Source organism: Dermacentor variabilis, chromosome 8, assembly GCF_050947875.1.
Source record: "Dermacentor variabilis isolate Ectoservices chromosome 8, ASM5094787v1, whole genome shotgun sequence".
In the NCBI taxonomy this organism is placed as follows: Eukaryota; Metazoa; Arthropoda; class Arachnida; order Ixodida; family Ixodidae; genus Dermacentor; species Dermacentor variabilis.
This window is the reverse complement of record NC_134575.1, coordinates 140,814,316-140,886,404: the sequence shown is the minus strand read 5'-3', so window position 1 is coordinate 140,886,404 and position 72,089 is coordinate 140,814,316. Positions and strand designations below refer to the sequence as shown.

General features: G+C 48.6%; 1 long non-coding RNA gene across 1 annotated transcript; it reads left to right on the top strand.

Annotated features, from left to right (window-relative positions):
• The first annotated feature begins 39,780 nt into the window (after nucleotides 1-39,780).
• On the top strand, nucleotides 39,781-47,450 carry LOC142590623 (uncharacterized). The gene is made up of 4 exons (XR_012830202.1): nucleotides 39,781-40,183; nucleotides 41,177-41,281; nucleotides 44,402-44,546; nucleotides 47,341-47,450. It is a non-coding gene; the product is annotated as an uncharacterized LOC142590623 (long non-coding RNA).
• Nucleotides 47,451-72,089: the final 24,639 nt, after the last annotated feature.

Here is a 72,089-nt window from a genome sequence, read left to right as displayed (position 1 = left end):
TCGGCACGAAGCAGGTATACACATCTTGTAGGAAATAAAACAAGAATGGTACATTTCAATTCGCAAAAAGGGGTGACTTTGCCTAGGCAAATACAATGCTCATACAGATTTCATGTTATACAATGACGTGAGTGGTGTTATTTCCGGCTAACATAATCTAATTATTGCGCAACAGCTCTTCTACAAGGGTTACAAATTTTGGCAACGATGTGTTAGTCGTTGTGCAGGGGTCCAGGCTCTTCCACTCTCTTATTGCAAAAGGAAGGAACGAATATCTAAAACAATCAGTGAGAAATGCATTTTCTCTAAGTGTTAATGAAAGCTTATGGCGGGAAGGTCTGATGTCAGCTAGGGATATATACAACGAAGTATTTATTCGTAATGCATTGTGTAATAATTGGAACAATAATTTTAGTCTTGCTAGTTTGGCGCGGTTTCGCAGAGTAGGAATACAGGATTGTTTTAGCAGTTGAGTAGGTGAATCACTGTTCTTGTATTTGCTAAAGATGAATCTAATTGCCTTTCGCTGCTCTCCTATTTTGTTAATAAGCTGTTGTGTATGAGGAAACCAAATTGTGTTACTATATTCGAGAACTGGGCAAATAAATGCGTTGTATGCTAGAAGTTTAATTTCCGGTGGCGCAAATCGAAGTTTTCTTCTGAGGAAGAACAGCCGTTTTAAAGCAGATGGTATGATACTGTTAATATGCGATTCCCATCTTAGATGAGGTCAAGAATGTTGGATGCATTGCTTTGAACACGTGTGGCCTCGTCGACAACTTGTGACAAGTCAAAACTAAGCATAATATCAAAAACAATTTCTGAACAAGGAGAGCGATAACACATGGTTGGCCAGTCGATATCTGGAAGGTTGAAATCCCCAAGAAGGATCAGCCGGCATTTTTGTACATGAGGTTCCATATAATGATATAATGATGCCATTGCGCGTTCATCAGTCGAAGGGCTACGGTGTATACAACCGACACTGATAGTCGTCGCACCAAAACTGAGTTTGCAAAAAAAGTGCTTCGGCATTTTCGACTTCTGGTAAGACAGTGAAAGGATTTTTTTTATTTATTAGTAAAGCCACTCCTCCCCATCCCGTTAATCTGTATTTGCGGACTATCACATAGTCGGGTGGGGCTATTTCTTTGTCCTGTATGCCATCTGTAAGCCACGTTTCTGTAATCGCCATAAGTCGGGCTCTAGGCTATTAAGAAGAAACTCTAGTGCGTCAAGCTTATTCAGGATACTACGCGCATTTACGTTTGCAAAGCTTATTTGTTTCGTTTTTGGGGCGGTCGGGGGCGTAGGTGTGGTCCAGTTCCTTCCTGGTTTTTTTGGCGTTTACTCGCACTTGTCTGCGCCTTTACAGGTACCCCGCAGTTTTTTTCTTCATCCCACTGAAACAATTCTACGTTGATTCGGACTTTATCGTAAACGAGCACCACCTTTGCACCGGAATCTTTCATTCATTTTACACTAACCCACTGTTTTTCCTTATGTCGCGTACTCGGACAGAGAAGTCTTCACTGATCGCGGGTTCAGTATATTTAAATTTGCGACAGTTTTTTAGCACAAGAGTCGTTTCACGGAAGTCAGGAAGTTTTAGTATTACAGGCCTGGTTTTCTCGCGTGAAGGTTTTCCTAACCTATGAATGCGTTTAATGGCGACAGGTTGAATTTCAAGAATGTTCTTGGCAATGCTTTCATTAAAAGTTTGTTCAAGGGATTCGTTGTCTTCTTCATCTTCTGGAATTCCGTAAACTACAAGACTACACCGTATCGACCGATCTTGCAAATCATCCAGTTTTAGTTCAAGCGAGGAAACAACCTTCTGCAAGTTGGTGACCTGGTTTATGCAGTCAAACATTTTTTTGTCAAGGGCAGCCATGTTTTCCAGTTTCGCTTCAACTGATGTTAGTCGATCCTCTTTAATGCTTTTTATGTCTCCGGCAATCGCCTCGAGCTGCCTGGAGATCTGTTCAAGATATGGGCCGGGGTTTGTTTCGACGTCTCCAGCCAGTAGAAGTAATTCCGCCGCGCATTGCCAAATCACACAGTAAAGGACACAGCACCTTTGGGCACGGCAGTATAACAAGGTACGGATCATTTGGGCAAATACATTTGCCGTAACGCCTTACCTGCACAAGATAGACAAAAGGATTAAGAATTGGCATCGCGCTGTTGCTGCCGTGTCCAGTGAAGTGCGTGCTGGTCCAGTCTCGCTTTAAGTAGCCCCGAAGCGCCACCTGGTCTAAGCTGGGAGTCATGTCAGTGTGTAGCGTCCCTGTCGACTTCCGGTGGAAGACGAAGGTTTCGATGACCGCTGTCGTCGCAGGGCGGAAGGAGCCGGAGTGGTTCCCCAGCCGCACTATCTCGCCCTGCGCCATGGGGCCAGAGCCGTCCCGTGCCGTCGGCATCACCAGGGGAGTGGAAATCAGCTGCACAAGATAGACGAAAGGATTAAGAATCCGCATCATGCTGTTGCTGCCGTGTCCAGTGAAGTGCGTGCTGGTCCAGTCTCGCTTTAAGTAGCCCCGAAGCGCCACCTGGTCTAAGCTGGGAGTCATGTCAGTGTGTAGCGTCCCTGTCGACTTCCGGTGGAAGACGAAGGTTTCGATGACCGTTGTAGTCGCAGGGCGGAAAAAGCCGGAGTGGTTCCCCAGCCGCACTATCTCGCCCTGCGCCATGGGGCCAGAGCCGTCCCGTGCCGTCGGCATCACCAGGGGAGTGGAAATCAGCTGCACAAGATAGACGAAAGGATTAAGAATCCGCATCATGCTGTTGCTGCCGTGTCCAGTGAAGTGCGTGCTGGTCCAGTCTCGCTTTAAGTAGCCCCGAAGCGCCACCTGGTCTAAGCTGGGAGTCATGTCAGTGTGTAGCGTCCCTGTCGACTTCCGGTGGAAGACGAAGGTTTCGATGACCGCTGTCGTCGCAGGGCGGAAGGAGCCGGAGTGGTTCCCCAGCCGCACTATCTCGCCCTGCGCCATGGGGCCAGAGCCGTCCCGTGCCGTGGGCATCACCAGGGGAGTGGAAATCAGCTGCACAAGATAGACGAAAGGATTAAGAATCCGCATCATGCTGTTGCTGCCGTGTCCAGTGAAGTGCGTGCTGGTCCAGTCTCGCTTTAAGTAGCCCCGAAGCGCCACCTGGTCTAAGCTGGGAGTCATGTCAGTGTGTAGCGTCCCTGTCGACTTCCGGTGGAAGACGAAGGTTTCGATGACCGTTGTAGTCGCAGGGCGGAAAAAGCCGGAGTGGTTCCCCAGCCGCACTATCTCGCCCTGCGCCATGGGGCCAGAGCCGTCCCGTGCCGTCGGCATCACCAGGGGAGTGGAAATCAGCTGCACAAGATAGACGAAAGGATTAAGAATCCGCATCATGCTGTTGCTGCCGTGTCCAGTGAAGTGCGTGCTGGTCCAGTCTCGCTTTAAGTAGCCCCGAAGCGCCACCTGGTCTAAGCTGGGAGTCATGTCAGTGTGTAGCGTCCCTGTCGACTTCCGGTGGAAGACGAAGGTTTCGATGACCGTTGTCGTCGCAGGGCGGAAGGAGCCGGAGTGGTTCCCCAGCCGCACTATCTCGCCCTGCGCCATGGGGCCAGAGCCGTCCCGTGCCGTCGCTATCATCAGGGGAGTGGAAATCAGCTGCACAAGATAGACGAAAGGATTAAGAATCAGCATCGTGCTGTTGCTGCCGTGCCCAGTACACAATATATTGGTTTACAAGCTGGAAGATGCTAACAAAAGTAAGGGAACTAGTGCTTTTTAGAAAATAAATTTATTGCATAAGCACAGAGGCAAGGAAGAAATGGACGGCACAAGCGCGAACTCTCAACTGGTTTTTCATTGTTTCTTATCCGTCTTGTTTGCACAAACCATAGAGTAAGAGTAGAAAGCAACTCCTCCAGCTGCAGGTTTAAGCCAAGACCTTATGAAGTACATCAAAAATACATGGCAACCTGCCACGATGCCTAAACAACCCTATTGAAAATTCCAGCATTGCCCATCATGCATTTTAAGCTGGGCATGATGTAAAAGTTGCTGGGCATGGTTGAGAACATGGTGGGTATGATGGAATTCGTCATTGGTATATTGGGTGCATGGTGGGTACAGTGGTAGATGGTGGGGTGTACTAGTGGGATACCTACTGGGTGACTTTTCTCAATGGTGGGCATGCTGGGTGAATTATGGGTGTAATGGGTGGATGGTGGGGTATATACTAGGTGACCAGTACAAATGGTGGGCGAATGCTGGGTTTGCTGGGAGGATGATGGGTACATAAAGGGTGACCTGTGGGAATGGTGGGCGAATGATGGATGTGCTGGGTGAATGGTGCGTGTACGACTGCGTGTCTTGTAAATGGTGGGTAAATGGTGTGCATGCTGGGTGAATAGTGGGTGTACTCGGTGGATCGTGAAACGCAGTAGAAGGAAAATTAGCAAATATATATGACAGCAAGGACATGACAGGTGTGAGTCAATGGTAGTAAAATGTGGAGTGATGATGGTGGGTGCCTAATGTCTACATGGTTGTTCGATTTGCCAAATGGTACCACTGCATTTAATTCCCTTTTTACGTACGTATATAAACATGCACGCACACGTACTTTGTTATTGTAACATTTATTCTAATATTTCAGCATATTATTTCATGATCCGTGCCTAATTATTAACAAAATTATTATCCTGCTAAGTTTGTCTCTAGTATTTATAACGCTTTTTTATTATTGTAACAATTTGAGTTTAAAGTGATATGGAGTTCAATTCAACTTGAACATTGATGGTGATGGCAAACCCTGACAGATATGTCGGTGTTACTATACTGAACTGGCTATGATAAATTGCATATACCCGTCAGTATAGTGGGAAGCACTTTCTCCCCGTGAGTGTTGGGGTACCTATAGCAAGCACGGAATCTTCATGGCAAATTGAAATTTTGTTCTTATATAATTTATGTGTAATGGGCTTAAATGACAATCATACATATGTGGCACATAAAACATGCGACATTGAAATTTTCACAGTGGTAGCATATATTTCCCAACTAAAATTCTAAAATAGCTGAAGAACAATGTTCTTTAAGGCAGCCACTATTGTAAAAAGTGTGTTGTCAAATCGTTGTGCAAGCTGTAGATCAGCAAAATTGCGTAAATTAGGTTGTTTACAATACGCTTTCTCTCAATGCACCATCTGGGCCTCTACGAGTGTCTTGTTTCATGGTGCCAAAAGGACAAAGTCCTAGTAAGGATTTTTATCCGCGGACATACGTCAAGTATCGAAGCCTTTAAGTGCTTTATTTTGCACAGCAATGATACAGAATTCAAGTATGCTAAGTTTCAAATGAATGAATCTTGCTTTATTCGATGCAATGGAGGATGGCCCAGATATTGCGGTAGCTTTTCCTATGTAGCAGGAATGTAACTGTCAATCAACAAGCTATACAACATACATTATAGAAGGCAGAGCATTACGCTCCAATTCTTCTGCATTAAGGCATTGTTTTCAAGGATTAGGAGTATGCTATTCCACAAAGCACTACGTTGCAATGTAGTTGTAGTGGATTGCACTAATTACCAAATAAAAACAAAATCCACCAGAAAAACGTTTATGAAGGTACACATTAAAGTAAATCCCGCACCTTGCTTTGTAAATATGCTAAATATGGAACCAGACTTGCTGAAAGAAAATGTAATGATAAATAGGCCTTGTAGAGTGAGCTTAGCACATTGCCTATAATATTTTGTCAAATCTATTCCATTTTACTGTAAGTGGACATGAGTAGAAATATGTTTACATTAAAATCGGTAGTTTTCGCAAATGTTAAGTGGCAATAACAAATAGCTGTATATGGAATATAGATTAGTTATTCTTCAAGTGCGACACATTTAGGGACTATAAAATTAATGTTATAAGATAATTTTCCCGGCTATAGGATAATTGTATTGTTTCCATGCTTCCTTTTCTGTTACTAAAAGTGTAGACATAGCATCATGTATTTTCCAACAAAGCACGAATAAGTCTATGCCTTTTTGCTAATATTTTTGTATACATCTTCATTAGGCAGAGTCCACCATAGTACATAGAGGCATATGCGACCCCTAATTACTTCCATGCATGAATCAATCGCCACTAATTTTGTTATGTCACAATCGCATAACACCATTCTGCATGCTGCTGTCACCTTTCACTGAACTTCCATCTTTTTAGAAACCAAATTCTGTTAATGCAACAGACCACAAATAGTCCGCCCTGAACATTGTACGAAACGCTCATTTCCTATACTGCAATAGGTCACCAGTTGTCCTTCGCATCGACTGATGTGCCCCACAGTCAAGGTAATCCTGCAGGGCTGCACTATTGCAAAAATGCTCTTTTGAAAGGCAAAGTGCCTACTGAAAGCCAAAACATGATACTTGATGGCCAATATTGTAGCCTGTACACACCTATAGAGTAACGTTCTAATCTGAATATTGTAACCAATGAATGGGGGCAAGAGCTATAAAGAATTACACTTGGCCCATTAGTTCAAAAGGTACGTTTCAATGTTAACTGCCTCCTAAACACTGAGTGATTGCAGATATGTGCATAGGATGTTTTACAGTTTCTGTAGTAGAAATTGTAGTATTCGTTTTGTAGTATTACATATTTCATTGTAATTAGGTGAGATGTTTCATAAAGGATAAGTAGCCCTATCAACACTAAGCAGCCCTGATGAAAACACCAATAAAGGAAAATGAAACACATGTTTTACTACAATAAAGTGGTGGAAAGTGAACAGTTTGTATTACATTTCACAACCCAAAACAGGGGATCTATAAGTAACTGGTAACAAGCCAGCAACCAAAACAAAAGCAAGGGACAACACAAATGTAGGCACCATACTTTTTCTTGTGTTTCCCATACCATTAACGTGCAAAGGCGAACAACAGAATACAAAACAAACTATATTGCTGAAACATGCTGCAGTGAAAGATGTGGTGGAAATTACCAAAAGTATCTTGGAGAATATATTGAAGCAGGCGAAGGAGAATGAACATGACCCAGTAAAATATTTCAAACTTCTATAGTATGAACAAAAAGAAAATTTAGATGTCTTGGTGCAGTGATGAGAAGGAGACATATTCAGACCGGATGGAGTTAAGTGGATGTTCGTTTAGGAGCTGCGATAAAACTGCTGAGTAAAGGAAATTGTGGAGTGGTACACAGTGTGGAAAAACTTCAGTGATTAAATGGGCGGGCAGTAAGAGGGAGTGGCAAGCTGAATATTTCAAAGGAAGCCGATATTTCAAAGGGAAAAATCGCATGAGAACTAGCCGGCAAGTTACGGCAGGAAAAATGAGCTGAATTATGACATCACACATATTAACATTAAAGAAAAGCTTAAATGACCAGAAAATTACGCATTTGCTTGCAAAATTGCTGCATACCTGACAAAGCTGACTTATAAATTGATGATACGATCTCCCTGCCTCTCTCTCTCTCTCTCTCTCTATATATATATATATATATATATATATATATATATATATATATATATATATATATATATATATATATATATATATATATATATATTGCGTGCGGAACGACACAGACAGAAGAGGCTATTTACACTGGACAATGGCAGCCAGGAGGACACTCGCTCGTGCCAAGCGCCCGAGCAACTTCATCGCCGTTCTCCCGGTAGCTCGTTTCTTGAGCATCGCTCGATGATATCGTAATACTACCCCCCCCCCCCACCCCACCCCCCCGCGGCAAAAGCACCGTAACTGTGCTGTTAAATATCCAAGACGCGTGGAGATTTGTAGGGCTTGAGTCGGGCGACGTGGACAATGTCACTGGTTGTCACAGCGGACGACGTAGCGGGCGTGGCTAGAACAATTTCATAGGTGACATCAGTCACTTTTCGGAGCACGCGATATGGGCCTGTGTAACAAGAAAGCAGTTTTTCACAAAGGCCAACTTTACGCGAAGGTGACCAAAGCAACACGAGGCTGTCGGGCACAAAATGGACATCACGGCGACGGAGGTCGTAGCGTTGCTTCTGCTTGTCTTCAGACACTTGTAGACGAGCGCACGCAAGTTGGCGAGCGTGGTCAGCATGGGCGATTGTATCACGGGCATAATCGCTAATTGAAACTGTGGCGGACGGAAGCACAGTGTCCGGTGGTAGCGTTGCTTCGCGGCCATACAAGAGGTAAAACGGAGAAAAGCCCCCAGTTTTGAGACGGGAAGAGTTGTATGCAGAGGTAATGTAAGGCAGAGCCAGGTGCTAGTCACGGTGGTCGTCGGAAACGTATTTGGATAGCATGTCTGTAAGGGTGCGGTTCAAGCGCGCAGTGAGGCCCTTCGTTTGGGGGTGGTAGGAGGTGGTAAATTTAGACCTATGCCGTATTGAGCACGCACGCATGATGTCGACGATGTCTTTGGCGAAAAACATACGGCCACGGTCTGTTGGCAATTGACGCGGAGAACCATGCATCAAAATGATATCATGTAGGAGGAAGTCCGCAACATCAGTTGCGTAACTGGCCGGTAGAGCACGGGTTACGACGTAGTATGTCGCGTAGTCCGCCGCGACAGCAACCCACTTGTTTTCTTATGTAGATTCCGGAAATAGGCCGAGAAGGTCTAAGCCGACACGATGAAAGGGCTCGGCAGGGATGTCGAGAGGCTGCAGGTAACCAGCGGGGAACTGGGAAGGCTTCTTGCGTCGTTGGCAAAGTTCACAAGCGGCAACGTAACGTCGTACGGAACGGGCAAGGCCCAGCCAGAAAAAACGGCGACGTACACGGTCATAGGTTCGAGATACGCCGAGATGTCCTGCTGTTGGTGCGTCGTGGAGCTCTTCTAGAATGGTGGAGCGGAGATGTTTAGGTATTACAAGTAGGAAGTCAGAGCTGTCCGGATGAAGGCTACGACGGTACAGAGCACCGTCGCGGAGGACGAAGAGGCGTAGAGTAGCATCGGCCGGAGAGTGCTCAAAACGGTCGATGAGTGCTCTGAGGTAGGCGTCACGGCGTTGCTCGTCGGCGAAATGAAGCAGCTCTGATACAGAGAATACGCAAGAAGCGCTAGCAATATTGTAGAAGTCAGAGTCGTCAACAGGGTAACGCGACAAGCTGTCAGCGTCTTGGTGCAGGTGGCCAGACTTGTACACCTAGGAATATGAAAAATCTTGTAGCCTCAAAGCCCGTCGACCAAGCCTGCCTGTAGGATCTTTTAGCATTGAGAGCCAGCAGAGAGCATAATGGCCAGTGACTACGCAAAAAGGGCGACCGTAAAGGTATGGACGGAACTTCGCAACCACCCAGACAACAGCACGGCATTCTCGTTCCGTAATGGAATAGTTGCGCTCCGATGTTGCTAGAATGCGGCTCGCATAAACAATAAGACGTCCTGGCCACGCTCAGCTGGGCTAAGACGCCACATACGCCATGACCGCTGGCATCTGTACGCAATTCTGTAGGAGCATCAGGGTCGAAGTGGTCGAGAATGGGTGTTGAGGTTAGAAGAGGGACGAGACGAGAGAAGGCGGCGTCCTCTCCAGTGCCCCACGAGAATTGCACGCCTTTCTTCAAAATATTACTTAGGGGTCTAGCAATTGTCGCAAAATCTGGAACAAAACGACGACAGTACGAGTATAGCCCTAGAAAACTTCGAACGTCTGCGGCTGTCTTCGGAACCGGAAACTCTCTGACAGTGCGAGTTTTGTCGGGATCAGGCTGTACTCCCGAAGCGTCAACGAGATGGCCCAAAAGAGTATTTTGCCGCTGGCCAAAACGAAATTTCGACGAGTTAAGTTGCAGCTTCGCCTTTCGAAATACATCAAGTATAGTTGTGAGACGTTCTAGGTGAGTGTCGAGCGTTGGCGAGAACACGATGACGTCGTTGAGGTAGCAGAGGCAAGTGGACCATTTGAAACCTTGGAGCACGGAGTCTATCATACGATCTAAGTGGGCAGGGACGTTGCATAATCCAAATGGTATTACTTTAAATTGGTATAGGCCATCAGGTGTGATGAGCGCGGTTTTTTGTCTGTCCATATCGTCAACAGCAATCTGCCAGTATCCCGAACGAGGATCAATAGACGAGAAATAGCTGGAACCGTGCAGGCAGTCAAGGGCATCGTCTATATGTGGGAGCGGATAGACGTCTTTCTTAGTAATGTTGTTCAGATGGCGGTAGTCTACACAGAAGCGCCACGTGCCATCCTTCTTCTTAACCAACACCACAGGTGACACCCAGGGACTCGAAGAAGGCTCAATGATGTCTTTATCTAGCATTTTGTTGGCTTCGTTTTGAAATACTCGGCGTTCCGACGCAGAAACTCCATGCTTGACCACGAGCGTCTGGCCTAAAGGGCGATCGTCGATGTCGGAAATATCGCGGTAGGACGATAATACTGGGCAAAGCTCTTCAGCCTGCGCAGCGGACAGGTCAGTCGCAACCATTTTCTTTATATTGGCATCGGCACCCGAGGATGGTGCGAAGGGCATGCTAAGCTCGTGAGAACCATCGGTCGATAACGCTGCCACGTATTGGTCACCGAGACAATCAACGGTAGCCAGGCAAATACCTTGCGGTAGAATTTGCTTTGCCAATCCAAAGTTACAGACAGGCATGCGAGTGCGGTTCCCAGTAATATTAAACATACTGTGAGGCACTGTAACGTCATACCTTATTGTAATGTCGCGCAGAGGATTGATGAGGTACTCGATATCAGGAACTGGTGGGAAAGACAACAGTTCAATATAGGCTACTGACTTTGTCTGCATGCGAAGAAAGCCGGTGGGACGTAAGCGGCAGTGGGGTGCGTCAGAAGGTTCTTCGAGCATCGGCTATTCAAGGCGAAGGGTACTGGAAGAGTAGTCAATAATAGCAGAAAGTGCAGAGAGAAAATCGTGGCCGAGAATGAGGGGGGGGGGGGCAATGAGCAATTACGGTGAAGAGGACAGGAATGTGGCGGCCGGCGATGCTGACGCGGGCACTACACATGCCGATGATAGGCACAATACCGCCATCCGCAACGCGGGCGACGCGTGCCGACGCTGGTGTGAGGAGCTTGTTCAGTCGTCGACGGAAGGCAGCACTCATAATAGAAAGATGTGCTCCTGTATCGATGAGGGCCGTGACAGGATAGCCATCAACGTCAACGTCAAGAAGGTTTCGGTTCGTGGGCAACGTCAGCAGAGGATTTGAGGGCAGGGTCGACAACGCAGCTTCACCTCCAAAAGCTGCAGTGCCTAGTTTTCCGGCTGCATCCGGGTAGGCGATAGGCGGCGAAGAGAAGCGACGGGGTTGGGGCGAACGAGACTGATGGCGTCGAGGTGAGGGCGAGTGGCTCTAGCGAAGGTTCGAATCAGGAGCATCAGCGGCAGTGAATTCATGGTGGGTGGTATAGGGAACGGAAGGTCCAAAGGTGCGGGAATGAGCGGCGACGTATGTCCCAAGAGGTGGTGGCCATCGGTTGCGGCAGTGACGAGTGACGTGGCCGATGCGACAGCAGTGGAAGCAGATCGGCCGGTCATCAGGGGTAAGCCAATCGGACGGGTTGCGGCGAGATGTGGCGGAAAAGGACTGCCGAGGACGAGGAGGGCCGCTAGAGAACTGGGGAACGCTGGGTTCAGACGTGGAACACACGGAGTTCCGACCCATGTTCTCAGTTTCCTGTCGGACGACGGCCTGAGTCATCGCAATGGTGGTTGCTGGCGGATTGGGAGGCGTCGTGGAGAAAGCTGGCGGACAGGCAGCCTCGAGTTCGCGGTGCACAATATGGGTGACGTCGTCACAGGTGGTGGTCTGACGTGGTCGACCCTCACATGTTGACGTAGCAGCAGTGTTGGGTAGCCGCGTGATGTGGTGTGTGATACGGCGGCTCTTAGCTTGTTTGAGGCGATGGCATTCTTTGATGATGGCGTCGATTGTCGAGACGTTGCCGAAAACAAGCGAATTGAAAGTGTCGTCGGCGATGCGTTTCAGAACATGTAACACTTGATCTGCTTCGGACATGGCATCGTCAGCTTTGCTGCATAGAGCCAAGACGTCGAGGATGTAAGAAACGTACGGCTGCGTAGATAACTGAACATGAGACGCAAGAGCCTTCCTCGCGGCCGCCTTGGGGTCACCGAACAATACCCGTAGATTCTCTTTGAAACTGTCCCAACTGGTTATCTCGTCGTCATGCGTTTGGTGCCACACGCGTGAGGTGCCGCCGAGATAAAAGATGACATTGGCGAGCATAATGGTTAGGTCCCACATGTTATTAGCGCTGGCGTGTTCATAGAGCTTGATCCAGTCGTCAACATCCTGTCCCTCCATGCCAGAGAACACACCTGGGTCGCGATGTGGGGCGACCGTGACGATTGGAGCAGTGGGACAAGCCGAATCCGTTGCAGAGGTGGGCGCGTCACCGGGAGGCATGGTGACAAGCTCGGTGTGCCGACCACTTCGGAGTTCCGTAGTGAGGACGGGGATCGCTGACCTCCACCAGAATGTTGCGTGTGGAAAGGCGCAGACAGAAGAGGCTATTTACAGGCTATTTACAGTGGAGCCAGGCAGCCAGGCCGACACTCGCTCGCGCCAAGCGCCCGACCAACTGCATCGACGTTCTCGCGGCGGCTCGTCTCTTGAGCATCGCTCGATGATATTGCAATATTATATATATATATATATATATATATATATATATATATATATATATATATATATTGCCAATGTGTGTGAAATTTAAAGTCGATTGATTCCCCCCCCTTAAATCTTCTACAATTCAACTTTTCCAACCCGAACGGAAACTTCGATTATCACTGGATGTTTTCCTTAGCAGAAGCAGAAGTTCCGTGGGATATTGTTAAGGAATGGCGGAATAACAACTGCGTGTATATTATGCTTGTTTGATCCGAGTATGCTGCTTCCACGTGTTTCCTAGTGGGTGGCTTTAAAAAACGAGTAGTTTTAAAATATATTAATGTAACGACTAATGAATGCGCACCATTCCTACACTTCGCCGAAAGGCATGAAAGGAAGCGCTTATGGAAAAGAAAGGCTTATGAAAGGAAGCGCATGAAAGTTGCTGCTTCTAGCTTTCATAAAATCAACTTTGAGTGACGTGCTGAAAGCCAGTACTTGTGCCTAAGATTTGTATTTCATAATGCTTCATTTTACTTACATTACACTATACTAAACATTATGTGAGAAGGAGAAAAGAATTCCACATTGTGATGAGAAGAAATGGAATTTGCTAAACACAAACGCTTTGCTTACAGATGGCTTGGCAGTTCTGTAACTGAGAGAAGTACACACACGTTCGCTCAGTAAATCTCTCATTTTAGCAGTGATGTGACACAGGAGCTTAATTTTTAGTGAGCACATTGTTACTCATATTCTCGCAGCCTAGTAGGAGACAGGAAAGCCAGCGTAGAGGACTTATGAAAGCACTTTATCAGAGCAGTCAAGGTGACGTCGTTGCTTCTGTTTTTCCACTCGCGCGCTACTTCAGCGTTGTTCTCACCGCCTGGCACATACCCGCGGCGACCATATAGGATGTGGCATTTGCCCCCCCTTTGAAAAAAAAGGCATCGTCCCGATGCACCAACCGCCGAAGGCTGTGCACAGACGGTGCAAAGTTGAGGTCATGAGGAAATGTATGGCTTCATACGAAGCACGTGCTCAACCTCGGGCAGATGCCGCCGGCGTTTGGAGCAGATATGGCTGTCGGGGACAACTTCATAATTTACATCGCTGATGCGGCGCAGAGTTGTGTACGGGCCGAAGTATCTTCGCAGGAGTTTCTCAGACAGCCCCCGCCGACGAACCGGAGTGCAGACCCACACTTGGTCACCGACGTTGTATGTGACGGGTCTGTGCCGAAGATTGTAGTGTCGGGCATCGTATTCCTGTTGTTCTTTGATTCGCAAACGCGCAAGTTGCCTGGCTTCCTCTGCGCGTTCAGTAAACTCCTCGGCACCAGTCTCGTCATCACCGCGCTCGTGTGACAGCATTGCGTCCAACATTGTTGTCACTTCGCGTCCGTAAACGAGGTAAAGGCGTCACGCGTGTTATCTCTTGGCGAACTGTGTTATACGCAAATGTAACATATGGTAATATCTCGTCCCAGTTCTTGTGGTCGACGTCCATGTACATACTCATCATGTCTGCCAGAGTCTTATTCATACGTTCTGTGAGCCCATTGGTTTGGGGATGATAAGCCGTGGTCTTTCGGTGAGTGGTACCACTTAGTCGCAACACCGTATCCAGAAGCACAGCCGTGAACGCAGATCCTCTGTCTGTTATGACCACTGCGGGAGCGCCATGCCTTAGGACGACGGCTTCGACGAAAAATCGCGCTGCTTCGGCTGCTGTTCCACGTTGGATAGCACCTGTTTCGGCATATCGTTAAGATAATCCGTGACGACGATTATCCATCTGTTACCGGCAGTAAACAGTGGAAACGGCCCTAAAAGGTACATGCCAATTTGTTCGAACGGCGCTTGCGGTATCCTAACAGGATGCAGCAGTCCAGCTGGCTTGCCGGGTAGGGCTTTGCGGCGCTGGCAATCCAGGCATGTCTGTGTGTAACGTTTCACGATCGACGCAAGTCTCGGCCAAGAGTACTTGAGCCTAATTCTTGACAATGTCCGAGTGTAGCCTAAGTGACCAGCGGCCGGCTCGTTGTGAAAGGCATGTAGTACTTCGTCGCGAAGAGATTCGGCGATGACGACTAGGTAGCTGCTGCCACTAGGTGAAAAGTTCTTTTTATAGAGAACGTCGTGGTGTAAGCAGAATGAAGGCATCCCTCTGGCGAATAACCTCGGCACGCTGCTTGTTATTCCCTCTAAGTAATCGAAAAGAGGAACAAGTTCTGCGTCCTCGCGTTGCTGGCGTGAAACAGCCACAGTATCTAGCACGCCTAGAAAAGCCGCGTCATCATCGTGGTGCACGGCAGTCTCAACAGGAGACCGCGAAAGGCAGTCGGCGTCGGCGTGTCGTTTCCCCGATTTGTATACAACAGTGAAGTCGAACACTTGGATCCGAAGGCTCCAGCGCGCAAGCCGACCAGCTGGACCTGTTAAATTAGTCAGCCAGCAAAGTGCATGATGATCACTGACAACGGTGGAACTCCGACCATACGAATATGTCTGAAATTTGAGGACGGCCCACACCAGTGCGAGACATTCTTTTTCTGTAGTAGAGTAGTTAGCCTCCGTCCTTGATAGCGTCCTGCTGGCGTAAGCAATCACTCTTTCGGCGCCGTCCTGCCGCTGTACAAGGACTACGCCAAGGCCGACATTACTAGCGTCGGTATGAAGAATCGTAGAGACGTCTTCATCAAAGTGTGCGAGCACGGGAGGCGTCTGCAGCCGTTGCCGTAGGTCATCAAAAGCCCGTTGCTGGTCTTCACCCCACACAAAGGCGACATCTTCTCTGGTAAGATGTGTCAATGGCCATGCGATACGCGAAAATTCTGCGATAAACCGTCGGTAGTAGGCGCAAAGGCCCAGAAAACGTCGCACAGCCTTTTTATCTGATGGCGTTGGGAAATCAGCGACGGCAGAGATTTTATCAGGGTCAGGCCGGACACCTTCACGACTAACAACGTGACCGAGAATTTGATGTTCCTCAAAACCAAAATGGCACTTTCCAGGTTTCAAAGTTAGACCAGCTGAGCGTATTGCTTCAAAGACCCGTCTTTAGTCTCTGTAAGTGTTCCTCGAACGCGACGGAGAAAACAATCACGTCGTCGACTTACACCAGACAGGTTTGCCATTTGAGGCCTGAGAGTACCGTGTCCATTAGTCGTTGAAACGTTCCCGGCACAGAACACAAACCGAAAGGGAGCACCTGAAATTCATAAAGTCAGTCGGGCGTCACAAAATCGGTCTACTGACGGTCTCTCTCATCAACTTCTACTTGCCAGTAGCCGCTTTTCAAGTCCATCGACAAAAAGTAATATGCGTTTCGTAGCCTGTCCAGTGAATCGTCGATACGCGGTAGCGGATAAACGTCTTCCTTTGTGATCTGGTTGAGTTTTCGATAGTCGACGCAGAAGCGCAGGCTGCCGTCCTTCTTTTTCACCAATAGGACAGGCGATGCCCAAGGACTCTTAGGCCCAAACAATGAAACGTTCCTTTCCTTCGAGCGCTTCCTAACCTTACGTGAGGCCTCCTTACAGCGAAGGACCGATGGAGGCAGCAAGTGTACTCTGAAAGCTTCCTTCACCCGTCTGTCACGATCCACCCCGGGTCGTGAACAAGGGAGGGCTTGTGGCACCCTCCGATACACGGACGCTCCACAGCGTGGTGGTGCTGAACGATGACTGACCGGCGAGCTGCCGTGCTCGTCGGTGCTTATTGTGGTGCGGTGACCAATGTTGCCTGCCGAGCTATAGTAGGCAGCCGAGCTTGGCGGGCGAACCAAGATTATGTCCGAGGGGGCGTCACATACTTGCTACACCCCCTTACCCCAGTTTGTTTGTTAAATAAAAAACAAACGTCCAAGTTCACACTATGAGGCTCTGCTTCCACCCTAGCTGGGTCGACGGTGCCCGCTACCCAGGCGAGTAACGGTCTGGTGGCCTCCGCCGTCGAGTACTCCGTCTGGGCACCGGTGTTGACGGGTCGGGTGTGGCAACGCCGGGCGCTGCCTGAGCCAGCCTTGCTCCATCCGGAGGGTTCGTAGTGGTCGGGCTTGCGAGTGGTGCTGGGCTCGACACCGGTCCAACAGGTGCCGCACCACTGGCAACGGTTGCCGCCTCCGAGGTGGGTGGTGCTCTGCTGGGAGTGACTGGTGCTGCCGCTAGTCCTCCTGCGGGCTGGAACTCAGTGGCAGTCGAGGGTGTTGGCCAGGTCTCGAGGCGAGGCCTGACATAGTCGGCGTGTCTGTGCCACATGGCCCCGTCTGGCATGCGCACGAGCAGCGATGAGGCGTTGGCAGGAGACACCACCTGTCCGGCAGACTAGGGTGGGCCAGGACGGAAGTTCCTGGCGTAAACTGGAGCTCCCGACTTTGGCAAAGGTCCGGGACGGCACCCTTGGTCAGCAGCCAGCTTCTGCTTCAGCTGCTTCAAAAGCACTGTGGATCGGAGGTCCGGATGCAAGACGTCCAAGGGTTTCTTGACAATCCGACCCAGCAGGAGTTCACAGGTGGCACGGCCAGTGACATCGTGAGGCGTGGTCCGGTACTGAAATAGTATCCGGGCAATCTGCGTCCGGAAATCCCCAGTCTGGCTCTTCTTGAGCTTGTCTTTGATGGTTTGCACCACCCGCTCGGCTGCACCATTTGAAGCAGGGTGGTACGGTGGAACTATCATCCGGCGGATTTCGTTTTTCGTCAGCCAGGCCAGGTACTCTGCGCTGGCGAAAGCAGGACCATTGTCGGACACGATGACATCCGGCAACCCCTGGGCGGTTAAGACCTGTTGTAGTGCTACAATGGTCGCGCCTGCTGATGGAGTGGTGACGGGTATAACCTCCACCCACTTTGAAAAGGCGTCCACCACCACCAGGAAGTAATGGCCCTTGAAGGGTCCCCCACAATCCACATGTAGGCGGGACCAGGGTCTCTGTAGGAACGGCCAGGGGGTGATTTCCACACGACGCGAGGCTCGCTGATTCTCCTGGCAGATTTGGCAGCTCTGCACCAAATGCGCGATGTCTTGGTCGAGGCCAGGCCACCAAACATGGGACCGGGCCACCATCTTGGTCTTTTCTATCCATGTATGACCCGCGTGCAGCAACTGCAGAACCCTGAACCGGAGACTTTGTGGGATCACCACCCTCGAACCTTACAGTAGGCAGCCCTGCTGCAAGCTCAGCTCAGCGGCCTTGTGGCTAAGGCCTGCTGCACCAATTCCTCTCCACGGGACACCGCCTTGACCACCTGAGACAGGACTGGGTCGCGGCTGGTCGCTTGAGATACCGCAGATCTGGAGAGCACCTCCGGGTGCGCGTGTTCCAGCACGAACACTTAAGGAGGTTCTGGAACAGCATCGGGCACCTCTGGCAGGGTGGCAGGGACAGGCGGCTCAGGGCATCAGCAGGTCCCAGGTCCTTTCCCGGACGGTAAACTAGCTGGTAGCTGTAAGCCGCCAGCCTCAAGGCCCAGCGTACCACTCGAGGTGATGCTTGCACAGGAACTGCCTTGTCGGGCCCCAGCAGCCCCAACAGTGGCTTGTGGTCCATGACCGCCTCGAACTTCCGGCCCCACAGGTAATTAATGGTGGAAGCGTTCGACACCGAACATGAGGGCCAAACCTTCCTTGTCCAGCTGGCTGTAACGGTGCTCTGCAGCATGAAGCCGTCGAGAAGCAAACGACACAGGGTGTTCCTGGCCATCTTTGTCCCGGTCTGCCAGGACGGCTCCCACACCGTACGGCGACGCATCTACGGTAAGGACAACAGGCTTAGCAGGATCGAAGTGCACCAGCACTGGAGCCTTGGTGATTAGCTCCTTGCTGCGCTAGAAGGCCTGGTCCTGCTCCTTCTTCCAGATCCATTGTTGACCATCTCGAAGCTGAAGATGGAGCGGCTGTAGATGCTGCGACAGGTTAGGCAGAAAACTCCTGTAGAAGTTGATGAGGCCCATGTAGCTCTTAAGCTCCTTCTTGTTCTGGGGCTTAGGTGCCTTGAGCACCGCATCAACTTTGCGGGGAGCTGGGGCTAGGCCTGCCTGGGAAATGACATGTCCCCAGTACTCAACACTGGGAGCTAGTAAAACACACTTTTCCAGCTTGAGCTTGAGGCCGGCGTCCTGTAGTCGTGTCAAGACGTTGTGAGGTTCTGCTGGTGGTCCCCGTCGTCGCTGCCAGTAACCACGATGTCGTCCAAGTACACCGACACGTGCCTCATGCCCCTGAAGAGGTTGTCCATCTCCCTCTGAAATATGGCTGGGGCTGAGGCCACGCCAAACGGTAAGCGTGTGTACTGAAATAGTCCCAAAGTTGTCGATATAGTGACATACTTCCGGGAGGCATCCTGGAGCACGAGCTGCTGGTAAGCATCTCTGATGTCGAGCTTGGTAAACTTCTGTCTACCGGACATACTGACCAGAGATCTTCAATCCGGGGCAGCGGGCACTTCTCGACGGTAGCGACGGGGTTGATGGTAACTTTGAAATCCCCGCAGATCCTGACACTGCCATCTCGCTTGAGGACTGGCACGATGGGAGCGGCCCATTCAGATGTCTTTACGGGCACCAGGATGCCCTCTCGCTGCAACCGTTGCAGCTCCTGGGTGACCGAGTTCTTCAGGGCGAACGGCAGTGGGCGAGGCTTAAAAAAACGCGGCCGGGCTCCCTCAGGTACATAGATGCCAGCCGTCGTGCCGGCAAATGGGCCCACCCCTGGCTGGAACAGGGAGTTGAACTGGGTCAGGAGGCTGGGGACGTCTTGCACCACATGCAGGCTGGCTTCCTGGTACCGTGGCAGACGAACGCCCTGTGCATGAATCCAGTTTCGGCCCAGCAGCGTTGGCGACGACCCCTTCGTTAAGTAAAGAGGAAGGGTTGCGTCCCTGTCGCCAAAGCGAACGCTGACCTGTGCCTGACCCTGGACCTGGGAGAGTTGCCCGGAGTAGCTGCGCAGCATCACGCCCGAAGACTCGACGGACACGCCGGGGAAAGTACGCTTGGAAAGCTGCCCGGCCATTAAAGACACGCTGGCCCCTGTGTCCAGCTGCATGGAAATGTGGCACCCGCAGATTTCGACGGTAAGCATGTATGGCGGCACAGACGACGGTACAAAGCCTGTGTGCCACATGTCGAAAATCGGCGGGTCCTCGACCACGACGTGGAGCCTGGCCGCGGAAGAACTTGAGCTTGCTGCCACACGCCTCCGCCGCATACGCTTGCGACGGCTACCCTGGCCGCGGGCTTGTCTGGTACCTGGGCTTGAATCAGGCCGCTGCTGCTGTTTGCTGTTCGTCCTCCCCCTTCGGCATACACGCGCCAGGTGCCCAGTTTTCCCGCACCTAAAGCATTGTGCTTGAGAGAACTGGCACTGTGAAGGGGGGTGCGCCCCAACACAGCGACCGCAGGTACTGCCCTTTGTCGCGAACTAGTTGACCGCCGCTTCCGCCGGCGGTGAGCCAGTCGCGCGGGAAATCTCGCCGTCGTCCTTGGCGGCAGCTTCCATTGCCAGCGCTGCCTTCACGGCGTCGTCCAGCGACGGGTCGGGAAGCTCCAGGAGTGGCGTCTGCATGGCGGGGTTGTTGATTCTGCAGACGAAACGGTCCCGGAGCAGCGAGTCCAGTTGGTCCCCGAAGGCGCAGGCACTCGCTAACTCTCGTAGCGCTGCAACGAATGGTCCGAGGGTCTCTCCTTCCCGGCGGCTCCGGTTGTTGAAGCGGAAACGCTCCATTAGTGTGGACGGTGCTGGGTTGAAATGCGAGCGCAGTATGGCAAGCAGCTCACCCAGCGTCTTAACGTGTGGCGGGGCTGGCTTCAGAAGGTCGAGCAAGAGGCTGAAGACGCGGATCCCGCAGCTGGCCAGGAAAATGTCCCGCTGTTTGGCATCGCGTGTGTCGTTTGCCCGGAAGAACACGTGGACTTGCTCCTCGTAAATTTGCCAGGCGGACCCATCTCCCTCGAACAGGTCGAGCCTTCCGTACAGCCGCATGGCGGCAACAACGGGGGGTGGTGTTTCGCCGCTCGCGGCGGTGTGGGACGCTCCGTAAGTACTCGTCGCCAACCTCGTCGCCAGTGTCACGATCCAACCCGGGTCGTGAACAAGGGAGGGCTTATGGCACCCTCCGATAGACGAACGCTCCACAGCGTGGTGGTGCTGAACGATGACTGACCGGCGAGCTGCCGTGCTCGTCGGTGTTTATTGTGGTGCGGTGACCAATGTTGCCTGCCGAGCTATAGCAGGCCGCCGAGCTTGGCGGGCGAACCAAGATTATGTCCGAGGGGGCGTCACATAAGGAGCGGTTGCCGCATGCCTGGGTTCGAGATTATCTCTTAAAAGCTTTACACGAACATCATTATTCAATAAAAAATGTATCGTCGCACAATCTTTAAATTGAAGAGCTAATATAGAGAAGCGTGGACGCTTTCTTCTAGTTTTGTTTACTAAACTTTAAAAAAAGTAGCGCAATAATTACAGTGCAGAACTTGATGTGCTCCATCAACGCTGGCACGCCGGCGTCGTGCAACGCCTAGAAACGCCTAGCAACGCTTTCATGCCACACGCGTGACTGAAACAAACATGCCTGGCAAAACGTACGGCGCTCACGCTTCTCCGCAGGTGGGCGACAGCGCGCATGCGCAAGCAAAGGTCACGTGGTTAAGCAGTGAGGTGAAGCGCTCATTCAGGGCCAGTAGCGGCGTAAGGGCGCATGAACGTAGCTTTGGAGCTCCTTATGCTGAGGAAGCACTAAGGCCCGTATTCACAAACGGAACTTACCCTTAACTTATGACTTCAGTAGCCGGTAGATGCTTAACGCCTTTTATAGACAAATCTTGTACTTAAAGTAAACTTTATTCGACACTTGAGTGCCGGAAAGTAAAGTACGGTCATTGGCAACCTAAAGTGCGGCTTTCGCTACTCTCGCCTAGCAAGCAAGAAGGCCGCCTGCTACGGCAGCCTCGACGACATTGCCGATTTCGCCGGACGTGTGCGCAATATTACGGAGGATACCGATACGTGTCGATACCGATACCGATACGTGTCGCCATTACGGCCACGGCTTAAGGATCGACAGAATCCCATGGAAGTATACAACGACGCGGAATTCTCGTGGCGGTACCACTTTTCCAAGCAAGCGGTGCTACGGCTGTTATAAATGGTGCCACTGGTCCCCAAAGACAATGAACGCGGTCACCCCGTGCCGCCGCTGCTCTAGCTTCTAATCGTGCTGCGATTCTACGGCACCTAAACATTTCAGGTTACCCGCCGTGGTTGCTCAGTGGCTACGGTGTTGTGCTGCTGAGCACGAGGTCGCGGGATCGAATCCCGGCCACGGCGGCCGCATTTCGATGGGGGCGAAATGCGAAAACACCCGTGTGCTTAGATTTAGGTGCATGTTAAAGAACCCCAGGTGGTCGAAATTTCCGGAGTCCTCCACTACGGCGTGCCTCATAATCAGAAAGTGGTTTTGGCACGTAAAAACCCAAATATTATTATTATTAACATTTCAGGTGGTCACCGGGAACCTCGTTAACGTTTCGCAAGCAACTGTGTCTCGAATCATTGCACGAATGTCAAGAATGATTGCCGATACTTTGTTCCCGCAGCTCGTCAAGTTGCCAAATGCTAATGATTTGACATCAGTAATGGAGGAGTTCTACGCCATCGCACGGTTTCGTGGTGTGAGCGGGTGCATTGACTACACTCATGTACCCATCAGAAGTCCCGGACGAGATGACGCGGAGGTTTTTCACTGTCGAAAGGGTGCGATGGCGCAAAACAACTCAAGGAGCGCGGCGCGTTCTTCCTCGGAAATGTTTGTTTTCCTTTTTTCCATCGTCTGCGCGGGTTGAAAACACACAACGCACATACACTCTCTGCGCAAGAACACCGCACGTTTTCAGCAGCAAAAAAAAAATTTGGGATGGCGACACGCAGAACCGCAGTGGCTGTGAGAGCCAACGTGAACTTGTGGCCAGACGAGTTTGAGTAAAGCGCTAAAACCAAACCGCTCTTTGTGTTTTACTCAGAACAATGCGCGAGCAAGCACTGCAACAGTTATATCCAGACTAGTCTGCTGCAAAAATTACTTTTTTGCGATTGAACCTATCGTACAGGTAAAATATTTACCTATCCTCGACACCAGACGACATACTTGACTCGAAAAGTGTTACTTTCGAAAGTGATACTTAAGCGTCATTTTTGAAGTACTCGCCTAAAGCTTTCCTAACACTTGTACTTTCCCCGCACTTATTGACGCCCTACTTAAGTTCTGTTTCCGAATAAGGGCCTAAGGATGTCTTCACGGAGGGCCCCTCAGTAAGGAAGCTTTCAGAGTGACATAAGGTAGCCTCACCACAATGAAGGCTTCCTTACTGAGGTAAGGAAGATTTCATTGTTTGGCCCTTAGAGGGCAGAATAACTCCGTCCTCAAGCATCGCCTTCACTTGTGTTTGTATTGCCTCGCGCTCTTTAGGTGCTACACGATAAGGATTCTGCCGAATTGGTCTGGCGTCGGCTTCGGTGACAATACGGTGCTTAGTGAGCGGCGTCTGGCTAACTCGTGACGTGGAGAAGAAGCAGCTCTTAAACTCATCGATGAGTTCAAAAATGCAGTTGCGTTCCACGGGCGATAAGGTGGGACTGATGTCAACCACAGGGGCAGGCATAACCACGGTGGACGTCGCGTGCTCCACTGAGAGGCAGTCCTGTATTGAAGTAAATTCGTCGAAGTAAGCAACAGCCGTGCCTTTAACAATGTGCCGACGTTCCCTGGTAAAATTCGTCAGCAGGAGTTCAGCATGTCCGTCGTGTACGTTAATTACGGCCCTTGCGATGGAAACCCCTTGACTCAGTACCAGTGCGTCGATGTGTTGAGCGACGCCAGTCCCGGTGTTCAAGTTGTCGCAGATTACAGGTACGGGGGAACAGCTTCGCGACGGAAGCGTGACGTCGTCGTCGGCGATAGGTAAGCGGGGTCGCTTGTGTTCCGCGGGGTCGACGTCTTCTGAGCTCGTAGAAATTGTGACGACGAGGTGACGGACATTAATCACTGCACCGTACTCTCTCAAGAAATCAATCCCCAATATAAGTTCCTTACAACACTGAAAGAGAATGACGAGGGTGGCGACAAACGTTGCACCGGCGATTACTATCCTGGCTGTGCATTTTCCAATTGGCGTCATCAACTGGCCGCCGGCAGTTCTTATGTTGGGCCCGGTCCACGGCGTCTTCACATTTCGCAGCCTATCGGCCAGCTTTTTACTCATTATGGAAAAATACGAACCAGTGTCGACGAGAGCGGCCACTTGGTGCCCGTCAATGCAAAAGACAAGATCGGCGGTGACGGCGTCGGTTACAGGGGGTGTGGTTGGAGTCGTCCGAGTTGTAGAGTCGTCGATCGTCGGAGATGGGGGCTCTTGGATATCTAGCCAATTTGCAACCGGAGGTCGCTGCGTCTAATTTCCCCGGCTCGGGCTTGGGGACCTGCCCCTAGAGGCGTCAAAAAAATCGCGACGGGTCGGTGGGGTGTAACGAGCCGGAGAAGGGGAACGCGATCGAGGCGTCGTTGGCCGAAAGTTTGTAGAATTTCCGTCGCAGCTACGTGCAGCATCAGACACAGGGTAATTGCAGTTGGGAAATCTTGCATACCCAGCCGCGCGGTAGTGGCACACGCGGTAAACATTTCCTGCTTCGCCGCAATGAAAGCATAGCGGCCGGCGGTCAGCGGTGCGCCACAAATCGGTCTTTCGAAGCGGGTAGCCGGCAGGGGATTCGCCGTAGAAACGAGGCGCAGCGATCGACTGGCGGCGATACGGCATAGTTGGCGGCGGCTGTGACTGTCGAAATAGGGGGTCGGGGGTGGTGGTGATGGCTGCGTCGTAGTGGTCGACGGTGTCAGCAGCATCGAAGTGGCGGGAGGTGGACGACAGATAGCTTCCGCGTAGGTTAATCGTCGCGGCACCGCCTGCCAGTCGGGCGACGACAAGGCCTCTCGAACTTCCTCCCGAACGATATCAGCGACAGAAGCCACCGCTGGTGCCATAGGAGAAATGCCGAGCTGCCGGATCTCCTCTCGCACAATCTCCCGGATGACTTCACGCAGATACGTGCCGTAGCTCTCAGGTACAATTGAAGCATTCACCGGCGAGTTCGCGCGATCATATTGGCGGTACCGTTGCTTTAGTGCCTGTTCTATAGCGGTAGACTCCTTGGTGAATTCGACCACTGTCGCCGGTGGGTTACTCACGAGTCCGGCAAACACTTCCTCCTTCACTCCGCTCAAGAGATAGCGTAACTTCTTTTCTTCGGCCATCTCAGGGTCTGCTCTGCGGAAAAGGCGGGCCATATCTTCTGCAAACATGGCAACGCTCTCGTTTGGTTTTTGAATACGGGATTCGAGTAGGCGCTGCGCGTTGTCTCTTCTGTCGGTACTAGTGAACGTGTCTAGGCGCTGAGTGCGGAAGGCATCCCATGTGGTCAAACTTCTCTCCCGGTTCACAAACCACGTCCGCGCACTGTCTTGCAGCGCGAAATAGAGATTAGACAGCTTTTTGCTGGGAGCCCCAGCCATTATAACTGGCGACACGCTGAAATTTGTCCAGCAAATCTTGGACATCTTCAAAAGCGTCGCCATGGAAACTTTCTGCTATCTTGGTATTCTTCAGCGTCACTTGCGATGGAGTTGCAGTATCCATGGCGGAAATAGGTAGACGCGTCCTTGCAGGGTCCTGCAAAGGGTTGAACTCGGGTGTCAGGCCTAGCGGGCGGCGACTGCACCGGTGAACAGGAGTTTCGACGAACGAAGGTGATTCCGCTTTCGAGGTATGGCTCGACGAAGGGGTGCCGAGCATGAAGCAATCCTACTCCGCACCTCCACCAGTGTCGCAGCCTAGTAGGAGACGCGAAAGCCGGCGTAGAGGACGTATGAAATCACTTTATCAGCGCAGTCAACGCGACGTCGTTGTCGTCTGTGGTTTACCACTCGCACGCTACTTCAGCGTCGTTATCATCGCCTGGCACATACCCGCGGCGACCATATAGGATGTGGCAATATTATGTTCTGGACCCTTGTCCGGACAAATGCATATAAACATCCTACATACACAATAACTTGGTGGCAAAGCCAATTACCAAACTAGCAAGATAGTGCAGAATCATATTTCAACACAAGGTGAAATGAATATTTCCTTGCTTCATGACATACAAACTGCAGGCGATAGAGCAATGAGATTTTGCGTACTGATATAAATACTTAAATGAAGTAACTATAGAGGGCATAACCTATATTACTCCTAAATTTATGTCGAAACAATGCAACTAGTCTTGAATATTATCTCAAAATGTCTTCTTCAGTAGAAAAGGCAACAGTGCTTAGATGAAAATTTTGTACTTGCAGCTAATGATATGAAGAAATGACAAACACTACTCCAGGTATATAGACAATTACATTTGCATTTAACATGGTGCAAGGGCGTCAGCATTGGGGAACATGCTGAACTTTTGATAAATCATCGTGAGATTCCCGTACTGTGACAAGTTAAGATAATTTTGCTTTATAGTACGATTTCTACAGCTGGATTGATATTATACTTCAACTCCACTAGAATAATTTTACTGTCAAGCAGAAACATCTTTAAAAGACACTCATTGAAGAAGGCGAACGAGACAAAATTACACAATCACAATGTGACGTCACGCACCTTGTGCATTCTATCGCAGATGCAAGTAAATCACAAAGTAATGAAGAAACAATGAAGAAAATCGCGCTAAGCACCCGTGTCTATTCGCTGAAACGCGAATACCGCCGCACATTTCAGGCACACACCACGTAGGACACATTCATGCTGCAGTGACGTGCGGCTTTTCCGAGGAATTTTCGTGGGCCGCACGATAAATACGAAAGGCAGGGACGACAGGAGCGCAATCCGCGCACATACAGCACACCAACACGAAAGTAATGCGAATGACACGGATGTAGCCTGCGCCATACGAGCGATGTACCCTCGTAAATTTGATGCTTTCTGACTGAAGAAGTTACAATGCGCACGGAAACATCGCACACTGGACGTGTACCTCCGAGATCTTGTCAACAATTTCTAATGCTATAGTAGAGGCTGACGACAGCAACAAGTCATTTAAAACGAGGTGACGGCGCAGGTAGCATGGGCAGAAGCGCAAAGCGTCGCGGATGGGCTTCAAAACAGCTGAGTGAGCTATAAAAGTTGCCAGCAAACTTTTCGGATGGGAACAGCGGAAGACATGGCTCGTCAGCCTCAAGCAGGAACGACGGGCTGCTCAAGCCAGTGGAGTCCTGGACTAGGGGCTCCACCCACTCGCTTGCCACACCAACTTTTTCTTTTTAATAAACATTTTCATATATTGGGGTTGAGCTCCACCACTGGAAAAGCTGGCGCCACCGTCCACGTGACGCGGCATGAGGGATCACGTAGGCACAGCTGCCGCGTCGGCTGCTTCGCAAGCGTCGAAGCGAGCTGAAAACCAAAGCAAAGTTTAAAGTCCCACCTACGCTACAATTCTGATTAAGTGGTGAGGCTTTCCCGCCTTCGGGTGTCTGCTTGACAACATTTAAAGGCACTGTATCAGGTAGTGGCCGCCTTTGGAGGCGTGCAGCATTGTAGGCTACTGCTCGGTGCCGCAATGTCGGACGTACGCAACGGAGCCAAGTGTAAGCCTTATTCACACGTAGCCGCAGGACAAGGAGCTGCGTGAATCTAGGCTCGTGAAACTTAGAGCCAGCAGACCGTCATCGGCTACAACTCGGGTATGCAGCAAGCACAGACGCGAGGAAGATTTCTGCTACGGTGCCGGGACTGCGATGTTCGGTGAGTAGCAGAAAAGGGGCCCAGAGACGCTCGCCCGTGCCCGCTGCCTGGTTTAATGTCGGTTTGATCTATTTACTTGTTTATGATAGACACTGGCAAGCTCAGTGGAATGGAAGAGGAGCGGTAAGAAGCACATTAAATGAAGGAATAGCATATGGCCATGCTTGTGTTCATAATTAACGCAATTTATTACCAAAAAGAAGCTCCGCGATATCCCCCGCTGACTGCATACAGTGCGACACAACTTTAGAAATAATATTTACACGTCCAAGAATTTATAAAAACAATATTGATTCGTCGCCACGGCACATTACAGTCGCCGCAGGCGTCGAAGTTCCTTGTTAAAACGAAATTGTCTTTGAACAGTACTGATAACGTCCACGCAACAATGGTTGATTGTGAACTGTCAAATGCTCATATGCTGCGGCCGAAAGCTCTCGGCACGGTGCGAAAACGCTCTCAGTGAAAGCGAAACATTGGGCGCAGACATGCATGCAGATGCGCAGTCGGTCGCCGCGGAGCCGTGCGATCGATGCATGCATTGAGACTTGGTTCTGTTATGCGCCATTTGGTTACACATACCGCCCACTATAACAAGATATTTCCCATAGGTTGCGCTGAGCGAGTGCCGACCTTTCAGGCAAGAAGCCGGTTCGGGAGACTCCACCGTTGCGGTTGCGTGGAGTGGCTTTCGCTGTACGTATTCGGTAAGGAGATAGCGTCTGTAAACGATTCTGTGCTTTCATTCTGCTCAAGATTATTATTTCGACAGTAATAAAGTTCCTCCGTTTTGAGAGTACTTACAGAAATGTACAGGAGGGCGGCCGAGTGGTGTTCTTATTAAACGCCGCAAGCCAAACCTATGAGGAGCGCGCCGCGTGATCCCTCATATTACGTAAGGGAGGGAGCTTAGGACAGATGGTGAGTCCGTATGTCCTCGCCCCCAATATGTTGCTACGTAGGAAGACGCAGACGAAAAGCTATATACAAGTATATTTACAAGGAAACACGCCGCACATGGCCAAGAGGCAGCAGCCCGCGCTAGCCTCCAAATCGTCGTCGTCATCACACTGCTCGCCTCTTCGTCATCGCAAATACTGTTCCGTAGCCCTACCCCGGCGGCAAAAGCGCCCTCCCGGAGCGACTAAAGACCGCACTCGGAAGCAGTGTAGTAGGTCTTGAGCCGACTGACGTGCACGACATCACTAGATGCCAGAGTAGAGGACGAGGTTGAACTCACAGGAGCAATTTCGTAGGTCACAGGCGTCACATGGCGCAGCACGCGGTAGGGCCCTGTGTATCGCGAAATGAGCTGTTCTGAAAGTCCGACGTGACGAGAGTGCGACCGTAGGAGCATGAGGGCACAAGGCGAAAACTGTACGCCACGGTGGCGGGCGTTGAAATGGCGCTGCTGAGTGGTATGCGCGGCCGTCAGTTTAGCACGGGCAAGCTGGCATGCATGGTCGGCGATGGCGTCGAGCGCATACTCGCTGGTCGAGATCGCAGCAGGAGGAAGTGCCGTGTCAAGCGGCAAGGTCGGTTCGTGACCATACAGTAGATAAAATGGAGAAAATCCGGCGGTGTCGTGTCAGGAAGAATTATACGGAAATGTGACGTAAAGAAGGACAATGTCCCAGTCGTGGTGGTCCTTGGAAACGTACTTGGGCAGCATATTGTTAAGATTATGGTTTAACCTCTTTGTCAGGCCATTGGTTTAAAGAGGGTATGAGGTATTCAGCTTCTGTTGTCCGGGAGGAGCAGGAACGCACAATGTCGGCGATAACTTTCGAGAGGGAGTTACGACCACGGTCAGTAAGCAGCTGTCCCGGGGTGCATGAAGCAAGATAACGTCACCCAAGGGAAAGTCCGCGACGTCAGTGGCGCAACTGGTAGGGAGAGCCCACGTGATAGCTTATCGGGTGGCGTAATCAGTTTCAATGGCTAACAATTTGTTCCCAGAGGATGACGTGGGAAAGGGACCGAGGAGGTCTAATCCAACTCGAAAGAACGGTTCCACAGGGACGTTGATCGGCTGGAGATGACCGGCAGTAGCACCTGAGGTGTTTTTCAACGCTGGCACGGATCACAGGAAGCAACATAGCGTCGGACAGAGCGAGCAAGACCAGGCGAATAGAAGCGGTGGCGGACGCGGTCGTATGTGCGGGTTAACCCAAGATGTCCTGCAGTGCGTGCGTCATGCGTCTCAAAGAGCAGTCTATCGTAGATGTTTGGCACGACAAGAGGAAAATCAGATACCTCAGGGAGGAAGTTCCTTCGATGCAGAATGCTGCCCTGGAGGAAATATCGGCGTGCGGATGCGTCGGTATGTGTAGAGCAACGACCCTCCATGAGTGCTCGCAGCGATAGGTCTCCGTACTGCTCATCAGCGATGTTAGCGAAGGCAGACACAGAGAAAATGCCGTTGACGGTTCTACTGTCGGCGTCGTCAGGCTCGTCTACCGGGTAGCGAGTCAGGCAGTCAGCGTCCTTGTGCAATCGGCCACATTTCTAGGTGAAAGGATGCGAATATTCTTGGACGCGTAAGGCCCAGCGACCAAGTTTTCCTGTAGGATCTGTCAGTGAACATAACCAGCAAAGCGCGTGATGGTCTGTGAGAACGGAAAAGGGTCGGCCATATTAGTATGGGCGGAATTTCGCAACCACCCAAGCTAGGGCCAGACACTCACGCTCAATAATGGAATAGTTGCGCTCCGAGGGTGAGAGGAGCCTGCGGGCGTAAGCGATAACACGGTCGTTGCCGCGCTGGCGTTGTGCCAGTACTGCGCCATTTGCGTGAACGCTGGCATCAGTACTGACTTCGGTAGGCACAGAAAGATCAGAAGGGGCCAACAAGGGAGGCGTTGTGAGAAGGTCGATTAGATGCGAGAATGCAGAGGCCTCGTTATCGCCCCACTGGAAAGGGGCGTCTTTTTTCAAAAGCTCGGTTAGTGGTTGTGCTACGGCCGCCAATTTTTTCACGATACGGCGGAAGGCCGATGAAGCTGCTCGCATCTTTGACACACTTTAGAACGTGGAAGTGCGTAACAGCATAGATCTTGCCTGGGTCCGGTTGCACTCCGTTCACGTCAACGAGGTGCCCAAGGACGGTAATCTGGCGACGGACGAATTGGCATTTCGATACGTTGTGTTGCAGACCGGCTCGACGAAAAACGTCCAGGACTATTGATAAGCGCTCGAGGTGCGTAGCGAACGTTGGGGAGAATACTCCAACATCGTCCAAGTAGTACAGGCACGTGGACCATTTGAAACAGTGAAGAAGGCAGTTCATCATGCGTTGAAAAGTGGCAAGAGCGCTACATAGAGCAAGCGGCATCACTTTGAACTAATAAAAGCCTTCGGGTATTACAAAACCAGTTTTCTAGCGGTTGAGATCGTCCACGGCAACCTGCCAGCAGCCGAAGCGGAGGTCAATAAAGGAGAAGTAGCGAGCACCATGGAGGCAGTCAAGGGCGTCATCGATCCGAGGTAGCGGATACACGTCCTTTTTCGTAACCCTGTTAAGGTGCCGATAATCCACGCAAAAGTGCCATGACCCATTCTTCTTTTTCACCAGTAAAACAGGTGACGCCCATGGACTACATGACGGTTCAATAACGTTCTTTGCAAACATTTTGCGAACTTCTGCGTGTATAACTTGACGCACAGCCGGTGACACTCGATATAGGCGGCGATCAGTAGGAGGGGCATCGCCGGCATTAATGCGATGTATAACAGCTGTAGTTAGGGCCAAAAGACGATGGTTAAAGTCAAAAATAACGTGGTACGAAAACAGAACGCGATAGAGCTCACGAGCGTGCTCGGGCGGCATGTCGGCGCAATCATTTTCTGTAAGTCGGCGATGGTACAAGTTGCAAAGTGCGATGGTAGAGGAGTCAATCAATCAATGGTCAAACGATGGTAAATTTTGTCGTCAAGCCAAAACTGACCATTGGCAGGACGACGCAATTCGCCGTAAAAGATAAAACTGTATGAGGTACTGTGATCCCGTGTGTAAGGAGGGGGTCTTGCATAGGAGCGGGCCTAGTGGCGGCCGAGATTATTTTCTTCAGGCGGTGACGAAGGTCCGCGCTCATTACCGACAAGAGGGTCGCAGTATCTATAAGAGCAGATACAGAATCATCGTTGACTTGCACGACAAGAAGCTTCAGATGAGTGGGCAACGTCAGTAGATGATTTGGTGGCGTAGGGAGCAATGCAGCGTCACCTCGAGGCACTGCATCGTCTAGTTTTCCGGCTGGGAGCGGCATCCGCAGGAGTCGGCGAAAAGGAGCGAAGGGGCTGGGGAGAGCGAGATTGTCATCGTTGGGGCAAAGGCGAACGAGAATAGAGGCGGTTCGGCGAAGGAAAATTAGTGGCGGCATTATCGGAGCGTGCGGTACAGGGACGAGAAGGGCCACCTTGGGGCCGAGAGTAGGCAGTATAAGCAGACCGGGTCGGGGCACCCCAGCGACTGCGACAGTGCCGAGAAATGTACCCGGTTCGACGGCAGTGATAACAAATGGGCTTGTCGTTAGAAGTCCGCCATTCAGATGGTTCCCGGAAACGTTGCGGGCAATAGGATGCGAGATGCAGCGGAATCAAAGAAGCCGGGTGGGTATCAGGGCATTTGGGCCGAGCAGATGGTGTGAAGACCCATGTTTGCGAACTCCTGGCGGACAACTGCCCGGATCACGGAAACCGTGACTGCAGGTGCGTTGGAGGAGCTGGAATCGAAGGCAGTCCGACAGGCGGCCTCGATCTCACGCCGGACGATCCTGGTTACATCGCCAGTGTTGCTGGGACGCGAAGCGCCGGCACAGGAAGATTCCGCTGTGGTGTTGGGCAGACGGGCAAACTGCTGGTCAATACGTCGGCTTTTAGCGAGTTCCAGGCGGCGGCATCTACCGTCGCCACGTTGTTGAAAACGAGGAAGTTGAAGGCGCCATCGGCAATGCATTTGAAGATCTAGAAAACCTTGTCTGACTCAGTCATGTGTGCGTCAACTTTGCGGCACAGAGCCAAGACGCCCAGAAGGTACGTCAAGTAGGGCTCTATTGATGTCTGCACACAGCCGGAAAATGCCTTCTGCGCTGTAAGTTGGTGACCGTAGGGGTTGGCAAACAAGGCTCGGAGGTTTTGCTTAAGCGAATCCAAACGGATGAGCTCATTTTCGTGCGTCGGAAACCAAAGTCGAGGTGTGCTACCGAGGTAAAAGACTACGTTGGCGAGCATGATAGTTGTGTCCCACCGGTTATTGCGGCTGACATGTTCGTACAGGCTGATCCAATCCTGGACGCCTTCCCCATCTTTGGCCGAGAATTGGACAGGATCACGGGGAGCGGAGAGAGCGATGTAGGTCGTCGAAGTGGCAGCAGGTGTCGGAGGCGGCTGAGTCGAGTTGTCTTCGGCGGGAACCATGAAGGAAGGCTCGATGTACCGTCCACTAAGAAGTTTCGTGACGAGGAGCAGGGAACGTCCACCTCCACCAGATATGTTACGTAGGAAGACGCAGAGGGAAAGCTATATACAAGTATATTATAAGGAAATACGCCGCACTTGGCCAAGAGACAACAGCCAGCGCTAGCCTCCAAATCGTCCTCATTGTCTCCATACTGCTTGCCACTTCGTTATCGCAAATACTGTTCCGTAGCAATATGTTCAAATCCCAGCCCAGCGACGGCTTCCTAAGAAAGGCATACACGAATCTCGAAAACCTGCCTTTTGCTGTCTGCATGCAGCGGTAACTACTGTAAATCAAAAATACGTCATAGAATTTCTGTCTGCGCTAAAGTACGCCATATAATGTAGACTTTGCGATGGTCGTTTTTGTTTTCCAACATTTTCATGTCGTTGGGCGCAACAAGGCACAAAGGGAGTGCGTTCTGGCGATTATTTTAGATCGCGCAGGCCACAACAACCTCCCGATTCTACGGGTAGCGCCACCCAACGACCCGTTTCAAGGGAGTTGCTTTTAGCATACATCCATCCATCTTGTTCCCTTGTTTACATGTGCCGTCGGTCGTAAGAGCTGCTATGATGTGTTTGTTCGTGTTTTTGCGTTTTCTGTAAGGAACTGTAACTTAGTTCGTGTGCACAAAAGCGCCAGATGATAGCTTGTGTTTCGCTGCAAACTCGCCGTATGCGTGGCACGCCAGGCAACTGTGGACCAACGATTTTCATGCCGCGGAGTGCGTTCTCCTTTTCCCTGGTTGTTGTGGAAAGTTTGGTTGACATCGCAAAGAAATAATCCGTATTATTAGCGTTCAGCAGGTCGCCCACTTCACAATGGCATGAATGCGGGAATAACTTTTCAGCACCGAGAACTTGGAGGGCGCTTTTCTACCGCATCGTACCACTTAAAAGCTGAGAACTCGTGCTTGCTAACTACACGCATATTGTGCGTGCTTTTCGTATGTGCATAGAGTGCCTTGCGAACGCAGGAAATAGAACTCCCACGACGACTGTGACTGTACTGATGCTTGCTGAGTGCTTGTTGACAAAATTTGATTGTGTAATTTTATCGGCCTAATGCTAAATTGAAAATCTAGATGCGCCTTTCCATCCGGTGAGAAGGATTAGGTTCGGCAACTGTCCTCCCTTGCGCGAGCTGCCGCTTTTCTGCTCAAGTTGGATAATATTGACTCATGTACCTCTTCACCTATTCTTACTCAATGACGTTTCCACTCTTACGCATGCTTCGAAAATGTAAAGAATCTCTATTTACGCGGTTTTCGGTTTGTGAGCAGTTATACGGACAAAGTATAAACACCATGCAGGTGACCTTACGCGTGACAGCTACGCGATGTAAATGGATGTCGCGCTCGCTCTTTCCCTACAAGTCCTACCCCTTGCGAGCAACGACATTGAGCGCCGACTCCCTGGTGTTGCTGGTATGAGGGCAGCAAATGCGCCTCGAAAGTGGTCAAACGCGTGCTATATTAACTTAAGTTGCTGTGTTTTACTCTAAGGAGCCGCGCAAGACGTTTCTTTAAAGTCTTGCAGTAGGTTCTTAACCTTGCACGTATCAAAATAGTCGTTTGTTTGTTCCATGCAGCAATCCGTAGTACTTGACTGATGTACATCCAGTTCCGCTTTCGCGCTAATGTCTAGTCGCTCATAGCACTTCTGGGTGACGAGCGACGAATTCTAGATTTCCAAAACCGGGCGACAAGAACGAGCGATCTGTTCGCGCGACGGCCCATTTTCTCGCCCAAAGCCGTCGCTCGACGCCGTCGCGCACTAAATCTTTCTCATAAGATTTGGCCTAAAAATGTAAGCGACCACGGCTTGCTACTATTGCGGCTTACGTTTTGAGACAAGGTGTGTTGACACTACTTTGACGTTACTAAAGATGACAAGGGAAAGTTGCTTTAACTAAGTGATGGAACAAAATTAATTGTTACGTAAACAAACATTTGTTTGTAATGCACTGTAGCTGCATGCCTTAAAATTTTTGCTGTTATGAAGGGGTCCCTATTATCACGATATTCATCAGTGACTTCGACCTTGTGCTCTGTTCCCCCTCTGGTGTTAGGTAGACATTGTTCTCCTGACTATTTTAGGTGCTCCTTGCACATGTTCACAATGTGATTTCTTTAAAGTGCCAGTGCTATTAGTTCGCACGGAACTTAACTTGTAGTGGCGAGGCAGTGACCGATAACAGTGTCCACGTCAGGGAGGAGCTATGACTACAGCAGCACGGTGCGTAATCGGATGGTCTGGTGAGGTATGACTGAAGTGTATGCGTTTGCAAAAGAAGGATCTCAGTATCATACGTCGATAAGTTTATGGACATATTACGCAGCACTACTTAATAAATAGGCTAAATATTTGTTCAACTTTATTCAACTTGCTGCTTATTTGTGTTTGTAGACGTTATGTACACACTACCTCGTTCACAATGAAACTAGACCTTACTTGTCTTGATGTTCACTTTTTCTTGCATAAATCGCTTGGCTGCAAGTTACATTCTATTTTTGCTTAGTACACATTATACGTACCTCGTGTTCCTTTGTTTTATTGATTTGAAACGTTCCTCTGTTGTAGCTTCTATATCCACATTTTTTTTTCGTTTATGATAAACGCTTGTGTAGTTTCTGCACATGTAATGATTCAAAGTTTTATGGGCCAAATATGTCATAGGTCTAAGCATGCAGCGTGCTTGCCATTGTTTAACATTGATATTTACAATTATTGTGACGGTTACGTGCACGAACAAGACTAATTGAAGAAATTTTTTTCTCGTGTTTCAATCCCGTGAATTTTACTTTGCATTTGTATACGCGTGACAAGAACATTTAACTGTTACATACTCTTTTTTTGTTATTGTTCTCTTTTGTCTATTTATTCTTTCTCTTTGACCTTGATTTTGCTCCCCCCTTATGTAATGCCTTTGGGCCTTTAAGGGAAAAAATAAATGAAATGAAATGAAAGGTGGGGCAGGACAGAGCGCTAGTCTTCAACTCACAAGCTTTATTCAGAAAAACAGGCAAAGAGGCTACAATTAGCTCAAATAAATGAGTAGACAGATGCATAAATTAATGTGCCACGTGGGAGACAACCAAATGCGCAAGGAAGACAATACTGCCCACGACAAGCCATTACAAAGCATTCACCAGGTTTTTTTCAAGGTACAACAAATACTCCTTTATCAGTGAGTTTCAGTGAAGGAGTGCTTACACATTCATCAGCAGCTTTTGAAATGCAAAATACCTCAAATATTTCCCTAACTGCCTGGCAAACCGTCTGTGCACTTGCTTGTTTTTAAAACACAAGTTGCATTTAGTATTACCTCTTCGGCAGTGGCCAGCCAAAAGGGACGCGCCTGCTAGAGCGTTTACAGCGTTACGGTGCTCCCTAAGCCTGCCATTGGGACACCTGTCTGTTTGTCCAATATATCAATTTCTACAGGGAAGTTAAATCTTGTAAACCCCCCCCCCCCCATTGCAGTTAAGGAAGTGAGTGACATGCTCCTTAGTGCATGTACCCTGATTCACGGCGTTGCTTAACAACCTGCACATTCTTGCGGGCTTTAGTGGTGCTGAAGAAAACACCTACACCGCACTTGTTTGCCACCTTTATTTAGGTGGTGGGACACTTCGTGCATTTATGGCACATCCACAGGGCGCGCACTGGGACGTGCGTTATTGCACCGAGCGGCTGCCAGATCAGTTTTTACCTCTTCAATGATGCTCTCAGTAACTGACACCAAGGTGTTACCGAGATGCCGAGCCCTACATAAATGACTCACTTGTTGCTGAGCGCTGTAGGAAACCTGGTGCAGAAGATTAACCAGAACAGCTCTCGGGCAGCTAGGAGTTATGAATTTTTAACATAGAGTGTGCCACGTGGTAGTCAAGCAAGGGCTTATTTCTCCTAAGAGAGTACATATAACAAACGAAACTATGATTTAAAATTATACGAATATCAAAGAATCGCCGGCGACCGTCTACTCGCAACTCATGTGTGAACTTACGTCCTAGCGAACACGCTACAAAAACACCCACAATGTTTTTAACAGCAAAGCCAGCACAACGAGAAGTCATTGGCACTACCTATGTACGCCCACTGGACGTGCAGTAACGCATGTACCAGTGGTAGCCGTGCAGCTCTGCCATACGTACATGGGGTGTCCCACCGCCTAGAAAAAAGGTGACGAACAAGTGTGGTGTAGGTGTTTTGTCAGCACCGCTAAGGCTCACAAGAAGTTGCAGGTTGGTAAACAATGCCGCGAGTCAAGGTACATGCACTAAAGAGCATGTAACCCACTTTGTTAGCTGCAATTTAGTGGGGGTATACAACATTCCCCTTCCCTGTGTAAAGTGCTATATTGAACAAAGAGGTGCCTGAATGAGCGGCTTGGGGAGTACCGGAGCGCTGTAAATACTCTCACAGGCGCTGGCCACTTGACTGACCACTGCCGAAGATGCACCCATAAATGCTCCCCATGTTTTAATAACACGCAAGTGCTCAATCAGTCTGCCAGGCAGTTAGAGAGGGAAATGTTTGAGGCGTTTTGCATTTCGAAAGCTACATATGAATGCGTACGCACTTCATAACTGGTACTTGCTGATGAAGAAGTATTGTTCCCTATTGGAAAATCCTATTTAAATTCAAACTGGGTTATACAGGTTTAAACTGGTTCTAACAGGGACCTGTTTAGCAACAAACAGGTATAAACAGGACCAGTTTACACATGAACAGGTTTGAACGGGGTCCCGTTTGGCATGCAAACAGGTATAAACTGGACCAGTTTACACACGAACCGGTCTGAACGGGGTCCCGTTTGGCATGCAAACAGGTATAAACTGGACCAGTTTACACACGAACCGGTCTGAACGGGGTCCCGTTTGGCATGCAAAGAGGTATAAACAGGACCAGTTCACACACGAACAGGTCTGAGCGGGGTCCCGTTTGGCATGCAAGCAGGTATAGGCATGACCAGTTCACGCAGAAATGGGTCTTAACAGGGGCCCTGTTTGCAACTAAACTGGCTTATACTGGACGCAGTGGCACCATATAGGGTCGCCTGTTTGTCACAAAACCTGGTTTAATCTGGAGCTTTGTGGCAACCATACTGGATGGCATCATGCATACCAGTTTAATGCTTGAATAGAACTGGGGAGGAACTTTTTTATTGTTCGACATCCTGACAATTTAGCCCCTAGTGCTGAATTGGGGCCATTATCAAGCTCTACTGAAATTGCGTGACCACCTCGGAACATTCACAGACCAAACTGCGATATGCTAGCTGCGAATTTCAATCCGATTCCCGGTCCTGCCCAGTTGAAAAAGTCAACAGGAATTCCTGCTGCAAACACAGAAATTTCTGTTGTACGACAGATGTTCCTAACATTTCTGTAGTTGCGACAGACATTACTGACGTTACGACAGCAATTATGACGTCGCAACAGAAACATTCGGTCGCGACGGCCAAGAGTTCTGAAGTCGCAACAGAAGCACCTTCGGTCGCGGCCCTTTATATTAACATGTCAGCTTCGCATCGGTGGTGTACACTGTACTTTTCTCTTGCGCGGTATTCAATCGTGCTTCTCTGAAGCCGGCAATACTGATAGCACCGACACCAGTATTAAAGTCGACGTGGCCAATTGTTATAATTGTGCCGTGACGACGCGGCACCAGCCCCCCCCCCCCGCAACGCCCTACCGGCCTCCTCAAAATCGGCCGCTGATCAAAATCATACCATCTGCGGGAATGGCTGCGTATCCGCTTTGTTTTATTTGGTAAGATGGGGCCCACAAGCCTGTGGACTTACATGTGCGGTTACACTGAGACATTAGTTAATTCCCAGAAATATTGCACAAGCTTATGCGAAGCGGAAAAGAAGTTTTGGATTGTTCCACAAAGTTGCGTGAAAAGCTGTCTCGCTCGGGTCTCATTAATCTGGTACAGCGCTGCCGTGAGAAGCCAGTATTCTGTCGGGATGAAGACTCACCCACGAGTGTTTATGTAGCTATATAGCATTGAACACGAATTATATGCGAGCTCAAAAGTGTAAAGAGCAAGAGACAACTGTCGGAATTAGCAGTAACAACCCTCAGTGTCCCCGGTCACCGTTGTCTACTTCTGAATTTCTTATCAAATATGGATATCGTTACAGCAAAATCGATGGTCTAGCACTCCACGATGTACCTGTCGATGGTAACAACACTTTTGCTCATCTAGAGATGCGGCAGTTGACGCGGTGAAGTGAAAGCGCATCTTGGCTTTTAAAATGTAAATGTAAACAGCAACCCAGACAGCGATTTACACTCTTGACATAGCTTAAACAATTCATTAGCAAGCATGTTCGGCGTGGTGCAGTGGTAAGATGCTTGTCTCGGGACCGGTAGATCCGAAGTCCGATTCCCAGCGGATGCGTTTTTTTGTCTACTTTTATTTTTTTTATTTTTTTTGTATTAATAATTTTACATATCCTTAAATTGGTCTCTGTCAATTTTTAATCAAATATTTATCAGGAACTACAGAATTTTCGACTACAGGACGTCACACTACAGAGAACAGAACGACAGTCACGACGTCCCAAAATACGACAGACTGAAAATTTCCTGTTGTGTTTTTCAAGTGGGTGAGACGTCTATACGGCGTATACGCAGATTGCTGTCCTCTCTATTAAAAGCAACGTTGCTGAAACACGTCGTACAAGACGCTGTACGACTCGCATAACATCGATATACAACGCCGTCACCATCCATGAGATCACCGAAAGCACGGTCGCTTTCGGTGGCGGCCTACAGATGGCACCACAGGTAGCGCCGGTAAAGTTACAGGTGATATTATTTTGCCGTCTTCAGTTTGCCGCTACATGTGAGTGCTTGCTGTGTGTTGACGCCGTCCGATGTAGTTGTTTAATCGTGTGTACGCTGTGCCGAGAAAAATTGTGGTGCATCTTGTATGCATTGAGAATCACAAAACCCCTGGGACCGCGTAATGTAGCCCGCAGTATCCTTCGTGTGGTGCGCCGATGCCGAAGATATGACCCTTCGCGCTTCCTTTGTTCCGGGCTCATGAAAAGGATCTCATCCTCTGGCACTGTCGCATCGTATCGCACTGTACGGAAGAATTTGGTGAAAGTTGTGCTCTTACGTCCTGTAGTTGATCCGCAATTCAACAGTGTGTGCGCCGGAAGGACCGTTGGTGCAGTCGATTCCGCGGCACCTGTGACACTAAAAGGAGCGTTTTCCGAGTACGCCGAGAAAGGTAAGTCCGGCGCTTGCGCGCATTCTTCCTGTCTATGGTTCGTGAAGTGTGCGTTGTTGTACGTATCGCAAGATCCGTACAACAACCGAATCCGGATTTGTAAAGCAGCAAGAATTATAAATGTGCTTTTCAAATGGTTGTTCTTCATGTCGCAGTGCACATTTAGCAAAAAGTTCCATGGAAATTGCCCTAAAACGTATTCATTTTACCAACAGCTCTATCTGTGGTTTATTTACTTTCACCTATGAAGCACGCTAGCGCGGGTGGTTCTTTGATCTAAATGGGCACAAAAATTCAAGGAAAGAAAGTTACTGTTTGTGTACGTAATTTTTCATTGAGAAATGGTATAGGCATTTCTAGAAGTAGTACGTCGATGTGTCGGTCTTCACAGCTAACAGCTGCGCGAGATAGCACCCGATTCCTTCGTTGACGCATGGCCAGATTTTTAGCTTGTATGGAAATTCTTCTGTTTATAGAGTGTCGTCAGATGACGTGTATTAGTGTCCTGTGTGTTTTCGTGTACTTGTAAAGGGTTCCGATCTTGCAGAGAAGCCGAAATTACATAAGCAATGCTTCTTTTTAATGGAAAAATCTTTCTCTTTTCTGTATTGTCTCTCCAGAAATAGAGGTGGTCTGTTGTAATTTTGAGCGCATCGTCCTTTGGGAGCAGTGCTTTGTTGCGCCGCATAAACAAATTAGGTTTTGGAACGCTTTTCATGTCCTACGGAATTTTTTGATAGTACAATTCACATTTCACGTTATACAGCTGTACGTTTGTGTGAACCTTTTCATAGTAGATTCATGTTTGCTACAGTTCGATTTACGTGTTATTTAACCGCCTGTGATGTTACAATCAGATATTTGCACAACCAGTTGCAGCTTCATGTAACTGGTTGTATGAGACTTTTATCAAAATATGACGTGATCTTTTTATATCACAAGTTTACAGTTTCAGCAGGGATTACAATAAATTGAGCATTTATTATTGTTTAGGGATGGCAAGATTTTGTGAACCAGAGGCACCTCCACATATGCACCTGCGGCACTTCTGCAGCCTCAACAGCACGGAAAAGTACCTGATGTGCATGCTGTGACAAGGTGTGTGCAAAGCAGTTGCTGCCACTTACACGAGCTGCAGATTTTGTTGGTATCATCCATGTTTGGAAACTCTCCTGAATTTTTCGTGGGTTTACAAATGTGGGCTCATTTTACAATTTTATGAATGTCACTTTAGAAAGACAACGAAGTTGTGTTGGTTAAGATGTTTTAAAGCTGTTGAGAGATTTACGGCATGACATTGTTAAAATGCATGTAAAAAATTAATTGCAATGGTACTTGTACTGCTTTATTATTAGCAATGCAATATCTCTAACGAGAACATCAGAGGGGCACTTGCTTTTGGGAAGTTTGGTCAGATAAATTCCTGAAGCAGCGTAAAGCTCTGTAATCTAAAAAAAAACAATGTTGTCAGTTACTGGTTTCAAGCTCGCTGCTGCTTTTTGTGCTGCACGACAAGTTAAATAATGGTTGATAATGTGTGTGTGACGTAATAGTTCTGCGCAAACACACGAGGAGGAGAGAAGTAATTAATAAAGGGAAAATCAGACGTCCACCCGCTCGCACCATTTGCTACAAAGGAAACCCGTATGTGTTCCTCAAAAGGAAAGCCGCACAGTTGAAGAAAAATTCGTCCTGGTCCGGGACTCGAACCCGGGACTACCGCCTTTCCGAGGCAGCCACTCTACCATCTGAGATAACCAGGTGGCTAGCAGATGCCAGGGCGAAGTCGAATTAGTTGACAACACGAAGCAAAGGCAAGGGTTTGACGTAATATTTTTTTCCCCTTTATTAATTACTTCTCTACACCTTGCGCGTTTCCGCAGAACTATTACGTCAGACCCTTGCCTTTGCTTCATGTTGTCGACAAATTCGACTTCGCCCGGCCATCTGCTAGCCGCCTGGTTATCTTAGATTGTAAAGCGGCTGTCCCGGAAAGGCGGTGGTCCCGGGTTTGACTCCCAGACCTGGACGATTTCTTTTTTTCATATGTGAGGCTTTCCTTTCGAGGAATCCGTACGGGTTTCTTTTGTAGCAATTGCTACGAGCGGGTAGATGTGTGATTTTCCCTTTATTAATAATGTGTGTGTGTATGCAACAATGGGGGTGCTGAGAGCAAGCTTTAAAATAATGTGTGCTATGTCCCCAACAAAGAATTTAGTGTCTGCAGCATTTTTACAAAATATTATGTTCACAGGTTGGCAGGTATGACATAATGTACAACAATAATGTACAACACTTTTGCTGTAGATACATTTTCATAACGTCCATTTTCTGTCTACTTGAATCGTATATTTAGAATTTGGCCCACCTGCAGTTTGATCAAGTTACATAGGTAGCCCCCTCTGAGTTAAATATAATTAGGGGCTATTGTAGATATGCATGATATACCTACTCACTGTATTGTGACAGATATTTTTAGGGACTGTGTTGTGAGGCATGCATATCCTTTTACCTGTATGTCTTGCTGCAGGTTGCCCGACAAAAGCATAAATGCTTCGCCCACCTTTATTATTATGCTTTCATGTAGAGTTCTAACATCTGTGCCCACATAGACTCCATGTTCTTAATTACATTTTTCTAAGTATTCACTGTTGTGCATTACATTATTGTGTTACATTACTGTGCATTACATGTTTTTCTTCGTTTTATTTTGGAGGGGGGTATTCATTTCTATAATAGTACAGAGAATAGAACTTCAAAACAAAAAGCCACGAAAGGTAGCTTAAAAGTGTATGAAGCTTGGAATTCTACATTCCTGCCCCTAAAGCGCTACCAGTAGTAAAACGTTCCTAATTGTCTTTTTTATAAGCTAGCTGCCAGATACGTAGTCCCATTATGAGAGTATGTTATTTTTTCTTCTTTGGTCTGACTTGTTTTGTTGAATGTTCTCCTTGTTAGTTCAGAATTTGTAAGCCTCCAGGTTTCTACGGGGCAGAAACCTGGAGGCTTACGAAAAGGGTTCTACTCAAATTGAGGACGACGCAACGAGCTATGGAGAGAAGAATGATAGGTGTAACATTAAGGGATAAGAAAAGAGCAGATTGGGTGAGGGAACAAACGCGAGTTAATGACATCTTAGTTGAAATCAAGAAAAAGAAATGGGCATGGGCAGGACATGTAATGAGGAGGGAAGATGACCGATGGTCATTAAGGGTTACGGACTGGATTCCAAGGGAAGGGAAGCGTAGCAGGGGGCGGCAGAAAGTTAGGTGGGCGGATGAGCTTAAAAAGTTTGCAGGGACGGCATGGTGACAATTAGTACATGACCGGGCTTGTTGGAGAAGTATGGTAGAGGCCTTTGCCCTGCAGTGGGCGTAACCAGGCTGATGATGATGTTTTCTTGCCACCTCATGCAATACTCCAACTGGAGCCTATGAGCTATGTGTATAATAAATAAGTAAATTCCTAAAGCATGCAACAAACCATGCAGCATAGCATTTAAATGTTGCCAGTTTATAATGCTTCTCGAGTGCAGCACATCATGGAGCTTAAGGCTGATCTCTTCAGATGTAAAAAAATTGCAGGTTATGAAAATGTGGTCCTACAAACTGCTGGTTACGCATGTCAGTCAGCCTGCTGCAGTGGTCACAAGTGAGAATGTAACCAAAAAGCTGGGCGTGCTCGGCCATTTTGCATATGGCACAGGATAAAGCTTCACCTCTGCTGTTGCTTCTCTAATAATAATGGCCTCCGAGTATACATGCCGAGTTATGCTTCTGGGGACACTTATTAGTTAACCTTATCAGGTAATACCATTAGACTTATGGGTGCTATAATGTTGCAATGCCTGCACGATGGCCAGCATTACAATACACATTAAAATTATTGTACAAGTCATGCAATGGTGTCGGGATTGGCCCACCAAGTGACAACCTTTAATTACTCTATACCTGGGATCAGCCCAGCTCACTCAGTCAGTGAGACATCCATGCATAAGGGGAGGAGTATGGCAAATAGAGGGCGTTCGATTAATCTTTCTCACATAGATAGCTCATACATATAATCTTTCTTAAATTGGATGCTTTGTTGCTCAAAGTGAAGTTACTTATGGGCATAATGTCAGCATTTCGATCCTATTTATGCTTAACGAAAGTTGCTTTGTTCAGTGTCACTTTTTATATTGTTTCGCTTGTGATTCTAAGCTCACTTGTTTTATAGCTGCTATAGGTATGGCTGGACCTGGAGAAGAAGTGTAAGCAGACCATGCTATGTTGCTGATCTGCGCTGAACTCCACATCCAAGTTGGTCCCGCGACAGTTGGGCACCATTGTGCCTTGCTTCCTTGACAATGTGATATAATATGGTGAGCTTGTACTTCAATATCGGTATTGAAAATTATGTTAAGGAAAAAAGACAAGGATTGGTCTTTATGATAGATACACTCATGTTCTTTCTTTAAGGTGTTCTTTTGGCACTGTTCTGCATGGACATATTTTTAGAGAATTATAACTCCTTTATTGCAAAGTGCCATGGCGCTAGTTTATGCGTTAAACTAGCACTCTTTCACCAAAAAAAGCCTTATTTAGCACACAATTCACAATTAAAGAAAGGAGGCAACCTGACAGACTGCTACTAACAGTTCAGTATTATTGCTCGCACAGTGATATTGTGCAAAAGGTGAAAGGGGGAGAATAGATCTGAATACATGCTGTTCGCACGGAAACGAAAAGGACGCATCACATGGTGAGCGTGACACATGTTTTACAATGATAAGAAGCAGTCTCACTGTCTAGTAATTCTCTGCATGGGGAGCTAGTGCTAGGTTCCTCGTCATACATATAAGAAAAGCATCAGATATCTCTCCAGCGCTTTTGTCTTTATATTTTGTCACGATCAAGCAGCTTTCAAACATAGGTGCATGTGCGCCGAGAGCAGTGCACTACCGCTGCTAACTGACCCGCGCATCAAGTTTGCTTCGTCACGCTGCCAGTCATTTATACATTGGTCGGTTTATCCGATGTAGCCTCTACTGTACGAAATGGTATGTGATAGACACTGCACCTGTGTACTGTACAAGCTTTGTTACATGATTTTTTTCAGAGATAGTGATGCAGGCCTTTTCATTATTTACATGCCTACACAACAAACCAAGCATTATCTGTGCTTAGAAAGAATTGTAGGAAAATCCAGCATGAGGCAACTGTTCTCGGCACGAAACAAACTTGATTCGTTGGTTTTCGTTCATTGGTGCAATCACACTAAGGCAGACAAGCTTGTAGGCTGTGCTTCTGCAATTTGTACAGCACACTGACAGCACTGATGTGGGCCTCATCTGTGGGCTGACTGATGGCACCTTCTACGGCGCAGACCACTTGTGTTGGGCGAGGCACCAATGTTGACGTTTGTTCCCTTGTGCAAAACAGCAGTCCTAGGTTTCGAGTAGTTGTAGGAAGACAAGGTAAACATAACTTCGATGGCTTGAGTGGGCTCATTTCTCTTGGGGCATCTAGCTTTTTTTCTTGCAACTGTGCAGAGGTGCTTCCCTAGAGTCGGCGTGAAAATGGCATGGAGTTGTGCATTCGGGAACTCCTGAACAATGATCTGCTGTAGTTAGGGCTTTGCGAAAATGCACTGTCTACCAGTTGGTAGAAGGTGCATTATTCAGCCACTGATTTCCTGTTGACATGCTTGCACTCATGCTGTCAGTAATTTCCTGGCTTGCCAAATTATCTTGAGGCCCCACGCTGATGATGCTACCGATGTCTTCATGTGCAGACTTTTCAGGATGAGGTTTTTTGCTTTGCAAATCTTGTTGAAAGGTAGGTGGTGCTTACAGGTAGCTATTCTAGATATTAGTGAAATGAATTGGCCCATCTTGCTTCGTCAAACATCGTCACGCCGACATCAGTTGCACAAACAAAAAACCTGGCCTACTCGCAGCGTCGTGCACGAAGAAACAAACAAATCAGCTGCTGGATTGTCTTAACATGGCATACTAAGCTGAGACCGGAACTGCTGTAGCTACAAACCAGGCAGAAACGATGATGATGAGCAGGGATTTGCAGTAGCGCCACTTCGTGGGGCAGCAAGGTGGCTCCGTTCAAAACAAAAATGGCGTTCAGCAAGTAGAACCATGCAACGGTCAGAGTCGGTGCATGGTGCTCTCGATCAAGTTGGCTCAAGGAGTGTCCGAAAAATCAGACGAGAGGTTGCAAGGCGTCCGAACTTTCGGAAGTTGTTATACATTATGGTCCATGGGGAGAATGGCGGTGCCGTGAAGCAGACCGAGTAATCATGTTCGAATTTTCGGAGTCCGGAAAATCAGTCGGTGACTGTACCTATACCTATGTGTCTATGTATACCTAGGTGCAACAGTGTTTGCTATGATCTGTGCAAGAATTGCTGTTGCCCGTAGATGCCCAACATGTCGGGTGTCAAATTGTAAAATACCTTGCAAAAGTGATCTACGGAAAAATAACGCTTCTGCTATATTTCGCTTTTACAAGAAATTTTGCGGCTGCTGGCACCTACCTTAAAAGGCTTTATATGGTCTTCGCATGGCCAGGGCCTTCTACTTTTGTGAGTTTGCTTGTCTCGAAATATACTCCGGTTTTTATAACTTCAAGTTGGCGGGATCCCTAGTCTCCTTTAACATGTACCCAATAGACCTAACATAGGGGTTTTGGCATTTCTCTGCCATCTAAATGCAGCCATTGTGGCCGGGATTCAATCCCATGCCCTCTGCCTGAGCAGCGCAATGTCAAAGCCAGTACACTACGGTATTTTGCTGGCAGAAGGGTTTAGTTTCTGAATAATTTATTATCTCAACCTGTCGGTGTTGTTTTTAAAGGTATTTCTTGTTTGTATTCTGTTGCTTCAATACTAGTAATTATTGTAAATCAAACGATGTGTCCATCTTTTTCCTATAACACTTGCTTCAATCGCCTGCTAATTATGACAGCTTATTCTCCCACAGTAATCCATGTTCCCTTGAAACATAGGCATTGCATGAAACCACATATTTTTCAATAAGATTTATTCATTATCTCCTATGACCGGAATGCTGAACCTTTCTTATCTGTGGGAACATAGGCAAATTTGCCTATGTGCCAACCTGTTGCATGAGTCAAGATAAATTATTGGCTTTACTTTTTCAGGTGCCCTGCTCGCTCTCACCCAAGCAACCCACTCCAGCGGTCTTCTCTCGGCAGACTGGATGCATCGAAATACCGTTAGAAGGTCCAATAAACAGTGCTTGGGACATTTATGACATGCTTTTACTTAAGCCGGAGGACTTCAGGCTTAATGAAAGCTCAAGTGGGTGTACAGAAATACCTACGTAAAATATACTTGTCTTTTTCACTTACAAGTACATGCCAATACTTTGCCTGACATTTTTCACCCCAAAATTACGCTTTACTGTGGATTTGTCAACAAACTATTACAGCAAAAAGGACGAGTACAAGTGATCGAACATATACTAAACTTGCAAGAATTACATTTGCATAATTGTAGTAAATAGGAAAATGAGGTACAGTCTTCTTCAGGGTGCATTTTCTTGTAGGTCATACATAGAGAACGTACTCGTGGGTCATACAAAACTTGTTCATGATGTATCACATCAGTGTTGGTAGTGCTAATCAATTTATGCCGAAAATTGTGTTCATCTTCGTATCAAGCAATGTACCAGGCAAACCTACATGTGAAAGTGGCATTCATGTTGCAAACATAATGCAGATCTACTTCTCTTCAATGCTTATCGCAAATACACAAGTGTACAAAATAGGTTTAAAGAGTAAATTATATTAAGCAACATCTTTCCATTCTGAAAGGACCTGGTATGAATGTAGTAAAATATAGGTCTGAACAGGGGCAAACAGGTCTGGGTTAGATAGGACGGGATTAAACGGGTCAGGATTGAACAGGATTTAAACTGGTCAGGATTAAACAGGATTTAAACGGGTCAGGTTTAAACAGGATTTAAACGGGTCAGGTTTAAACAGGAATAAACAGGATTTAAACAGGTCAGGACTGAACAGGATCAAACGGGGTCCCGTTCCATAACCCTATTTGATGAAACCCGTTTGAAAACAAATAGGATTTTCTAGTAGGGTTCCTTCAGAAGAACCTGGTGAATGCTTTGTAATGGTTTCTTATGGAGTCTTATCACCTTCTATGTGCACATAGTTGTGCCCTATGTGGCACATTCGTTTATGCATCGGTCTGCGGAATAATTGAGCATGCGGTGGCCTCTTTGCATTTTTCTTCTGAATAAAGCTTGCCAGTTGAAGTCTACCGTTTTGGCGTGGCCGGCCTTCTTTCCTTTAGCCTTGTTCGTGCTAGTAACTATGTCACAGGAGCTGTGTCAACACCAACTATCCCAACCTTCTGCATTAATTTCACAATTATTTCTCTCATTTTCTCTGAACAATGGCCTGAGCTTGAATTTCTTTAAATGATGCATGAAGGCCAGTATTCACTATGCTGTAGGTAATGCAGTAATGAGGAGTTTCCTGGAAAGCTTGCTTTTTTTTCTCTTCGTTTTTTTATATTCTTCGGTTATCCCCATTCATGCAAGTCGACATTGCGGCAGAGTCTCTGTCCAGTTGCACCATTTTTTTTTTACTTTTTGTCTGTGCAGCATAGACCACATAGTTGGTACATAGCTCAGTATATCGATGCACTATCAGTAAATAAGCATGCAATTTTGCAGCACATGCAAGATTGCCTGCTTGTTATTGATAAAGCATTTGCTGGTTATTGCTATGTTGCTCATCAAACGAATTTGATTTGAACAGCACAACACAAAACATCTGCTTGGCGGTGGTGTAATCGTAATAGTGACATCAGCCAACAAGCTTTTAATCTACAGCAGTCAAGGAATAATTCTACTACGTTGGGTCTCTTTGCACATATTTGGTCAGCACAGCGGGCAGTGTCCTATTTATTCTGCTTGGTGCCATTGAAGTGAGAATATGTTCAACCAGCAAGTGAAAATGGTAATGCTGTCAGTAAGCCTTCGATTAATGGCAAAATGAATTGAAAGCATTATACGTAATCCGAAAAGTATTTTTCAAAAAATACCGGTGTCAATAACAAGCATCATATGCACTGCTATTATAATGGTTTTATGTTGGTATGCAGGTATCTGTAGTTAAAAGTGCTTGCGCATATATTTTGCACGTGTGAGCTAATGCTTTAGCTCCATGAAACGTCCTATGTTGTGACTGAAGTCAATTTTGTGCTTGATGAACCTGCTTGTTTTGCTGTGCACTCACATTCCTGAGGGGTTTTAAGCGTTGTAGCCGTGTGACAAGGGATGTATTGTAGCAATGTCGAAGATACCTTCCACCGATTATTGCTACAGTATGCCGACAGACACCTGTCACCGTATTTGTGCATTTTCTTAGAACCGGCCGTATCCTCTACGTGAAATTTGTAGTGTCGTTTTGAGTTTTCCAGTCAGTTCATATAACTCCTGAGGACAAAATTTACACAGGGAGGGAAGGGAGACCATATAACATGACCAGTGATAACGACAGACTGTTTTGATGGAAGCATTAAAAATAACAACACTGAGAACGTGCTTACATTGCGCACAAGTTTCTTCAGAAAGAAAATGTGAGTTGTAATACAAAGGCAAAAAATCGCAATAACCAGTAGTTGCGTAAAAAAGGTAAATAGGCACAGACTAATTTCTACCGCTTTTCATCTAAAAAGGAAGCTTTTTTTACGAATTCATAATGGGGCTTCCTCACACGCGTTATTTTGGGGTATGCCTCACTGATTTCTCTTGTCAATTTTTCACCGTGGGTGGAAACAGATGAAACAATTTCATCATCATCAGCAGCAACAGCCTTTTTACGCCCCCTGCAGGCCAAAGGCCTCTCCCGTACTTCTCCAAATACCCCGGTCATGTGCTAATTGTGGCTATGTTGTCCCTGCAAACTTGCTAATCTCATCTGTCCACCAAACTTTCTGCCGCCCCCTGCTACGCTTCCCTTTTCTTGGAATCCAATCCGTAACCATTAATGACCATCGATTATCCTTCCTCCTAATTACATGCCCTGGCCATGCCCATCTCTTCTACTTGATTTTCACTAAGATGTTATTAACTAGCGTTTGTTCCCACACCCAATCTGCTCTCTTCTTATCCCTTAACATTACACCCACAATTCTTCTTTCCATAGCTCGTTGTGTCGTCCTCAATTTAAGTAAAACCTGTTTCGTAAGCCTACAGGTTTCTGCCCCCTAGGTGAGTACTGGTAAGACGCAGTTGTTATACACTTTTCTTTTGAGGGATAACGGCAACCTGCTGTTCGTGATCTGAGAATGCCTGCCAAGCGCACCCTACCCCATTCTTATTCTTCTGATTATTTCAGTATCATGATCCGGATTCGCGGTCACTACCTGCCCTAAGTAGGTGCATTCCCTTACCACTTCTAGGGCCTCGCTACCTATCGTAAACTGCTGTTCTCTTCCGCGACTGTTAAACAGTACTTTAGTTTTCTGCAGGTAAAGTTTTACACCCACCCTTCTGCTTTACCTGTCAAAGCCATGAGCACGCATTGCAATTAGTCCCCTGAGTTACTAAGCAAGGCAATATTATCAGCGAGTCGCAAGTTACTAAGGTATTCTCCAATAACTCTTATCCGCAATTCTTGCCAATCCAGGTCGTTGAATATCTCCTGTAAACACGCTGTGAATAGCATTAGAGAGATCGTAACTCCCTGCCTGACACCCTTCCTTATTGGAATTTTGTTACTTTCTTTATAGAAGACAACAGTGGCTGTGGAGCCGCTATAGAAATATTTCAGTATTTTTACACACGGCTCGTCCACACCCTGATTCCGTAATGGCTGCGTGGCTGCTGAGGTTTCGATTGAATCAAACGCTTTCTCGTAATTAATGAAAGCTATATAATAGAACCAATTTATTCTGGCACAAAGCCCTATGGCGGCAATGCACGGCCAAGTGACACGAGCATGCTCGTCTTCTCAGTGAAATTTCTTCGGCACATATTTAGTTCCTGGCCCGTGTTCTCTGTATAAATTTGAATGTAGTACATTGGAATGCAGTACACTGGCCCCTGAGACACACTAGACAAATGTGGTGGCATCTTTAACGAAGCGAAGCGTGCTTGCCTGCTCGCTTTTCTCAGTTCACTTGTGGGCTGTCCTGCATAGCTGCCTACTTTTTTTTTGCTCGAAATATGTATGTATAGCATTCCCCAAGGGCATTGAGAAAGACATCCAGGCAAGGGAGAGTTGTATAAAATTACCACTAAATTTGTCTTGTGTCCGTCATTGATAGTCTAGGCTATCCCGCTGATCGTGTGTGTATTTGGTCAAATTTACAGGGTCATCCACACTTTGTACAAACACGGCTCAGCGTAACCACGCCCCGCGGAGTGCCATTGTGCATGGCGCAGCGGGGCATCGAAGCTAAATGGCGCATTTGCTCAGGGGGGAGGTGGAGCTTCGTGTCATCTGCCAAAGTGCAGGAGCACGCCATGCTTTAGCGGTTGACACAAGACATGGAATCCCACCTCTAAGCCCCTGTGCACCGGCGCCGCGTAGCTTCGTTGCAAGACTATGCCGTGGGCGCTGGCGATCCGCGCAGTACAGTCACTCTACACCGTCTTCGTGCTAAGAATGGACGACCCTGTGCATGGCGCAGACTGGCCGGTGCTTCAGCATGTGCCCAGGAGAGCACCATTATTCCCTCAAGGTAAATGTATGCTCGTCCCACTTGACGATCCATTTACACGACTGGTGATGCACGCCGATTTAGATTAATAATAATAATATTTGGGGTTTTACGTGCCAAAACCACTTTCTGATTATGAGGCACGCCGTAGTGGAGGACTCAGGAAATTTTGACCACCTGGGGTTCTTTAACGTGCACCTAAATCTAAGCACACGGGTGTTTTCGCATTTCGCCCCCATCGAAATGCGGCCGCCGTGGCCGGGATTCGATCCCGCGACCTCGTGCTCAGCAGCCCAACACCATAGCCACTGAGCAACCACGGCGGGTGATTTAGATTGTTCATCTGTTTTGTCTACCTAAGGCAACCGACTGATCAATAGTATCAATGAGGCATACCATTTAAAAAAGCGGGACATGTCTCAGCCAGCGCTCATTATGATTGTATTGCAAAAAGGAATACTCTCTAAATCCCGCAGAATGGCGATCATGCCCTGCTCATTTGTTCTTTTTTATGCAAGCACTGTTTATCATGATTTTGTACATTTGTATTGCAACTCGCGCTTTTTGTCTTAAAGATCGCTTCTGCAGTACAAGTGCACACACAGTGTAAATCTCATTTTTAATTTTTGCATTAAAATAAGTGTTGAATTGATATATTCCAGCAAAAAATATGACAGAGCGATCTTGCTGGACCCACAGAGTTATTGACGGTCCTTCAGGCTTTCTCGTTGGGACACTTCCAACACCGATAGCATTCCTGAGGGTCCCTCAGAACAACATGTGGGAACGCTTCCCACACCAATAAGATTCTTGAAGGCCCATCAAACCCGCTGTTGGCTAGCCTCCGACAGCAATATGGTTGTTGGATTTCCCTGAAGGCTTTTTATGGGTGCGCTTCCTACACCAATGAGATTCCCGAAGGTCTCTCAAGCTTATAGGCGACTCTCCAACAGAAATACGATTTGTGAACATGTCGCTTCAAGACCCCTTCCAACAGCTATACGATTGCGGAAACATATATGTGCCTCGTATATGCTGAGCACTTTCGGGCTTTTTAAATGCGTTTCACAAACTAACTAGTAGGCAGACCACTTAATGTATTCATAATAGGCTAGACAACGACGCGATTACGAACGCGATCGAGTCCTCGCAGTGTGCGGGCTTCAGCGAACTCCCATGCAATGCCGACGAAACTGGCGAACAACTGCAGTACCAGATATCAACCGTTTATTGACAGCGCAATTTCCACAACGCATCCGCGTACATTTATACTTTCTCATGCTCCGAAAGAATGGGACCATTCTTCGATAGTTGGAATGGACGCACTTCGATCAGGCTTTTTACGTTCTGGATAGACATGTAGCGCAGTCAACAAGTTCGTACGCGCACGCCACTGGCGGATTTGAACTCACAACTACTTTGATGATTCAGTTTGCATTGGTAGCGATGTGAAATAGACCACATTTTTCTTCGCACAGTGCAAGCGGGAAGCGGCGGCGCGGCGCGTTGTCGGTGCCGCTGCTTCAGCTGCCGGCACGTAGCACTCGATCGCCGCGGCGCTTCACTGAATGAAATGTTGTTGTGTAGACGGCTGTATTTGCGCGCATTATTATGCTGACACACTTGGTTTTTCACATACAATGGTTGCTTTTTATTATACGCCGAACACTCAGCAAGCGACGGCCATTTGACGCAGCAGCCTCTATCGGCCAAAATGAGTGCGCTCGTGAAAACCACTTCAATCTGAATGTTAAATTTCGACTCGATCGAGCATGCACTTCTACGATGCAGAGCTATATGCAAGAGCTAAACATGCAAGAGTAATACCCTTGTAAAAAACAGGCAAGAAGACAGACATAACGAATTACAGACCAATTTCTTTAACTTCCCAATCGTGCAAAATGCTGGAACATGTTATTTACAAACACATAATAGATTTTCTGGAGTCCAACAACATTCTAACTAATGTTCAGCACGGTTTTAGACGTGGTTTCAGTACTATCACGCAGTTAACCGACTTCACCCATGACATCGCTTATCAATTGGATCTCGGTAAACAGATTGATGCTGTCTTCATTGATTTTTTTAAAGCGTTCGATTCATTACTTCTTTCTCACCTCTCGCAAAAATTAAATGCAATACTAAATAATTCCCGTCTGGTCAATTGGATTGCTTAGTCTTATACGACGTGATTGACTCGCCGAATAGTTTTCAGCGATTAAACGATTCCTTTGTCTCTTTCGGTGCTTGGTGTGAAAAATGGAAAATGAATATTAATTTCAAAAGAACGGTTGTTTTGTCCTTCACGAAAAGAGCAGCACCTGTAATTGCGACATATTCCTTGAATTGGTCACCTTTAACCAGAGTTCGACAATACAAATACCTTGGCGTAACATTTACTCACAATCTCTCATGGACTACACACATTCACCAAACATGTTCACAGGCCCTAAAACAGCTTGGATACCTACGTCGTACTATGCAAAAGGCTCCGAAGGCAACTAAACCTTTAATGTACAAAACTCTAGTTCGCCCTATTATTGATAATGCTGCAACAGTCTGGTCACCACATAACCAAAACAACATAATCAAACTAGAAGCAGTTCAGAAAAAAAGCGGTCCGTTTCATTTTACATCGGTATGACCGCTATTTTTCACCCTCGTCTGCCCACCCTACGCTGAATCTAACATTACTTTCAGTACGTCATGTGGAATCATTAAAATTTTTGCACAACATAATTAACAAGTCATATCACACTTCAAACACAGCTTGCATATCTTTCACCAAGCCTTCTTGCACGCGTAATTTCCACGAGCTTATTCTTAACCCTCTCTATGCCCGTACAAATACATTCAAGTACAGCTTATTTCCCCGCACAATAGAAGTATGTTTTTCCTTGCCTGGCTGCCTTCGTTCACTCCCGATAAGCGAATTCGAAAGTGTTGTCTATGAAAACCAGTATGTGTAACTACTTAAATCAGGTTTAGTTTATACTTTATGTGTGCGTATTGCTGTGTCGTTGCTTTTTATGAATCGATGAAAACAATTCGTAAGATTTTGTAAACGATTGTAACGATGTAAGAGTCATTGTTGATTTCACTTTATTTTTGTTCAACACTGTTTTACCCACTCCGGCAATAGCCCTTCTATGGGGCTGCAGTATGTACAAATAAATAAATAAATAAATAAATAAATACATAAATAAATTATTTTGATGTTTCTCTCACGTTATCGCGCAAGATAGTGACGTGAACGAGCTTGTTTTATTCGCGCGTTTGCTTGCATTTTCCGATTGTGTAACGTTGCTCATGTGCAGCTTCGTTGACGATCTCAGCGGGCGCTAAATGCGCGAGGTAGCTGTGCCATTCCCTGGACGCACTGCCCGAAAGACTACCGCGATAATCGTACCTTTGTGGTATGGATTTTGCAAATAAACTGTTCTCAAAATTTACGTAGTTTACTTATATTGTACGGCACCTATACGTCCGGACTGCGGCCAGCGAAGCATGAAAATACTTAATTACGCTTAACGACTTGGCAGTGGCGTAGCTAGGTCGTCTCGCACTCAAGACCCACAGGTGCTCTGTCACTGCCCCCCTTCCCTCCCCCTCCTCGTTGTAGTAAAGAAGACGCGGATATCGCAAATTTTCGGTAGTTGGGGGTTGTTGTTTCAGCACCAGCATAGCCGCCTTAGACCCTCCCCTTTTCGCTTGCGTTCCTAGATATGCTAATACAGCAGTTATACAGGCTGTATTATTTTCTGCACCAAATAGCACAGGGTGCTGCACTGATAAATTGTGATAGGCATATTTGCACAGCTGCTGTCAGACTGTGACGCTTGGCAGCAAGTACAGATGAAGTTTTAATTAGCTACTTTAGAGGCTGTAATGCATTTGCAGAATTGAAGCCCGAGAAACATATGTTGCCCAACAACGACTTCACAAAAATCGTCGTAGGTATACTATGGCGTGTAGTATTCTGGCCGTCACCAGCCATGAACCAATACGAAAATTAAATAACGTGTCCGTGATCTTGATCTCCCCACCCTATCAGATAACGCCACCTCCTTCCTTTCCCGAGCAGGTGCCAATGCTATGACAATGACGAGCTCTCTTCATTCTCATCCATAAGGCCTTTCTTTATTTGCTGTTATTGGTAAACGTGATTATCCGAGCTGCGGTACCGCCACAAGATTGGAAACAGAATACAGCACACTCCGCGTCGATTCCTGGCGTCACCATGCAAAAAACTAGAAGGCCACCATTATGGCTGCGCCAGGGAAAGCTTGTGCTACTGTTGGTCAGCACTGGCAATGAGACAATAGTGAGGTCGATGTTGCTGGTGCACTACTTCATATTTCTTTCAATACTCTCATACTGGACCACCCGCAGTGCCAAAATACTGCATGCTGTAGCACCAAAGACGATAATGTTTAGAGAAGTATTTGTTGAGTTCGAGATATAAATTTGGGTCCTCAGTTCCCAAATTGCAATGTTTCCTATATAATAGCTAATTAAGCAGTTATTTATTATCTCTTTATTAATTATCTGCCATATTTTGCACGATACCGAGTTCCTAGTGATCAAAAAGACACACAACCTGATAGAACACCGGGAGATTTCACCACAGAATTCACCTTACTGTAAAAACACAGGACACTGTATTTGTGACATGAAGTCACACAACAACATCAGGAGGAGGAGGTAGAGAAAGAAAAAAAGAAGGAACGAAAGGTAGGAAGGAAGGTCAGCCAGACACACTTCCAGTTTACTACCCAAGACGGGCAAAAGTTTTTAAGGGAAGAAAAGGAGAAGGGGGGGGAAAGGTACTGTCAGTGTGAATACGTGCTATGTCCATAACTTCGCGCCTATAATCAGTCAAGAGGTCAGTCAATTTCATGAAACGTAGCAGTGCCCACATCGCTTTGTGAGCCTCCGACGCGTGGTGCCATGGTCCAAGAATCTTGGCCTCTGAAAATGGTCTGCTGTCTAATCTGTTTCACAACATCTCAAGAATGTCGCATTCGATCTCATCGAGATTGCAAAAACTCAACACGTGCTTTATAGCCTATTCCCATTTTCCCAAGTAACAAATTGGTGTGTCGGTCATTCGAATAAGGAATGAGCCAGCCAGCGGAGACAGCAGTTGGAGATAATGGGGCTGTTGCACAAATTTTCTGTCTTGGTTTGCGCAAGTAAACGACCCCTCGCAGTGTCTGTCCTTGATTAGCGTATAGGAAGTGTCACGGTTTTTTTATGCACTGACCACACGGTCTCATCAGCAAGGCCATTTCAGACGATGCCACATTGCCCCAGAAACCATTCGAAGAAGGTGTCATGTCCGTTTATGAGGACTTGATGGAAAATCTCTGTAGTATAAAACACCAGCTGCTCATGGGTCTTGCGTCGTAAGGCTGACTGCAGAATTTGAAGGGCTGCCTTGTAGACACAGAAAACGACCCTCTTTCAAGTTATGGCTTGTGCGATGTCATTAACAGCGCCATGTAGAGCGGCAAGTTCTGCCGCTATAAAGGTCATTATATGGGAACCTTTCAACGTTATTGTGACTTGTAAGGCCAGGATGATAGCAGTGCCTGTGGAGCTGGTGGCTGATATAGATCAATCAGTGTAAATCTGCATTCTTTGTTCATATATCTGGTTCAGTAATGACAGTCTGAACTAACGTAGATCCACTCTTGACTGACGGGTCTTCTTCATAATTCCCGGAATCGTGAGGCGGACTTGTGGCGGTCGTAGGTGTCATGGATCTCCTCCGGAGAACACTCTAGCCGAAAGAATGGACCAGGCGACAGGTGTAGCCAAACAGATGCACACTTAATAGAACCCACGCGACACGAACAGCACACAAACCTAACCAAACTAACACACAAGATACAAAGTCTATCAGTACACACGACCCGGTAACACTGTCACTAGTGTTCTACTGTTAGTGGTTGCCGTTCGTGCTCACGTCTGGTTCGGTGCAGATGTGGCGTGGTGTGGGTCCCGTAGCCGGCATCAAAGTGGCGTTCGACGTTCTAGGGCTGGCGTCGCTGGCGGCGTCGTTGGTTGCGTCCTACACGCTCCCGGTCTAAACGCCCGTGGAGGTGTGGCCGATGATGTTGGCGTTGGGGCACCACCCGGAAAAGTGGCAACCGTGGTAGAGACACCCCTGGCCGTAGCAGGTGGTAGCGTCCTCCGTGGAGTCCCCGGAACGGGCTCAGGAACGGCAGGAAGTCTGCGGTGCAAAGGCGTAGAACGCGAGCTCAACGGTGCAGTAGCCGGCGTCGCTCTCTTCCGGTCGAACCGTCCCTGACCCGCCGAGTTTCCGCTGCTTTCTTCTTCCCCTTCGTGTCTCGCCCTTCCTCGCCCTTTTTTAGCCTTCTTGTTAGTCCACGTAATCCTTCTCCTTGTCTTCTCTTCTCCACCAATCATCACATTCCATCTCACCGGATACTTATTCTCTTCTCCACCAATCATCTATCAACTATCTCATCAACTATCTCATCCATATTAGTAACGATATTGCCGGCTTTGTCTCTTAACGCATACATCTGATTCTTGCCTATTCCTAGTCTAAAGGTGTTTATTTGGCAGAGCTCGGGAGCAGCGCAACGTCGACGGGCAGGGCAGTCACAGCTTCCAAGCACGAGAGCCGTTGCTGAGCTGGAGCGCTCGACCCACTAGCGTTTAGAGCCAGTAGCGCTGAACCCACTAGCGTCTCTTCTACCATCTCTTCGCTACAACCACCCCCCGGGAGCGAGAAGGGAGCCGTCCGGCGACCTAAGAGCTCGTCACTATGAGCGGGTCGTAGTAAGGCTTTAAACGGTCGACATGGACAATGTCTCGTCCACGGCGGCGCATGTCTTCAGATGGCTCAACTGGCTCGATGACATAGTTTACAGGAGATGCGCGTTCGAGAACACGATAAGGGCCTTCATACTTAGGGACCAGTTTAGATGAGAGGCCAGGGGCAGTTAAAGGGACTGAGAGCCACACGAGCGCTCCCGGATCGAAGGTGACCGTGGCAGTGGCGTCACCGCGAATGCTGCTCCGGCGCTCCTGATCATCGGAAGTAAAGGCTCGTGCGAGGTCGCGGCACTCTTCGACATGTCGGACCGTGTCAGAAATAGGGACGTACTCGGATGCATCCGGCCGGTACGGAAGAATGGTGTCGATGGTGTGCGAAGGGTGTCGACCATACAGAAAGAAATAGGGGGAAAATCCAGTGGTGCTCTGCGTGGCGGTATTATACGCGTAGGTGACGAATGGCAGAATGGCGTCCCAGTTCGTGTGGTCGAAGGCAACGTACATTGAAAGCATGTCGCCGAGCGTACGGTTGAAGCGTTCTGTGAGGCCATTCGTTTGAGGGTGGTACGCCGTAGTCGTACGATGAACAACGTGGCACTCTTTGAGAATCGCTTCAACTACCTCCGACAGGAAGACGCGTCCGCGATCGCTGAGCAATTCTTGGGGTGGACCATGCCGCAGGATGAATCGGCGAAGCAGGAATGATGCAACATCGCGCGCTGTAGCTGCTGGGAGAGCGGCGGTTTCAGCGTATCGGGTAAGGTGATCTACAGCCACAATGGCCCAGCGGTTACCAGCCGACGTCAGGGGAAGTGGGCCATACAAATCGATGCCAACGCGCCCGAACGGTTGGGTAGGGCAGGGTAGAGGCTGCAGGCCAGCTGGCGAGAGGTGGGGTGGAGATTTTCGGCGCTGGCAGTCGGGGCATGAACGAACAAACTTTTGAATGTAGTTGTACATTCCTCGCCAGTAGTAGCGTCGTCGGAGGCGCTGGTAGGTTTTGAAAAGTCCCGAATGCGCACACTGTGGATCAGAGTGGAACGAGGCGCAGATTTCAGAACGCAGGGTTCGAGGTACAACTAATAACCACTGGCGGCCGTCAGAGGTGTAATTGCGTCAATGAAGCAGGTCGTCGCGAATGGCGAAATGGCGAGCTTGACGGCGCAGTGCACGAGTGGTTGGCTGCGATGACGGATCAGCAAGGCAGTCTATGATGGAGGCAATCCAGGGGTCCTTGCGCTGCTCAGAAGCGATGGTCCCAATGTCGACGGAAGAGACGTCAAGCTGGGATATTGCGCAGCAGGCATTGTCGTCTGGCAAGGGAGAACGTGAGAGGGCGTCAGCATCAGCATGCTGGCGTCCGTTGCGGTACAGTACGCGGATATCGTAATCCTGTAAGCGAAGCGCCGAGCGGGCGAGACGGCCTGAGGGATCCTTCAATGACGACAGCCAGCATAGTGCATGGTGGTCCGTGACGACATCAAATTGGCGACCATACAAATAGGGCCGGAACTTGGTAAGCGCCAAGATGATCGCCAGACATTCTTTTTCCGTGACGGTGTAATTGGTCTCGGCTTTAGTAAGCATACGGCTGGCATATGCCACAACATATTAATGAAACCCTTCTTTGCGCTGTGCTAAGACAGCGCCGAGGCCAACACCGCTGGCATCTGTGTGTACCTCAATAGGTGCCGTTGGATCGTAGTGGCGCAAAATGGGAGCAGACGTCAGCAAACGACGGAGCTTAGTGAACGCCTCGTCGCACTCGGACGACCACGAATGGAGAGGTCCGTTGCTGCCAAGGAGCTTCGTCAGGGGTGATATGACGGCGGCGAAATTGCGAATGAAGCTGAAATTGCGAATGAAGCGCCTGAAGTAGGAACACAAACCTACAAAACTGCGCAGTTCTTTGACGGACGTCGGTTTAGGAAGTTCAGCTACGGCACGAAGTTTGGCTGGATCGGGGAGGATTCCATCCTTCGAGACGACATAACCTAGTATCATGAGCTGCCGCGCTGCAAATCGGCACTTCTTTAGGTTTAGTTGAAGGCCAGCGTTCGCTAAGCAAGTCAAAACATGCCGTAGGCGTTGAAGATGCGTGGTGAAGTCAGAGGCAAAAACAACAACGTCGTCGAGATAACATAAGCACGTGTGCCACTTCAAACCGCGGAGGACTGTGTCCATCATGCGTTCAAAAGTTGCTGGCGCATTACAAAGTCCAAACGGCATGACGTTAAATTCGTATAAGCCGTCGGGTGTGACAAAGGCTGTCTTCGGCCTATCGACGTCAGCCATGGGTACTTGCCAATAGCCGGAGCGTAAATCTAGAGATGAAAAGAATTCTGCTCCTTGTAGGCTATCGATGGCGTCATCAATTCGCGGCAGCGGGTATACATATTTGCGAGTGATCTTGTTCAGGCGGCGATAGTCTACACAGAACCGTACCGAGCCGTCTTTTTTCGTAACAAGGACGAAAGGGGATGCCCATGGACTGTTCGAGGGTCGGATCACTTCGCGGCGAAGCATATCGTCCACTTGCTCATTAATCACACGACGTTCCGTGGCCGAGACGCGATATGGTCGTTGCCGCAATGGCGGTTGGGAGCCAGTGTCAATATGGTGCGTGACAGCAGACGCCCGGCCCAAGGAAGGTTGCTCGACATCAAAAGAAGAACGAAATTCTTCTAAGATGCGCAGAAGCTGCGAACGCTGAGGTGGGGTGAGGCCATCGGCAATAGATGAATCGAACACACCTGTGGGCAAAGGGTCGGACGTCGCGAGAGAACCGAGCGTGTTGTAACAGGCGCAGGACGTGTCTTCGGGAACATCCGTAATTTGTACGGCGTCGATCACTTCCACGTGGCCAAGACATTCGCCTTGAAGCAGCATCACAGGGTATGAGAAGGGGTTATAGACAAAAATAGCTGTGGAGCCCTGTTTGACGTTCACAGTCGCAAAAGGCAGCAGCAGACGTTTTCGAGTGTAAAAGCGGCCTGATGGAGAAAGTAGTGCGATGGCGTCAGAGAGGCTGCTGCAATGCATTGATACAATCACTGACGAGTTGGGAGGAACGTTGGTGTCGTGTCTGACGAGTAGTTTGTTTGCAAAAGAAGCATTATCGGCAAGCGTCATATCTGAGATCGGCGACAGTTCTAGTTCGGCCCGTGCGCAACGAATGACGGCATCGTGGCGGGCGAGAAAGTCCCACCCCAGGATAACTTCGTGGGAGCACGAGGAAATCACAATAAATTTGACGGCGTATACAACGTCCTCGATGAGAACACGAGCGGTGCACGCCGCAATCGGGTGAATACGCTGTGCGCCTGCTTTGCGGAGGGCGAATCCAGCAATGGGCGTCGTACCCTTTCGAAGGAAGCGACAAAGCTTTGCGTCCATAACTGATACAGCGGCTCCGGTATCCACGAGGGCATATGTGCGCACACCGTCAACTAACACGTCTATCACATTGGTTGGGCTACGTTGAGGACTTCCGCGTTTCGACGGCGTCGCAGCCCTTGCCTCATGGACTGCGACAATTAGTTTTCCTCATCCCGAGCTTCGGGACGAGGCCGCATCGGTGATGGGGAGCGTCGGCGTGGAGAAGTTGAGCGGCGGATGTTGGCGGACCGGCGGAATGGTGGTGACGCAGCCCGAGGTTCATCGTCGTAATAAGGGCGCGGAGAACCCGCCATAGAACTTGGCCCATAAGGTGTAGCGCTAGGTGACTGCACGCGACTACAGTAGCGTGCGACGTGGCCAGCAAAGCCGCACGCAAAACATATTGGTCGATTGTCCGCTGTACGCCACCGAGTCGTTGCGGCAGGTCCCATCCATGTGGAAGGACGCGTTGGACGTGGCGCCTGGTGAAGTGATTACATAGCAGGCTGTTGTCGGGGCATAGCGAGGACTTCGGCGTACGTGAGAGGTCCCCGTTGAGGGAGTTGTTGAGGCTGGGTGACGACTTCCGCGTAGCTGAGTGGCACAGCCGTCGGGATCTGTTGGGGCCTGGCCATGACTTCGGCGTAGCTGTGAGGCGCAGCCGCAGGATCACGCTGGTGGTGCTCAGGCAAAACCTCGTGCAGTTCTTGCGCTATGACGCGGCGAAGCGGAGGCGCAAAACTTGGCGTAGGTGCGTGTACCGACTGCGGCTGTGCAAAATCCATCAACGAGAGTTGCCGGGCAACTTCCTCGCGGACGAACGCCTTCATTTCTGCGAGCAACGCTGCCTGGGTGGACATGGCAGCCAAACCAGCGAGGTGTTCGTCACGCGGTAGAGATCGACGGGTCAGTGACCGCTGCCTGCGGAGTTCTTCATAGCTCTGGCACAGTGTGACAATTTCAGCCACAGAGCGTGGACATTTGGCCAGCAACATGTTAAAGGCGTCGTCTTCTATGCCCTTCAGTATGTTTCGGATTCGATCAGACTCCGCCATGGTCGAATCGACTTTCCTGCATAGATCCAGGACATCTTCGATATAACTGGTGAATGTTTCGCCTGGCTGTTGAGCTCGTTCTCGCAAACGTTGCTCGGCACGCAGCTTGCGAACAGCAGGGCGACCAAATACATCGGCGAGGGAAGTCTTAAATTCCGACCATGTCTGGAACTCTGCTTGATGGTTGTTATACCACAGGCTGGCCACTCCAGCGAGGTAGAACAGAACATGGCTCAATTTGGCTGCTTCATCCCACTTGTTATGGTCGCCTACCCTGTCGTACGCCGTGAGCCATTCGTCCACGTCAGTGTCGTCCGCTCCAGTGTAGATAGGAGGGTCGCGATGACGAGGCACCCCGGGACACGCAGTGGGTACAGGAGGAGGCGTTTGCTGGGAGGCGTCTTGGGGCATGGTAGATGGTAGGGTACGGGACCGGAGTTACGGGACCGGAGGGATGATTGTACGGGATCGGAGGGATGGTAGGGTACGGGACCGGAGGTACGGGATGATCGTCTGAGGTTACCCCGCACCTCCACCAATTCTAAAGGTGTTTATTTGGCAGAGCTCGGGAGCAGCGCAACGTCGACGGGCAGGGCAGTCACAGCTTCCAAGCACGAGAGCCGTTGCTGAGCTGGAGCGCTCGACCCACTAGCGTTTAGAGCCAGTAGCGCTGAACCCACTAGCGTCTCTTCTACAATCTCTTCGCTACACTAGTTTCTTCTTCACTGCTTTTAGGCTTCCTCCATTCCTGACAGCCTGTTCGTTTCTATCTATATTATATTTCCTTATGTCAGCTGTCTTACGCTTGTTGATTAACTTAGAAAGTTCTGCCAGTTGTATTCTATCTGTAGGGTTAGAGGCTTTCATACATTGGCGTTTCTTGATCAGATCTTTTATCTCCTGCGATAGCTTACTGGTCTCCTGTCTAACGGCGTTACCACCGCCTTCCATTGCGCACTACTCCTTAATGATGCCCATAAGATTGTCTTCCTTGCTTCAACACCGAGGTCCTCTTCCTGAGTTAAAGCCGAATACCTGTTCTGTAGCTTGATCCGGAATTTCTCTAGTTTCCCTCTTACCGCTAACTCATTGATTGGCTTCTTATGTACCAGTTTCTTCCGTCCCCTCCTCAAGTCAAGGCTAATTCGAGTTCTTACCATCGAATGGTCACTGCACCGCACCTTGCCGAGCACGTCTACATCTTATATGATGCCAGGGTTCGCGCAGATTATGAAGTCGATTTCATTTCTAGTCTCACCATTCGGGCTCCTCCACGTCCACTTTCTGCTTACCCGCTTGCGGAAAAAGGTATTCATTATCCGCATATTATTCTGTTCTGCAAACTCTACTAATAACTCTCCCCTGCTATTCCTAGAGCCTATGCCATAATCCCCCACTGACTTGTCTCCAGCCTGCTTCTTGCCTACCCTGGCATTGAAGTCGCCCATCACTATAGTGTATTTTGTTTTGACTTTACCCATCGCCGATTCCACGTCTTCATAAAAGCTTTCGACTTCCTGGTTATCATGACTGGACGTAGGGGCGTAGACTTGTACTACCTTCAATTTGTACCTCTTATTAGGTTCACTACAAGACCTGCCACCCTCTCGATAATGCTATAGAATTACTGTATGTTACCAGCTATATCCTTAATAATCAGGAACCCGACTCCTAGTTCTCGTCTCTGCGCTAAGCCCCGGTAGCCCAGTACATGCCCGCTTTTTAGCACTGCATATGCTTCTTTTGTCCTCCTAACATCACTTCGCCCTATTATATCCCATTTACTACCCTCTAATTCCTCCAATAACACTGCTAGACTCGCCTCACTAGATAACGTTCTAACTTTAAACGTTGCCAGGTTCAGATTCCAATGGCGGCCTGTCCGGAGCCAGGTATTCTTAGCACCCTCTGCTGCGTCACAGATCTGACCGCCGCCGTGGTCAGTTGCTTCGCGGCTGCTGGAGACTGAGGGCCGGGGTTTGATTGTTGTATTCATATAGGAGGTTCTGGCCAAGTACTGCACAAGGGTGGCCAATCCTTCTCTGGTGAGAGAGTGCGTTACCGGTTCTGGTCACCGGAGCCAGGCCGCACTCTAGGCCTGTTTGTGCAATTTTCTCAACACACGGGATTTTTTGGTATTTTCCGGTGGAGAATTGCGCGGCACCGGGGTTCGAACCACGGTCCTCTTGCACGGGAGGCGGATACTCTAACGCCCCCGCAGGAGTTGTACGCCTCATTTAACCTACAGTGGTGCATTATTTGATCAGTCAAGGTGTACCAATCTGAGCTCGGTTATACCGCACGGATGGCAATCAGCTAGAGAACCTGGTATTTATTATCTGCACATGTGTGGCCATACATAACAGAGGGTATATATATATATATATATATATATATATATATATATATATATATATATATATATATATATATATATATATATATATATATATATATTTAAGAGGGTTCCCGTACAGTGATAAACTAAAAGAAAATACATTAAAAAGGGGGAAGGAAAACGAAAAAAGGAAGAGAACAGGTAATTTGAAATCGTGACCCTTGGATGTTGCCCGGAAAGATAGTCCCGTCGGTTGGTTCGTCAGGACCCAGGTTACCTTGAAGCGCCATAGCTCCTGCCCCAAGCCTCATACTTTCTTGGAAAAATGGCCGCCCGTGGAGAAGAGCGAACTCGTGCTGCTTTAGAGACTAGGAAAAGCTTCATCACGTGCTAGGTGAGCGCGGCACGCATAGATACAAATGCTTGTAAGTATTGAAGTTTTTAAAATATCAGGGGAATATGCGCTTACCGAGAGGGCAGCGTCCGCACGAGACCACCACCAGGCACCTTACTGAGACATGGAGGGCTTTGCGGCCGGAACAAAGCCTTCCTTCTCTGCCGGCCTAGCGCAGAAAGCGTGCGTTCCGATCACTCAAGGTTGCGCAGACATAGTATAGCTATAGCGTCTAGGAAAAGCTTAAACAGGTGCGAGTGTGGCATGCATAGCGTGGGAAGCTAGCCAGAGTAACTATCTCAAGGACTGCTGCTCACGAGGGCGAAATACCTTCGTGTAATTATAATAACCCTAATAGGACTGCTTTCGAACACAAAGAACGGCCCAGAGGGCTGTACTACGAGTGCTATGACTGATAACTTGCTATATATATATATATATATATATATATATATATATATATATATATATATATATATATATATATATATATATATATATATGATAATACCGAGACGGACCAAGTTGTCCAGCGCTGTTCAAAAAAAGGCGACACTCCAGCTCCCGCGAGAAGCAGGGAAGATGATGATGGCTATGTACAAATGAAAACGACGAAGTACGTTACACTAACTTCCCCCGTCATGGGAGCGGCCAGCCTGGCCGCAGATTAGAGATTATCTAAGCGGGGAGTGAGGGGCTTCATCCGCGAGACGTGAACAATTTCGGCATTGCGGCGGCGCCGGTCAGTGACGGAGTGTCCTGGGCGGACGAGATAGTTCACTGCAGATGTTTGCTGCGCAACAGTGAATGGGCCAATGTAGCGTAGAAGGAACTTCTCACAGAGGCCTGGGGTGCGGACTGAAGTTCAAAGCAGGACTTGGGCTCCAGGGTGAAAACGTAGGTCACGGCGTTTGTTGTCGCAGTAACGCTTCCGCTCAGCTAAGGTGGCTTCTGTGCTTTGCCGGGCGATTTGACGGCAATGTGCAACTCGGGCAGCAAAATCTTCTGGAAGCGACGCGTTAGCCGAATAAGGTGCGAAAAAGAGTTCTCTGTCGAATATGGTGGAAGGAGATCGTCCATACACAAGGAAGAAAGGGCTGTAGCCGGCAGTCCGTTGAATAGCAGTGTTATATGCGAATGTCACAAAGGGAAGAATTTTATACCAGTCAGTGTGGTCAGGACGGCTGTACATGGAAATCGTGTCAGACAGCGTACGGTGGAAGCGCTCAGTAAGGCCATTGGTTTCCGGATGGTAAGTAGAAGTAGATTTGTGGACGGTATTAGTGGCCCGAAGAACTTCCTCGAGAACTTGTGAAATGAACGCCTTGCCACGGTCACTGAGAAGAACGCGAGGAGCCCCGTGGCGCAAGACGACGGCGCGCAAGAAATAGTCGGCGACCTCAGAAGCGGTGCCGGATAGCAGAGGGGCAGTCTCGGCATATCTTGTTAAATGGTCTACCGAAGTGACAATCCAACGGTGACCGGAGGGTGTCAACGGCAAGGGACCATATAAATCAATGCCAACAAATTCAAAAGGTGCGTCCGGGCAAGGGAAAGGTTGTAGTAAACCGGCAGGAGGGGATGTCGAGAGTTTGCTGTGGTGACATGACGCACAAGAGGCAATGTATTTTGCCACCGTTGTGGATAGGCCAGGCCAGAAGTAGCAGGTCCTTATGCGGTCGTAAGTCTTGTGGAAGCCTAAGTGGCCAGCCGATACGTCGTCGTGAAGTGCCTCTAATACCCGCAAGCGAAGGCAGCGAGGTAGAACTGGGACCCACCGATGACCTGTTGGGTGGTGAACGTACCGGTATAGGACGCCACCTTGAAGGAGGAATTGTTGGAGTTGGCGTCGCAAGCGGCTGTTGGGTAGTTCGGCGAACCCACTAAGGCGATCCATGAGAGCTCGACAGCAGGAGTCGGCCCGCTGAAGCGAGACGAAATGAGAGCGTGATGAGAGCGTAACTTCGTCCAGGGGTGTTATCGAGAGCTGGTTTGAGGCAGTCGTAGCATCGGAGTGACTTGGTGAGGAAGACGACGGCGCGTTACCGGGAGAGAGCGAGAGTGGGCAGCGAGACAATGCATCTGCATCATGATGAGTTTTTCCAGACTTGTACGTTATAGTGAAGTCATATTCCTGCAAGCGCAGTATCCAGCGTCCTAAGCGTCCTGACATGTTTTTCATCAATGACAGCCAACACAGAGCATGATGGTCGGTGACGATGGTGAAGTGGCGGCCGTAAAGGTATGGGCGAAATTTCAGAATCGACCAAACGATAGCCAGGCACCCTTGATCTGTAATGGTGTAGTTCCGCTCAGCTGGAGAAAGTGTTCGGCTGGCATATGCTATGACTTGCTCTTTAAATGCTGTATTACGTTGCAGAAGTAGTGCGCCAATACCTTGTGCGCTTGCGTCAGTATATAGTATGGTGGGGGCTCGATTATCGAAGTGGCGAAGCACTGGTCCGGAAGTAAGATGCCGCTTAAGAGCTTGAAAAGCCGACTCGCAGTCGCTAGACCAAGTGAAAGAGGCACCGGTAACCAGTAGCTTGTGTAGAGGAGATGCTATTGCTGCGAAGTTGCGTATAAATCTACAAAATATGACGCCAAGCCGAGGAAACTAGGTAGATCTTTCTGTTGCTGGGGGCGAGGAAACTGGAGAACGGCGCTAATCTTTTCGGGGTCAGGCTGGATGCCATCTTTTGAGACGACGTGACCCAATACTTTTATCGTCGTGCTTGCAAATTTGTATTTTTTTGTATTGATCTGTAGACCAGCATTCGCAAGGCAGTTGAGAACTTCGTGTAATCGATGAAGATGTTGGCTGAAGTCAGACGAAAAGATGACAATATCGTCCAGATAACAGAGGCATGTCTTCCATTTTAGACAACGAAGTACGTTGTCTATCATGCGCTCAAATGTGGCAGGAGCATTACAAAGGCCAAACGGCCTCACGCTAAATTCATAAAGGCCATCCGGTGTAGCGAATGCGGTCTTTGCTTTGTCAGTCTCGTTCATCGGAATTTGCCAATATCCTGATCGAAGATCAAGGCGGGAGAAATACTCCGCCCCTTGTAGTGTGTCCGAAGCGTCGTAACTTCGAGGTATTGGGTATACGTCCTTGCGTATGATCTTATTGAGCGCTCGATAATCGACGCAAAAGCGAACGGAGCCATCTTCTTTCTTTACCAGGACCACGGGAGAAGCCCATGGGCTAGATTAACGTCGTCTTATCATCCGCGCAAGCATGTCAGCAACCTGTTGTTCAATGACCTTTCGTTCGGACGGCGATACACGATAGGGGAGTCGTCGTATTATAGCGGAACCATCGGTTTTGATGCGGTGTGTAGCCGCAGGAGTTTTGCTCAACACAGGTGAACAGCTTTCGAAACAGGCTTTGTGTTTTGCCAAGACCACTATTAAGGCTTCGGACTGTGCGGCTGTTAGGTCAGAACCAAGAACGGCTGGAGGAGGGAAAGAATCATCCAAGCCTGAGGTTGGTGCTGGCGATGAAGAAGGGCAAAGCGTGACTATAGAGATAGGTTGAGTGTCGGCGAGCGTTGCCACAGTCATCCCTTTGGGCAGCATCTCAGGATCTGGGGTCGTGTTGCAAGCAGACAGAATGGCGCGGCCGCGGGAAAACAGGACGAGACAGGTGGCAATGAGAATTCCGCGAGAAGTACAGCGGGAAGGGGCGACTAGGGCGTCTCCGTCGGCGACCTGACTGGATGTTACGGCTACAACGTCTTCGGGACCAGGACGCAGGACGTTGTCTGCAGCGATGGCCAAGTTCACGCATGAAAGTGAAGAGTCCGTAACAGGTTCAAGCTCTGTGTCCGTGATGTGAACAACTTCCTATCTACATGAAATGACGGCTGAAGCAGAATGTAGAAAGTCCCAACCCAGTAAAAGTTCATGGATGCACGTTGGAAGAATGATAAACTCAACGTGGTGGCGTATGCTGTCGATGAGAACACGAGCAGTACACTGTCCGTCGGGGTGAATGAATGCATTATTAGCACCACGCAAGATAGGTCCAAGATAAGGCGTTTTTACTTTACGGAGCCGGGAACACAGATCACTCCGAAGAACAGAAACGGCGGCACCGGTATCGATGAGAGCTGACACAGGAACACCTTCGACAGTCACAGAAAGCATGTTGGCCGGGCGAACAGGAGGAAGTTTTGAAGACCGATAGAAGCAGTTTCCCCTCCAAAAACTGCAACAGTTAGTTTTCCGAGTGCTGGTCGACAAGATGGGAAGTGGGGCGAAGCGGTGACGTAGAGCGCCGGTAAGGCGATGGAGAACGACGTCTGGCAGAACGGGAACTATGAGGCAGATTGAGAGCAGCTGGAGGAGACGGAGAACGCTGTTGAGGGAACGAGTACCAGCCGGGATAGTAGTCGTCTTATTGGCGAATGCGGCCTCTTTCGTGCTCAGCATAGCCTCGTCTTTGATCCTGCTGGCGACGGCGGCAGAAGCGAGATGTATGGCCGCGTATACCACACTAAAAACAAACCGGACGAGGTGGACGCCACTCAGGGTACGATGGCGCAGCAAGTCCTCTGGTTGCCATCGAAGCCAAATGGTCATAGGAAACGCCAGTAGACACGGAGGTCACGGTAGGGGTGGGTAGCGAAACAACATCCGCGTAGGTAGGTGTGGAGCACGCTACCGGAGCAAGATGCGCCGTGGGTGTAGTCATCGCTGTCAACTCCTGCTTTACGACCTCGCGCAAGTCGAAGGTGGGGGTTGGAGCGCAAGCAGCAGGTGGACGCTTGAGGTCTTGTAGTTATAGCTCTTCGCGGATGATGGTGCGGATAAGGGCACGTAGATCTGAAGAATGGGGAACCTGAGTATCGCTGCTGTCATGTGGAAGACGAATAGACTGGAGCTCGTCGAGGCGTTGACACGTTGAAGTGATGTCTTGGACAGAAGCCGGGTTTTTCACGATTAAGGCGTTGAACGCGACAGGCCCAATGCCTTTTAAATGTGGCGAACGCGTTCGGCTTCCGTCATGCTAGGATTAGCACGGCGGCACAGAGCCAAGACATCCTCTCTGTATGAGGTGTAAGACTCTTGGGGAAGTTGGCGGCGTGTGGCCAGCTTCTGTTTGGCGACTTCTGCCCGGCCAGACGAGGAAGCGAAGATTTGCTGCAGCTTGGAGGTAAACGTGGACCAATCCGCGATGTCGGATTCATGGTTGAAATACCACGTCTTTGCAACACCGGTCAAGTAGAAGGCGACGTGCCTCAATTTTTGGGTGTCGTTCCACTTGTTGCAAGAACTCACGCGGTCGATCCAATCGTCGACGGCATCACCGCGGAGTCCCGCAAAGACAGGGGGATCGCACTGAGGGCTCGTCACAGTCCAAGAAGGCACCGCAGGCGGGGTCGTCTGTGTGTTAGGGTTAGAGGCACCGGAAGGGCCGGGGTTGGAAGTGTCCATTGTTGTAGGGGTAGCTAGGTGCAGGCGGCGACCGGAACGGAGCTCCAGGGAGGACGGGAACGCGAGAGGACGTCAGGGTCTCGACGTACCTCCACCACTTTATAATACCGAAACCGACCATGTTGTCCAGCGCTGTTTATTCCAAAAAAGGCGACGCCCCAGCTCACGCGCGAAAAAGTAAAAGAACAGGGAAGATGATGATGGCTATGTACAAATAAAAACGACGAAGTACGTTAATAGTGCTTACAATATATATATATATATATATATATATATATATATATATATATATATATATATATATATATATATATATATATAGGTGTGCCTTCAGAGGTGTGCCTCTGAGGGGTGTGATATGAGAGCAGCATTCCGGGCAAGTTGGTAATCCATTGCTTAAATGATATTGCGCGACATAAAAACGACACGGACGTGAAAGAAGACGACACACGTGTGTCGTCTTCTTTCACGTCCGTGTCGTTTTTATGTCGCGCAATATCATTAAAGCAAGGGTGTGATATATAGAGGTGTGCCTTCAGCAAGTACATCAAAGTCAAGCGAGGCTCATAACACTACTACAAGTAGCAGTCAGTGCTCCACTAGTTCCCCTCCAGAGACGGCTAATCTTCTCGTTCAGTTGTTGGCTGGTCAGAAACAAATTGCACTTGACATTGCCGATATCAGGAAATCTTTAATTCCCGCTTCGAAGCCCTTGAAACACGGTTATCTTCGCTCGAATCTTCTACAGGAGCTGTTGACTGTAGTGCAATGTATGAC